General features: G+C 39.1%; 4 long non-coding RNA genes across 5 annotated transcripts in view; all 4 read right to left on the bottom strand.

The window, feature by feature from the left end:
- The window catches only part of LOC142046105 (uncharacterized), a 131,441-nt gene extending 121,230 nt beyond the window's left edge, over nucleotides 1-10,211 (bottom strand). The window contains exon 1 of the long non-coding RNA XR_012655027.1: nucleotides 10,176-10,211. This is a non-coding gene — a long non-coding RNA (uncharacterized LOC142046105). The remainder of the gene's footprint in view (nucleotides 1-10,175) is intronic.
- On the bottom strand, nucleotides 1,955-6,596 carry LOC142046106 (uncharacterized). The gene is made up of 2 exons (XR_012655028.1): nucleotides 6,427-6,596; nucleotides 1,955-6,118 (listed from the first exon to the last, which is right to left on the bottom strand). It is a non-coding gene; the product is annotated as an uncharacterized LOC142046106 (long non-coding RNA).
- Nucleotides 10,212-12,133: 1,922 nt separating the features above from the next.
- Nucleotides 12,134-23,198, bottom strand: LOC142046108 (uncharacterized). Its single transcript, XR_012655031.1, has 3 exons — nucleotides 21,736-23,198; nucleotides 14,776-20,190; nucleotides 12,134-12,222 (listed from the first exon to the last, which is right to left on the bottom strand). It is a non-coding gene; the product is annotated as an uncharacterized LOC142046108 (long non-coding RNA).
- Nucleotides 23,199-38,485: 15,287 nt separating this feature from the next.
- Nucleotides 38,486-58,158, bottom strand: LOC142046107 (uncharacterized). Of its 2 annotated transcripts, XR_012655030.1 has the most exons (4): nucleotides 58,017-58,155; nucleotides 47,920-50,038; nucleotides 47,411-47,607; nucleotides 38,486-39,176 (listed from the first exon to the last, which is right to left on the bottom strand). It is a non-coding gene; the product is annotated as an uncharacterized LOC142046107 (long non-coding RNA). The 2 variants fall into 2 exon arrangements; XR_012655029.1 differs by having other exon boundaries at nucleotides 47,411-50,038; nucleotides 58,017-58,158.
- Nucleotides 58,159-72,089: the final 13,931 nt, after the last annotated feature.

Below are 72,089 nucleotides of genomic sequence, written 5' to 3'. Positions count from 1 at the left end.
TCGATATAATTTCATGCTTTAAGAGAAATTTAAATGACAGATCTCTGGCTCTCGATGAATGATCTATCAAAAATGAAACTTTGAAATGTCAAAAACACATATTTCGGTTTTAGTGTCGCAAGAGGAAAAACTAACTCAATTATTTCAATTAGCTACTAGATCTTGAAAGTTTCACTTATTTTTCAGCGAGTTACAAGTTAATTTCCGGGTTGGTGTTATCATAATTTCTGTCTTTTGGAATGTCCAATGACCCAGAAAGATAATGATATTCTCTACATGTGAAGTTTTAGCATTTTTGACAATAATTGCCCATTTTCTGGAAGCCAAAATCTAAATAGGAAACATCTTTGAACACATTATTTGCCCAAAGTTCTTGAGTCTGTGTCATTTGCTGAAGTATTTTTAGTGTAAAAATACTTCATTTTCACTGTACCGTCTTGCTGGAGTTATACCGTTTATGTCACTAGGAAGTCAAATAGTCAAGCATTTAATATCCTGTTTATACAGAGACATCACACCGTCAAGCGTGTCGGTGTCTCTACATCTATTTCAAAATTGCTATTTATTCTTTAAGACGCTTTTAAAAAAAATGATGCCCTTTTTTTTTTGATCCTTTGGAAATTTTAAAAATTGTAGTGTTTGACGTCTGTTGAAATGTGAAGTAATTCTGTACTTTATATTAAATGTTGAGTAACCGTTTATGTGCCAGGGAAAAAATAAGAGTACAGGAAGACAGCCAGTATTCTGAACATTTGGAAAGAGGAAATGTTTACCATATGGGGCCATAATATGCATTCCCCGTGCACCCCAAGATCCATTGGAAGAATGTGGCTTTGAGCCCGTAAATCCTAATCCGAGACTCAGTTAGTGACTCTCTTTTTGAACCAAAATGAACATCTAATCCGTTATTCAATGCAAAGGGCACTGGAAACCGCAGTCATTCTGCAAAGCGGTACTTGTGCTGACCTCTGTGTTGATAAACAATTTAATTCTTTAGTAGTTAACAGAAAGAATCTTAATATAATTAGGCCACTATAGAAACATAACATAAACCTACCTAACTAAAAATGAGTCAGCATAAAGAGCCACGTGAATTCTACATGCAAATCTAAGTAAAATGTAATATGTTAGGAACAGGAAACCGATTACCCCACCACTCTCAGAAAAAAAATACAACCAAAACTATAGCTTCCATGACATTTCAAAGTAAAAGTTCCTCAGGAAATAGAATGCTAAGAAATCGACATCAGTAGGACGATTTTCATGTTTACCTTCTGTCAAATAAGTTGTCCATCAGATATTTAAGTTGTTCCCAGCAGTCAAATATTTTGACAGGTAGAACCAAAAGAGAATTCAAACAATATTTCCGTCTGGAAAGAAGCATTAAACAAATTGTATTACTAGTTCTTTAATGCACATACGCCTGGGGGTACAAAGAACTCTTCCAGGGGATACATCAACTTATCTGCATATTTGCCTACTTTTACAACAGGCTATGTACAATGCACGAGTGAAGTCAGTACAAACTAAAATTTTATGCAATGACTTGTTTATACTGCTCTATATCCTATGCACTGAAATGTAAGTACAGTATTTATATTCCAGGTGATTTATTTTATAATTATAGGGTAAAGGTGAGAAAGTAAGCTTTTTTTCTGTAACAGTGTGCTGTGACACATTTGTATGTTTATGTCTGATTTTGTGAGCAAGTAGTTTATAAGTGAGGTGTAACTTGGGAGTATGCCAGACAAATCAGACTCTTGAAAGGGGTACAGTAGTCTGAAAAGGTTGAAAGCCACTGCTTCAGTGAATGGTTCCCCTCCACACACACGTGGTCCATTATTAAAACAATATATTTCAAAAAAAATCACATCCCTGGTTGAGTGTTGTGGCGAATGTACCAAAATAAGAAATGGGGTAAGGTTTATAGATACCCCACCAACAATAAGGGAGATGCTGACCAAATCCAGATTATTTTATTTCATTACTTAGAGCAATATATGCTTAATTCAATATATAGTGACACGCACATTTTCAAACACCCGTTAATTTACTTAAGCAAATCATACAGACCACATTTGGTAATGACATGGATCTTTTTCTCTGTTTTTTTAAAGCGATTTTGCTCTAGGACAGTCTAGTTCCTTGTACTTAACGTCTCCGAAACTTTATTTTACGTCATGTGCTACAATGAAACGTAATAAAAGGTTTACTTCATTATATTCTACATTTTCGTTCCTACAATGTCACAATAAAGGACAAACTTTAGATTCTTAACATTTACAGATGCACATTGCTGATAACAGAACTATTTTCAAGCACGCGAGTGAAACAAAAGCTTTCAGAGATCGATTTGATGCATATAAATCATCCAATCCTTAAAAACCTGGTCGAGCGTGCTTGATTTGTGTGGTGGTGAAAAATACATATGAAACTATGCAGCCTTATGAATAGGAGAAGCCCACGGACAGAATTATCTGGGGTTGAATTGTGTTAACTGGAAGTTGCTGATTCCTTCAGCTTCACCGTGAGGACTGAGCTCTGAAGCGCAGACTGTGTCCATTTCCTCTGCAGGTTTCCCCAAACCACATTTTGCAAGGCTTTTTTTTTTTTTTTTTCGTACTGACTAAACGCATGTCTTGGAAGCGATTCGGTTTTTCCAATTGCCCTTGTGCGAGCCCCGTTCTGGGCTCCTTAACCTTTTCGCCGCTTTGGACTCGAAAAGTAGGTGCAAGGCTTTATTTCCCGGGGCTGCCCCAGGTCCCTGCTTCGTGGAGCTTTAAGGGATTGAAATAACAGAGGAAACTTCAGGACTCCCGGAAAACTCCAATCCGTATTAAATAAAACTCTCAGGGATTGATTCAGATCTTCTAGTGTTATCTATTTCGGTTTAGACACAGCCACGGGGTGTCGGATTATGCTGGCAGACATAACGAAAACACCTACCTATTACCCACCCTCTCCCCTTTAAATATATCTGATCCTCTTCCAAGAGCGAACCTTACTCACAAAACTTTATCAGCTGTATTTGACAGTTAGAAAGAAAAGGAGAGGTTTTTAATTGAGGTTTCTAACAATCTCTCTCTGTGTCAGGGAAATTTTTTTTTCCTTTTAAGAGTTTACAGAGATTAAATTTACTTTGTTTAGTGAGTGTCACTAAACTAGCATTAACTAGATACGGAGGTGTAATAGTGACGAATTTTGCTACTTTAGGCTATAGTCTCACAAAGCCTGAGCTAAAAAACACTGTTTGGATACAAGCCATTTCACTGTAAAAAAAAAAAATTCCTCCCCTCCCTTCCCCCTCCGAAATGAGAACTGACGTTTTCTGTTCTCGTTTCAGTTATAGGTGAATAAGAGGTGGATTTCACTCGTTATACAGAAGCCTCGCTGATTTCATACCAAGAAGCGAGACTGAAATGTAACCACTTCAGGAAACAACGAGCTATTAAAAGCTATTAGTAAACAGTGTTGAATCAAATAAACATCGTTGTTCTAAAAGTTATGGTTTAAGGAAAGAAAGGTCCCGAATCTCAATAGAAGGAAATTGGAGTTGATGTCCTTGACTGATTCTGAAGTCTGATACTTTACTGAATGTGTCTGGGGTTTTGGGGGGGCGGGGTGTTTTGTTTTTGTTTGCCAAGAAAATTATGAGAGTTTGCGAAAAGATGTAAAGAAAGGAACACTACAAATTGGTGATCAGCCATAGTAAATCTCTTGTTTAGGAATCCATAAATTTAAGACTATGAATGTTGGCGTTTCTGTTTACTCGTACTAACGACATGATTAAAAAATAATAAACAAAAACACAGAGAGGGTTTCTTTCCAAAAGGCGAAGTTTCGGAGGGTATTTCATCTGCACTCTTTTTGTCATTTTGAATATAAATGGACGTGGAGTCTGACTGATTTCCTTAGACACGAGTGGGGGTGTAGTGTTATATGTATTGATCACTGATCAAACTGCTAACGTGCGTCTTCTCGCTTCTTCAGTGTTCAACTGTGTGTTCAACATGCAACCTCTTCAACTATGTCCAACTTCACTTCAAACAAAATAAACTATAATCCTTAATTAACGACATCGACATTTGGTATATAGCCCTTGCACAGCTTGTATTAAAGTGTATTAAACAAGGGATACGGAAAACAATATGGTAAGAACTTTTTGTTGTGAACTTTACACACTCCCTACGGTATTAAGAAAGAAAAAACGGTATGTATCATCCAATACCTCTTACCTACTTAACATCTATGATCTGCTCAGCTAAGTAATCCGAAGCCCTTCTGAAAATGCAGTGTCATTCTTCTAATTACCTCCTTTCTAAACTTGGAGAAACTTATATTTGCTTAAATAAGCTTTTACTAACAAATTAGCTATTAAAATAATCTTAAATTGCATCTATTCTGACTGTACAGTACTGAAAACCGCAAGTAGGGAGGCAGTTTTGACAAAGCTAGATATGAGACGAGAAACGGACTCCATGTAACTTTGTATGCAGTGTTGTAGCCCTGCTGGGTCCCAGGATATTACCAATAAAAGATATTACCTCACCCACCTTGTCTCTCCATCTAACTTTATTTATTTGTAAACATGGGACTAGCAACCACCAAATAAAGTGCTTACAGAAACTGTGGAAAAGAGCTCCACCCAAAAGATCCGTTGCTGACGGTAAGAATTGGAGTGTGTACAAGTTTGCAAGCTGGCTGTTCAGTACTGACTCAGACCAGCAATGTAGGTCACAACGAGTTTCCTAGTTATCTAAATTCGAACAATTAAGCTTTTCTTTAGAGACTTCTAAAGCGCTGTTGTTACATTTCTCAGCGCAGTGCTTTTTACTGAAGTTCAACCTGCATCTGGGCAGTTACACTGAGTTTGTAAGCCAATGCTTGGAGTCCGCACGCTTGCTTTTTGCTATTCAATCGTTTAACCTTCTGCTTGTATCCTCTGTTCATTCCCATCACAATAATCCATTTCATTTGTCCTAAAAGCGTATTTTTAAAAAGTTGTTCCAGTGACTCACAATCCTTTTTTCATTAATTTTAAGAAAAGTATTAAGTGATATCCTAACTACTGTTTATTCAATTCTGGACTCTTACCAAGAATATTTATTCATCGTTAACTCATTAGTTTGACCCTTTATGACCGTCATTAAGTGTTCATAGAATTAATCGTACACATTATTTAAAGAGCTATTAAAAACCTGCACCTTCTGAAACGGCTTTTACTCCACACACTGAAGGAACTCAGTCTTCTGACTGACACCGAACATTGTCTATTTTCAGACTGGTTTATTTAAATTCTCTTGTTGTTTACCATAGCACGGCAGAGAAAAACACTCATAGCGCTAGGGAGGATGAGCAAACTGTCGGATGTTGCCGAAACGACAGCAGCAGCTGCAGCAGCGATGAGATATTATTCCCAAGCGCAAAGTTGTAAAGAATATAAACCAGGATCAGGATACAAGATAAGAAAATAACTACAATATATGTATTTATTTCACTGTCGTTCAGAGTTCTCTATTATCATAAAACTGAGCAACAGGATCAAAGCCCCTCCGCCACTTTGCAGTAAGATGAATGTGTGCGCGGGGAGGGATGTGTTCAAAGTGACTATTGTATTTTTTGTCAAGAAAATAATAATAGCAAAAGAATCCGTTGTAATGTAACATAAACAACAGAAAATCATCCGGCTAGATACTGCACGACACGAAAGAAAAAAACCTGGAAATCTCACCTGGTCCACAGTTTCTGTCCAAACGCAGTATATCACCCTGCATGTCCACTGCAATTTTTTTTTAGAACAAACACATCACTCGGTTCATTAGCACAAAATCGTTTAGCCTCACTTCTCTCCTTCAAATCCTTTCTAATGTGCATCAGTGCATATATAGCCCTGGTGCTAGCAGAAATGAGTTCTCCTCCTAAACACAGAAGTTTCTCAATCCTGCAGAAGTTTCATGAATGTTTCGTAGAGGCAGCACCAACTTCTTGCGGACTCAAGTAGGAACTTAGAGAGCGCTTAGCAGGTTCAAACAACTTCGGTGCCCGGCCTCCCTTTCCATCGTTTACGCACAGACTCTCACGCAGAGGGTACCACTGGAACCATCCCATCCAATGGTTCCTAAGACACGGGTGACAAGAATCCCTCTAAAAGCACATATTCTTTCAGCTTGTTAACAACATAGTTAAGCTCACGGAAAGATCCTACGTCCCATGTAACTTCACCCGTGTCAGGTTATCTTGAGTAGGTCACTCCGCTCACTGGGTCTGCTTAACTAAACTATTTTAATCCAAAAGTGGAAAAATTAAATGTGTAGCAGAAAGAGAGGGCAGAGCGATTGGAAATTGAGTCCCAAAGTGGAAAAATTAAATGTGTAGCAGAAAGAGAGGGCAGAGCGATTGGAAACTGAGAATGTAAACAACACTTACGACCAAGCCAATTTAATTTCGTTTCACTGGAAGGCCCTCTTGCAATATTCCTTGTTTACATTCAGTTCAGAGACGCTGGCTTTAGGCCAGAAAAGTGCAGTTTAATTTCTTGGATGGCGAAGGAGTCTTATAACTTCAAGATCAGCTTTAAATGGAAGATGTAAATATTCTCTCAGCAAACACATTGCCATTAACCCTTCAGGAATCTCCCCGACATACTCTCCTCCCCTCCTATATGGTAGGAATGAAAAGGGAACTGTCACATATTCTCGGTGCACCTGCGGAGAGGAGAGCGAGTGAGTGTTCTGAGTCTTAGCAATGCTGCTTCCCCTTTCCTGCGTACTAATCTCCTGCGAATTTGCAATGGTAGGGTTGTAACAAATTCACTTTAGAACTCTGTTGTAGTAAAACAGACGAGTATATTCAAATATATAAACATGAGAGGCAATGGAGAACACAGATGTGGCAGCAGTGGGCACTGTGGCATGCACTTGTAATAGCTTAGTGGGTGACACGCAGGGAAATCCATTCCTCTGCATATATAAAGCATAACCTGGATGCGAGCTCCAGAGTCCCTGAGAGCGGAGAGAGCAGCTTCTCTCTGCTACTGCTGTGCATGGAAAGGCAGCAATAAGCAGGCACTGGGCACGCTGGTGCTCTCCTCAGACACGTGATTGAATCTGATCTCTGGCGCTGCTCAGTGGGGTGGTGGAGGAGGAGGAGGAGAGGAGGAGGTCGCAGTGTTGTGTACTTAAGGTCGCGTGTGTGCAGGGTTTTTCTCCCTCTCTCTCGAAGGAGTAAGTGCCACTGCTCCGCCTTCTCCTTTTCGCAATGTTGACGCAATCTATAAATAGTGGAACAAAAGGACCAACTTCCTCGCAGCTCTGCTGAAACTGCACAAAAAAGGCAACAGGGGGGTTGTTATTTTTTTTTCTGGTTAAACACCCGAATTTAGGGGTAATCTCGCTATTGGAAGATTTTTCTTCGCTTTCTCATCATACTGGCAGCGTCCTGCAACTGGCTATTTTGCTTTACAATGAGAAGGGTGTTTTTTCTCCTCTGACAGATCAGTAAGTGCAATTCAGATATTTCCTTTGGGGGGGGGGAAGGGAGGACTTCTGCTCTTCTATCTGCTACATTGCAAAAGCAGAGGGATACAGAGGAAATAAAGAGGGACTGGGATTTCAGACCGAGAGCTAAGCCATAGTGGTTTGTTGTCACTGAACTGGAGGGGCATGCGAGTATACGTGGGTCTCATACTGTAGGGGTGTGTGTGTAGTGAGCTGGGTTAGTCGGGATATCAACTGTCACATATTACAATAGGTTATAAAAATAGTTACCGCCGCTTACAGAACAAAAGCTGACGCACTAACCAATATTAAACTGGCTTTTGTTAGAAGGGAAATGTATGTGCGTGCGTGTGTTAGGGGAAGCTGCCTCAAGCAAGTTGCTGTGTTAGAAAGCCTAGTAGATTTGTTTACCGCCAGAGCTCATCGGCGTGTTTACTGCACACACGCCGTACTGGGCTCGCCTCTACCCAATCTGCTGCCGGAACTGGAGACAGAGAGGATCTTCCACCTTTTCACAATAACTCAGGATTAAAAGGGAGTACATTTGTGCTCGCTTGGGGGATCAGCCTCCCCTAATCTGCACGGCATGTTGGGGGCAGCTAATACTGTGCTGATATACCCCCTCCCCAGTAACTAGGAGATTGGTGCAAGCGTAGGCAGCTACTGGCCAGGGAGAGAATTACATCATGCCCCTCCAATTATGTTACCTTTGGAGCTTTACACCGTGAGAGATCATGGAGGCAATGACATTGCTCTCACAGAAAGTGGAGGGGAAGGGAGCAGTGTGCTTGAGAGGGTCCCTAGCACACACAGGGAGACAAGCAACCCAGGCGCGCGAGCCCTCACACATAGAGCTATAATGACCAGAACCTACTGTTTACAGTGCTCACACAAGCGTATTGTGACGTCATGTGATTGACAGCCAGTCCCTCCAGCCCGGCTCTGTCCAGAGCCTGACAACCGACTCTATATTAAGAAAAGAATGAAGTCACCGCCACCCTGACAACAGCAGGCGGCGGGCCCTTCCGCTGGCTCCCTCCCACCTTTCTCTCTCCTCTGGATCTTGGAGGAAGCCGCTGTGCAGTATGAAGGGACGATGAGGGCTCAGGCTTCCATAGCACCCCAAGAGGAAAGTGCCCAGTGATCCCCACCTCCTTCCAGAGAGCCAGCAGGAGGGCGGGCGAGCGAAAAAGGGAGGAGACACTGACCAGCCCTGTTGAGAAGGAGCCTCCTCCCATTGTGCAATAACATTCAGGAGTTACAAGCGGTTTTGTTTAGCTAGGGAGGGGACACACACCAGAGCCAGTCTTGCACAAGCAAGACAAGGGACAGAGCCTGTAGTCTGGCAGTAGCCTCTGGAACTCATGGGCCAATTTCTCTCATCCTATATGACTTCCACCTTCCATGTGTCTCCATTACATGGCTCCCAACACCCAGAAACTGAGCGGCAACAGCTTGGCAGAAGGAATAGTTAATAGGTCGGACAATACAGCCACGAAGGGACTTGTTACCCATAAAACCTCCATCGATTATTAAATAGCAGCCATCAGCATAAGGAAAGAATTCTAGTGTGCTACAGTATAGTCCAAACCACTAAACCTACCTCTGTTTGGGGTCATTCCTGTACAATACTTGAGGTTGGTTTGTTTGTTTTTCAATAAGGGTGGGGCTCTGCTCTCAAATCGATAAGCAAACTTTTGAGAGTCACACAAGCTTTTCTGTATTTGGAGAAATGGGGGATGGGTTCTAACTGGGCCCTGTTTTTCTGAGTCTCGATCATGATTTTAAAATGATCAGTCGTTTCAAAAAAGCGAAATCTATGGTAAGTGGAGCTTTTCGTTACATGCTAGTTCTGTTTGTTTAGCCTACCTCTGTTATAACAACAAGAAGAAACCTGGTCACTCAGGCTTTGCACAAATATTCATAACTGAGAGATATTCTGATAGCTCCCAACATGTCTGTGTTTTGGTAATATGTTAAAGGAAATGTGAATCACAGGTGGTGCATTCTAAAGGCTCCAAGTGTACTAATACCCTTCAGGATTTAATCAAATCCATTGTTTTGCCTTTAGATTTAAAAGTATTGCTTACTGTAAAGTAGCTCTGTTGTAAAACTAGATTTCTAACATTTGAAATGTTTACCTTAGTATCACAGTTAATACCATGTTTGGGTGCTTTACATAATGGTGATTAATTTACCCTGGACATTTTAAACAAATTCTGTATGTTCAGGAAGCAATTTGTCATAAGAGATTTAAGTTTTATTTCTGGATACAGAACAGCTAAACTGCTGTCTCAAATATTTTATATGAACAAGGTAGAACACACAGGAAACCATCCTAGTGTTGTGAAATTCCTAGGAATATACTTTTGATACTGTATTACTAACTATACAAATTATAGGAACAATGACATTTACTGGCCAGTCCTGGTAGGTTTGTGACAGGACAATAAATGGTACACCTTAGTTCAAAATCTCTGCACAAAATAAACATTTAAAAATAATAGAAAAGCATGTTTGAATACAGACTCCAAAAATTAATCCTCATATACTATCTTATTTTTTCCTGTTTTATCATTTTAACATTATAAGAATACCAAAATATTGCAATGTATACTTGAGACATAAAAGGCAATTTTTCATTTCTTAAATTTGTCAAAATAGTGAAGTAGTACTTACCCACTGCAAAGTCAATAAATCCATATCACACTAAAAACAACAAAAAGTGTTTTACAGACAGTGATGTTTGGTGAAAAAAACTTTTTCCCCCTCTAGTACAGTAACCTAAAAATACAACTAAATAATAAACATTTACCTAGTGGAAACTGTAAGAATCGTAGACTTCAATTTAGTGGTACATACAGTTTTTAACTTGATGGTTTTGGTTTCTTCAAAGTAGTCTATTACTTTTTGAAGTTTGTGTGTTCCTATTTGTGCAGAAACTAGACAGAAAAGCTTTGAGTTCCCTTCTTTTTCACTTTTGTAACAGTAGTTATGTTTGGCAGTCTGAAATGAGTCAATGGTATCTCCTTTGTCCTGCTAGCTTTCTGTTACATTGTATCTTTGCTCTATTTCCTCTACACAAGAAAGCAAGCATTTCACATTTAGGATTTCAAATTGTAGATATTTTTAATAAGGTTACATTTTTATAAGCCTTGTTGTTTTCCAGATGTTTTATTGCACAAGATTGGAGTACATACACCTTTTCAGTTTATGGTATATTAATAACAGTAACTCGCTATCAATGACACTACACTAACGTTCATTAACCAAGTAGATAACTTTGTACATGTTTCAGCATATACTTAATTAGGTAAATTATTATTGTTTTCTTGTTAATATACCTTCATAAGAAATCTAATGTGCTCTTTTCCAAGCATTTCATAATTTCGGATTTGATAAAAAAACAGTTGAGAATTGGGACAAAAAAATGAAAACTGCCCTTTATCTCACTTGCTGAGGATTCCCTTGATGTGGGTAAGTCCCAGCAGGCAAAGAGCCATCATAGGTTACTTTTGCAACACCATCCTAGGAAATATGCCTAAAGATCACTGCACTACAGCTATCTTCAGCTGGTGGACAGTCAATTAGGAATCAATGTCAGCTGAGGTAAATTAGAGCTGCCCCTATGGTGCTCAAACTTGTACCAGAGACAGGACTGGGCAGAGATCAGAGAGCTATAACCAGCTACTGGATGGCTACCCAATTCTGCTACATTTACCAGAGCTTTGGTACATCGGAGAATCTGGGCCTAGAACAGTTCATTCTGTCCTTGTAAGTAGTCTGAATGGTAGCAGTGTAAAATAAATTCCAAAGTTGTCAGTGTCTGGAAACAAGAAGTGGTTTAATGACTTAGCTGGTGGGGAGGTCTTTCAAAAGCTGAAGCAGGAAGTGTGGGGCCATCACTGTCACTATGGGATCAGTTTCTATTTACCTGAAATCCAGTCTGCTCTGAAATTCTGGCCTTTGGATTGGTATTATGTTGTGCTGCAGATCTGTCATTCTCCCAGAGAAAATAAACAAATGTCAACAAAAAATAGGTTGTGTGAAGGCACTAGTGTTCAGTAAATAAAATATGCATACTTTCTGTATTACACATATATATCCTTACTCTCATAAATAGTCTCATTTGTTTTAAATGTAAAAAATACACTGGAATTTAGAATCCACTCTGTAGCATACACATTAAAAAAAGCTAAATTGTATTAATTTATTATGAGGATCAAACCTGCATTTCCATATGTACAGTGTGTAATTATTAATTACTTTTATGTTAAAATACAAAATGTTCAGAGTTCATACAAGATAATACTCTGGGGGTTTTCTAAAAAATATAAACTTTATTTTTTATAAGAGTTACTTTTTTTCTTGTGATTACCTCAGCTAAATAAGCATAAGTGGGACATTCAGCACATGACTAATTTCAAATTAACCTCCCCTTCCATTCCCCTTTTTAGACTTCTAAAATTTGTGTCAATGGACCATAGATCTGCTGCAACATCACAGCTACTGTGATTCTGGTCAAGAGTTGTGCCAGTAAGTGGCAGGAATTATTATTATTTAACAGTATGGTTTTGCAAAAAAAAAAAAAACAATTACAAACCCATGACATATAATGAAAGTCATATACTTGAACCCTTATGCATCAGCTCCAGGCTCTAGCAGGGTTCAGTGATAGCCATGACTTTACAGTGGTTGGCATTAAGTCTGTGCAATTTCAGAGTACCTGAAATAGGGGAGAAAATATTTGTTACATTTAATTATTTGTTAAATGCCCTCCACTCCTTACTATTTGGGGCATCTGACACATAAAAACACATGTAGCACTTTAAAAAACTCTAGTTCTCCTTTAATTTTAGCTATTAGGTAGCAAATATTGTGGGTCATATTTTTCTCATCAATGAGATTTTTGTATTTGAAACAGGACAGAATATACCTCTAAATTTTAAAACAAAAGCTAAATCAGGTCATTTCTACATCTCACCTTTTGTTTACTGAAATAATACATTTAGTCTATTATGTGTTATTAATGCAAGATTTGGAAAATCTATTTACCAATTTCCAAATGAGAGTAAAAAAAATTCTCTGGTGAGCATAGGAGCTTAAGCCATTAATATCTGCAGCTTTCATTTAAAAAATAAAGTACACTTCTGTTCTCTAGGTTGTGAATATTACCATAGTTCACATTTGGAGGGTTAATGATGCAGTGTTGTCCTTCTGGGTCTGCAGGCAGACAGTTCCAATGCCTTTGCTGCTGCTCTTCACTTTGTCAAGTAGTAGCAAAGTGAAATTAACAAGGCTCTGCAGAGATGAACATCTGTAGTTCAGAGTCTTATGACTAACTGTGAAATTGTCAGTAATGTCAATATCATATTGGTGTCCCTGTCTGGCAAAACTATTAACATCAGAATGAGGTACTACAGTTATTCAGAGGGGTAGGGGAATAGGGGATAGAGAACAGATACAAGAAATGGATGCTGAGGGAGAAGTTAAGTAGCACAGACTCAACCACCCTCTCACAGAAGCCACAATGCTCTCGAAAAGTGGAGAAGGGATAGAAACCTCCCTTTTCTCTTCCAGAAGCTAGAAAGGGGTGAAACTTATGATTCCTACTGACTGGCAACTATATGCAACATCTTTATAGAAATCTCTGTACACCCTCTCATTTCTAGTACGGGTTATGGCAGGGAGCCCCATCTTTCATCCATTCTTCCCTGTCCCCTTCTTTTGTATCTACTTCTGGTTTGTAGATTTAGTTCTCTGATTAGTACCAGTAAGTATTTAGTATAATTTTCAAGTCTTGCATTAATGCTCCATAACAGAGTCATATACTTAGTATTTTGAGAATAAAAGCAAGTAAAGCTGGCAAGATATTAATTTTTAAAGATAACTACTACACATGTATAATTACTTTTGATAAGGTTTTCTATTATATATGTATAGTAGTTCTTAATACTGTATATGATAATACTGTACAGTATTGAATATCACTGTACATGTAATACTGTACATGACATTAGCAATTGCAAGGTATTAAATAATGCACTTTTAAAAAAAAATGTATAAGCATGCACTTAACACAGGCTGCAAATATACACATAATACAGATCACAAAGTAGCCATTCCAACATGGAAGGTATAAAAGATAAATGCAAATTAGGAAAATTCCAAAAGTCTATCAGGTGAATAATATACATTTTTAACCTTACATAAAAGATTATAAAAAAGAAATATAAATGCAGAAAACTTAAAAAAAAACAACACTATGCTTTTAAGACAAACTGGCAAAATCCAGAATATTTAATATTCAGTATTTAAAACTACTGTTTTACATGTGTTTTAACTTTTAATTTGCCTATTACTGATTGAATGTTACGTGCATGTGAACAACCTTTGCTTAATAAAATCACCAATTTCACTCAAAAAATCCATTATGTGATACTGTTTGATTGCCTGTTACAATCTTCATGTACTATTGACTAAATACGAATTTTTGGCAATCTTTCCATGTAAAATCTATTAATTGTTACAGGGTCTCATCCTGTAAATGCTTCTCACACAAGAAGTCCCATTAAAGTCAAAGGGACTATGTGCATGAGTAAGGGCTACCTGTCAGTTTGGACTTTACTTCAACTCAGTTTTGTAATGCTGATCTGTAGGACAAATACTGCTGAAGAGTCAAAAAGAAAAAAGCTAAATAATTAATACAATTATTTGCATTTTGTAACTCCTACAGATTTTTGTCACATACAAGCATTAGAACGACTCAAATGCCCATGAGGGAATATGGAAAGGAGGGGGAAGCTCATAAAAATACTGTAAGTGTATATAGTTCCTAGTAATATAGTAATAGAGACTAGATTGACCCAGCCTTGCCTGTCTGCAAGAAGACTAAAGGGGCTGTGAAGGGTGGCGCACAAGAGTCCTTCCTCAGAAGGTGCAGACAGAACTGTAGTTTCTGAATTCAGGGGATTGAACCAGCTCCAGAATGAGAAGGAGGAGGTGGGGCTATGTCCCCCGCTGGCCAGCTGCAGAGAAGGGAGCATACTCCACTATGTTAAGAGCTAGTGGAGCATTCACAGTCTGCCTGTGCACTGGGGAGCTCGGGGAGAGATTTTCTCTCCAAACTCCCCCTGAGAAGTTGCTGGGCTCTGCAGTACCCCTTACTCAAGACTGTCTTAAAGACAGAATTGAGCCTTCAGTTAGATACTGAGTATTTCTCTGTACGTGTGCAATATTTTTTAGGGAGGGATACCAAAAAGAATGTTAATTAACTTACCTTAGACATAGAGTTTGCATGCTTCATGCTTATGAGAGCCATAAAACATTACATTAGGATATGTATCAGCACTGTAGACAAAGGTGATCTGCAAATATAAAATTCAAGAATCAACAGCTTTAATATGATTTGCTGAATATCCTCAAATAAGCAGGGTTAACTGATGCATTAGGAATGTAAACCTTGTTCCCTTCATCCCTACTCCCTTAGCTCCTCAGAAGTTGCAGATTACTGGCTACAGCTCTATCTGACACTTCAAACTGAACTATACTTGTGATGTTACATCAACATCAAGATGGAGGAAGGGTGGTCTAGTGGCCAAAACACAGGTTTGAGAGCTGAGATTGGGATTATATGCCTGGCTCTTTCCCAGACTTCCGTGTGTGGCTTTTGGCAAGACACTTAGCCACTCTGCACCTCAGTTTCCCAAATTATAAAATGAGATTAACACTTTTGTACCTCACAAGGATATTGTGAGGATAAATTCATAAATATTGAAAGATGTTCAGATACTACAGTGACAAGGGCCATAGAAAGTGTAATACACCACCAAATTTAAAATAATTAGGAACATTTTGTTTAACTGTATATTTGATGTAAAACTCAGTGGGCGGGAAGCAGATTGTTGAGTTAACCATGGCCATTGAAGGTCACAGAGCTAGGTTGTCTGGAAAGGATCTGGATTCAAAGCTCCCCCTGAGAAGGGAGCTCATAGTGTGTCACATCTCCAGAAAGACATTTTCAAAGTTACAATGGGTGACACCCTATGCTCTGGCCCTTTATGCTGAGTAAAAGGGTCAGAAAAGTGTATAGAGGCTCTAAAAGGGTCAGAAAAGTGTACAGAGGCTCTTATTTGGCCAGGGTAGAATACTCCTAGCACAGGAACTGAGGAAGACAGTCATAAGGCTGCCTTCTGAGGACCCCCTCCAAAGCCCTGGAGCAGGATGGCATGACTGGAGGTGCGAGGATTTGTCAGAGGTTGAGATTAAACATTGCAGAGATTCTGTGCAGCACCGTGGCTCAGAGGGCTGCTCAAGGAGGCTGTCATAATTTAGGCCTCTGAGACTATCTGCATTATGCCAGGGGCTGTGGAGCAGCCCAGGATTGAGAGGGCACAAAAGTGGTTTAAAGCTACCTCAGACCCACCTGGGTTGTGAATACTGTGCTGTGTCTCTTAGAGGAGCAGTGCAGAATCTCACCCAGAATGTCTAAAAGAGCTTTGAGACAGATATGGATGAAAAGTGCTCTGTAAGTGCTAGGTATCATTATTATTAAAAGATAATTATAACAAACAAATTGCAAAGTGGCAAACATTTCAACTGAAAGGAAGGATCATCTGTACTGATAGATTCTGTGCTACGAGAAGACAAATTAGCAGGTAATAGCAAAATTATCCTTTTATTCATACATAAAAATCTATCAATCTGGAGGGAGAGGTTGCTGGGAATCAGCAAGCAAAATGGGATGAAGAGAGGGAAAGATAAGGAAGGAAATAAAATTTCATAGCAGACTGCTGAACTTGTTGACTAAAGGCCCAATCAAACAAGGAAACAATATCCACCTTGTAATTCATTGTAAATGAATGGATCAATGCCCAGGTCATTGCTCTTCAAATTTTGTCACAGACATTCTATTTCTCTCTTCCCATTGATCTTTTGAGGGGGGTCAACAACCACGTGGACAAGAGTGATCCAGTGGATATTGTGTATTTGGACTTTCAGGAAGCCTTTGACAAGGTCCTTCACCAAAGGCTCTTAAGCAATCAGTCATGGGATAAGAGGGAAGGTCCTCTCATGGACCAGTAACTGGTTAAAATATAGAAAACAAATGGTAGGAATACATTATCAGTTTTCACAATAGAGAGGGGTAAATAGCGGTGTCCCCCAGAGTGCTGAACTGGGACTGGTTTTGTTCAAAATATTGATAAATGATCTGGAAAAAGGAGTAAACAGTGAAATGGCAAAATTTGCAAAGGAGAGAAAATTATTCAAGGTAGTTAAGTCCAAAGCAGACTGTGAAGAGTTACAAAGAGATCTCACAAAACCAGGTTATTTGTCAACAAAATGGCAGATTCAATGTTGATAAATGCAAATAATGCACATTGGAAAACATAACCCCAACTATACATACAAAATGATGTTGCTTAAATTATCTGTTACCACTGAAGAAAGAAGCCTTGCAATCATTGTGGATAGTTCTCTGAAAACATCTGCTTAATGTACAGCGGCAGTCAAAAAAGCTAACAGAATGTTAGGAACCATTAGGAAAGGGATAGATAAGACAGAAAATACCATAATGCCACTATATAAATCCATGGTATGCCCACACCTTGAATATTGCTTGCAGTTCTGGTCACTCCATCTAAAAATGTATATATTAGAATTGGAAAAGATAGTGAGAAGTGCAACAAAAACGATTAGGGGATGGAACAGCTTCCAGATGAGGAGAGATTAAAAATCTGGTACTGTTCATCTTGGAAAAGAGACAACTAAAGAGGGATATGATAGAGGTCTATAAAATCCTAAATGGTATGGAGAAAGTTAATAAGGAACTGTTATTTACCCCTTCACATAATACAAAAACCAGGGGTCACCCAATGAAATTAACAGGCAGCAGGCTTAAAAGAAACAAAAGGAAATACTACTTCACACAATGCACAGTCAACCTGTGGAACTCATTGTCAGGGGATGCTGTGAGGGCCAAAATTATAACTGGATTCAGAAAAGAATTAGATAAGTTCATGGAGATAGGTTCATCAATGGCTATTAGCCAAGATGGTCAGAGATGCAACCCCATATTCTGTGTGTCCTAAGTCTCTGACTGCCAGAAGCTGAGAGTGGACAACCAGGTATGGATCACTCAATAAACTGCTATGTTATGTTCATTCTCATCAAAGCATTTGGTATTGGTCCCTCTTGGAAGACAGGATATTGGACTAGATGGACCACAGATCTGACCTAGTATGGCCATTCTTATGTTCTTATCCTTATCTGCTTTTCTTTAACAATAAGATGCTCTAAGCAGTTTGGATATGGTTCCTTTAGATACTCTGTTGCCTTATTTTTTTTTAACCAGTATACACCAGAAAAAAAGTTTCTTATTTTCAAAAGGCTTTCATCATTTCTAGATTATATTTTATGGCCCTTCTCACATCCAGAAAGTGAAACTTCAGTGTCCTTAGGATGAGAGAGGCTTAGGTGAATAATGAGATAATAAGTGAATAGTGAATAATATGAAAAGGTAAGATTATTTTAGGGAGAAACTCTGGGGCTATGAAGAAGACTATCTTATTAAGAAAATAAAGAAACCGTTCCTGAATTGAAATTGTTTCTGGAATTCGTAGTCTTTCTGAAAATGTGACTTTCACTGAAAGGGGAAAAAACCCAGCAACTTTAGACAGCAGTTCAAATGGAAGCTCCATCAACGTAGGGAGAAGCAAATTTAAGTTCCAATAACCCATAAGGTATTTAATTGATGGTTAAAACTTTGCAATGGCCTTGATACATCTTGAGCTGTGAGGGTGAATTGCTACACTGTCTGCATCTAGCAAGTCTGAGAGCCCCAGATGCTGAAGTCTGTGCACAGAGATAGTTGATTGTAGATTCTGGACATAAATTAATACCTTGATTTGATCCATGAGTCAAAAAGAATTGCTGAAGTGAGGAAGGTTCAGGCCTTAACATTCCACATTGCTAATTTTAATTTCTCTGGGTTGAGACAGATCAGTAGATCCCTTGGAGCTGGAAGCATATGTGGCAAATGAAGAAACATCTCTATGTGAGGGACCAGTCTTATGAGAATACCTCTACAGTAACTCCTCACTTAACATTGTAGTTATGTTCGTGAAAAATGCAACTTTAAGCAAAACAATGTTAAGTGAATCCAATTTCCCCATAAGAATTAATGTAAATGGGGGAGGGGGGTTAGGTTCCAGGGAAATTTTTTTCACCAGACAAAAGACTATATATTTATATTTATATACACACACACACACACACACACACACAGAGTATAAGTTTTAAACAAACAATTTAACACAGCAATGATGATTGTGAGGCTTAGTTGAGGTGGTGAAGTCAGAGGGTGGAAGAGGGTGGCATATTTTCCAGGGAATGCCTCACTGCTAAATGATGAACTAGAACAGCTGAGCCCTCAAGGATTAACACATTGTTAATCTAGCCTCATACTCTGCAAGGCAGCACAAATGGATGGAGGGGACACAGCATGGCAGACAGACACACACACCTTGTCCGTGAGAGAGAGAGAGAGAGATGTGCATTGCCCCTTTAAGTATGCTGACCGCACTCTACATTGCCTTTTTAAGTAGATCAGCAAGTTGAGACAGCCCCTGTTGCCAGCAAGCTCTCTCTGTCCTGAGCTCTGTCATGTCTCCCCCCTGCTCTATGGAGATTGGGAAAGCAGGCGGCAGGAGCGGGGGGGGGGGAGGGACACCCTGACATTAGCTCTTCTCTTCCCCCCCACTCCATACAGCAAGCAGGAGGCTCCGGGAGCAGCTCCAAGGCAGAGGGCAAGAGCAGCACATGCGGGGCAGGGGGGCAGGGACAGCTGAATTGCCTGGCAATTGATAGCCTGCTGGGAGGCTGTTGCACAGGGAGCTTAGGGGAGCGGAGAGCTGATAGGGGAGCTGCCGATCCACCCTGGTTCAAGCCCCTACCAGCTAGCTCCAACGGGCTGCTCTTCCTGCAAGCAGTGAACAAAGCAGGCAGTTGCCAAACAACGTTATAAGGGAGTATTGCACAACTTTAAACGAGCATGTTCTCTAATTGATCAACAACCTAACAACAAAACAACATTAACCAGGATGACTTTAAGTGAGGAGTTACTGTATTTTCTATGATTAGAGCAGAAGAGCTTTAATTTTCTGTTGTTGCTCAAGGCAATCTGGTTGATGGTGAGCATCCCCCAGTTCACTACGATCTCATTCAAGGTAATCTGATTTAGCCCAGTTCTCTAACTTGATCTTTAAAATCTCCAGTGATGGGGATTCCGCAGCCTGCCTTGGAAGCCTATTCCAATGCTAAACTATCCTTATAGTTAGAAAGTTTTTCCTAATAACTAATCTAATTTTCCGCTTCTGAAAATTAAGCCAATTGCATCATGTCTTACTTTCAGTGGACATGGAGAACTGTTGATCACAGTCCTCTTTGTAAAAGCCATTAGCATATTGGAAGACTGTTACCAGGTCCTCCCTCAGTCTTCTTTTTGCAAGACTAAACATGCCCAGTTTTTTAACTGTTCCTCACAGATCTGGTTTTCTAAATCTTCGATCATTTTTGTTGCTCTCCTCTGGACTCTCCCCAGTTTGTCCACATCTTTCTTTAAGTGTGGCACCCAGAACTGGACACAGTACTCCAGCTGAGGCCTCACTAGAGCTAAGTAACTCAGAACAATTCACTGCTCTACAGCCAAAATGCTTCTGAAATAAATGTAGTCAAACTTTACTAATTCTGGGTCACTGAGAACGAAAATGATGCTTAAAATTGTTGATTGGCTCTAGTCTAGCCTGTTGGCCTCCAGACGCAGCAGTGGAAATCTCCTGGCAGGTGAGTTAGGGTTCCAGTTCCGTGACCGGCAAAAGGATCTGGTGCCCAGTCTTCTTCAGGGAAGTTCGAAACATCTGTACAGCATTGCCAACAACGTCGATGGTGGATGCACCCTCAACATCGTTCACGATCCCAGATATGGAGACTGTGTTCAAATGATTCCATCGAAGAGCGATCTTAAAGCTGTTATGCGCATAGAGAGAGAGAGTCCAGCAGTCAATGAAGAAACCTAGACAACATGAACAACTTTGAGGGCATAAACAGACTAACAATCAGGGGCAAAGCCTTTGGTGGCGATTCTGGAAAGTTGTGCTCTCTTTGGCTTGCTTTTGGGCAGACTGGATACACAAATACTGCGCTGTTTTCTTCGTGAATGGGATAAGCTGTGCAAGCAGATCCCACTCATTCACCAGAAAACTGGCCACTACGACAGTCATATCTGGGAGGAAAAGTGTTCACAATCCAGCCACTGTTTGAATCAAGATAGATTTGTTACCACCGTTACACACAAGCTGGGGTCTTGATGAAGAAACTTTGTCAAAGGAGAGAGAGAGAGAGACAAGCAGCTTCAAAGTACCAGTCCGGTGGAAAAATCCCCAAGGTAAGTAAGCTTAAGACTAAAGGAAGGGTCTTGCTGTCCCAAATTTCAGAACTTCTTTCGAGAATGAATGGCTTTGACTCATGCTACTGCGTGCAAGGAAAAGACAGCATGGAAAAGTCTCTTCCGTTAATGGCAAAAATTTTCCTGGAACAATAACAAGGCAGGCAACTACAGGTTTTGGTGAAAACTCCTCAACCATACAAACAGCCCTTGGTTGAAACATTCACTAAAGTACATTTATTGCACTCACATCTAAGATTTTGTCCCAAATGCGGAGTACAGTGATGACAAGTCATGCGCAGCATTCCAAGACAGCGAACAATGGAGAAACGCTGCTCAGGGCAAATGGAGAGCCCATCAATGCTTGCAGACTATTCTGGACCATGACAGAGAGTGCTCCATTTAATAAATACACGAAGCGACAAGTCGCAAGAAGCGACACGAGTAAATAAACTGAAAGGACTAAACATGTACTAATAGTTTTTTGCCTTTTATTCATAATAAATTTTATTATAATAACCCTTTTGGCTGATTTTTTTAAATAGTACATAAACGGACAGGTAATATTACATGAAAAACATCCATAAACACATGAAAAGACTTAGTGCAATTATGATTAAAACTCTACTTCTACACAAAGACATAGACATAAAATGTAAAAACTTAAATATCTTAGAAACAGTAGCCAATCAGTTGTTTTAATTGTCATATTTGAATTCAGCACATCAAAATACATAATAAATACCACATTTTATCTCTGAAGCAGACTTCTCAAAAATTGTAGACCAGTGTTACCTCTTAAATCTTACATATAATGCAGCTGTTAATATACCCCAGAATATTAGCCTTTTTTGCATCTGTATCACATTGTTGACTCACATTCAATGTGAACCACTATAACCCCCAGATTATTTTTTACAGTACTACTGCCTACCCAGTTATTCCCTATTTTATAGTTTTGCATTTGATTTTCCTTCCTAAGTGTAGTACTTTCCACTTGTCTTATTTAATTTAATCTTATTAATTTCAGACAAAATCTCCAATGTATCAAGGTCCTTTTGAATTCTAATCTTGTCCTCCAAACTGCTCGCAACTCCTCCCATCTTGGTGTCATCCACAACTTTTGTAAGCATACGTTCCACTCCATTATCCAAATAATGAAAATATTGAATAGTACTGGACACAGAACAGATGCCTGTGCAACTCCACTAGATATATCATTTCAGTTTGAAAGCAAATCACTAATAACTACTCTTTAAGTACAGTCTTTCCATCAGTTGTGGACCCACTTTATAGTAATTTCAGCTAGACCGCTGGCTCTCAACCTTTCCAGATTATTGTATCCCTTTCAGGAGTCTGATTTGTCTTGCATACCCACAAGTTTCACCTCACTTAAAAACTACTTGCTTACAAAATCAGACATAAAAATACAACAGTGTCACAGCACACTATTATGAAAAATTGCTTACTTTCTCATGTTTACCATATAATTATAAAATAAATCAATTGTAATATAAATATTGTACTTATATTTCAGTGTATAGTATATAGAGCAGTATAAACAAGTCATATGAAATTTTAGTTTGTACTAACTTCACTAGTGCATTTTATGTAGACTGTTGTAAAACTAGGCAAATATCTAGATGAGCTGATGTATCCTGTGGAAGACGTCTGCATAACCCCAGGGTTATATGTACCCCTGGTTAAGAACCACTGATCTAGACCACATTTCTCTAATTTGCTTATGAGATGTCATGTGGGACTGTCAAAAGCTTTACTAAACTCAAGATATATCACATTTACAGTGTCACTCCATTTTCACTAGGCTAATAATCCTGTCAAAGAAGGATATTAGGTTCGTTTGGCATGATTTGTTCTCGACAATTCCATGTTGTACATTACTTATCACCCTATTATCCCTCTAGGTACTTACAAACTGATTCATAATTTGTTCCAGTGTTTTTCCAAGTATCAAAGTTAGGCCGACTGTATATATACCCCAGGTCTCTTTGTTCCTCTTTTTAAAGATAGGTACTATGTACTTCTCCATTCTCCATGAGTTTTCAAAGATAATTGCTAATGGCTCTGAGATCAAGGGCGGCAGAGCCTGCCCAAAAGTAAGGGAGCTAGGACCCCCTACCCCTTCTGCCCAGCAAGCCAGAAGCTGGAGCAAGCCGGGTCCCGTGGACCCTCCACCTGCCCACAGTGGGGGGGAGGGGGATTGAGAGCAGCCCCCAGCCTGTGTTCCGATTCCTCAGGCCCCCCACCCAGGGCAGGAGGGTCCACGACTCCCCACAGCTGCCTGCAGGTGGCTCTTACGTGGACCCGGCTCCATCTATGGGGCCGCAGCCAGTGGTGAGCTGGAGCCAGCTCACACCAGTTTGCAAGAACCGATTGTTAAATTTAGAAGCTGGTGTAGAACCGGTTATTAAAGGAGCTGGTGGGTGGGCAAACTCCAGTCTGCTGGCCACATCCGGCCTGCGGGACCGTCCTGTCCGGCCTGCCTGAGCTCCCAGCCGGGGAGGCTCCCTCGGCCCCTCCCTCCTCGCAGAGCCCCAGCGCGCCGCGCTGCCAGCGCTCTGGGCAGCTCAGCAGCTCCTGCCGCTTTGAGCAGCACGGTAAGGGGGCCAGGCCGGGGCTGGGAGGAGGGGTTGGATAAGGGGCAGGGAGCGGTTGGACGGGGCGGAGGTTCTGGGGGGGGCGGTCAGGGGACAGAAGGGGTTGGGTAGGCGTGGGAGTTCTGGGGGTCTGTCGGGGTGGTGGTGGATGGGGTTGGGGCAGTCAGGGGACTGGGAGCGGGGCGAGCTGGATAGTAGGTGGCGTCCTGGGGAGCAGTTAGGGTGGGGGGTCTCAGGAGGGGTGGTCAGGGGACAAGGAGCGGGGGGGTTAATGGGCTCTAAGGAAGGCAGTCGGGGGCAGGATGTAGGTTGGGTTCGGATGGAGGGGGGAGACAGGTACGTGGGGTTTATACTCACTGCACGGTTCTCTACTGGGTCTTCGGCAGCACTTCGGCGGGGTGTATGTGTGTGTGTGTCTTCACTCACTGCGGGTGAAGAACCTGCCGCCGAAATGCCGCTGAAAACCCAGAGCGAGTGAAGACCCCCCCGCCCATACTGAAGTGCTGCCTAGGACCCGGTAGGGAACCGGTTATTAGGATTTTGGCTGCTCATCACTGGCCGCAGCCCAACCATGATAAGAGACTCGTGAGCAGCTATAGGGAGCTACGCTGAGGACCCTCTACCTGCCTGGGGTGAGAGGGTCAACAATGGCCCTTGACCCCTGTCTCTGCCCTGCAGGCCCCCAGCCCAGGGCAGGTGGAGGGTCCACAGTGCATCTCCCCATAGCTGCTCATGCGGCTCTTACCATGGTCGGGCTGCAGCCCCCTAGCCGGAGCCAGATCCATGTTAAGAGCCACACGTGGTGCGCAGGCAGCTGTGGGGAGCCATGGACCCTCCTGCTCTGGGCGGGTGGGGTCAGGGACATATGCCAGCAGCTGCTCTTGACCCCCACCCCACCCCAGGCAGGTGGAGGGTCCACAGCATGGTGCTCCACAGCTGCCCGGCTCCCCAGCCAAGCTTCAGCTGCTGGCCTGGTTGGGGGGGGCAGGGCCTCGGGGGTAGAGGAGGTGCAGGTCGAAAAGTGGATGGGCCAGGCTGGGCTCTCCTACTTTTTGAAAGTGGACATGGCCCCCTGACCCTCCTCCTCCATTTTGATGCCAATGTCTGAGATTGCTCCTGCTACTTTCTTAAGTACCTTAGATGAATTTCATCAGGCTTTGCTGAGTTGAATGCAACTAACTTATCTAAACATTCTTTAACCTGTTCTGGCTTGTGTTCTTTCCCCCTTGTTGTTAATATTAATTGTATGAAGCATATGGTCACAATTAACCTTTTCAGAGAAGACTGAAGGAAAACAGGTATTAAACACCTCACCCTTCTTGGTATCATCTGTTATTCATTCTCTTTTCTTGCTACATTGTGGACCTACAGTTTCCTTCGTCTTTCTCTTGCTCCTAATGTACTTACAGAACCTCTTTTTATGACTTCTATGTCCCTTGATAGGTGTAACTCATTTTGTGCCTTAGGAATTCTGATTTTGTCCCTATGTGCTTGTGTCAGTTTTCTGCACTCATCCTTAGTACTTTTTCCATATTTCCTCTTTTTCTAGGATTCTTTTATGATTTTCAGGTCATTAAAGGGCTCCTGATGGAGCCATATTGGCCTTACTACTCTTCCTATCTTTCCTTCACATTAGTATAGTTTGCTGTTGTACCTTTAATATTATCTCTTTAAACAACTGCCAGCTATCCTGAACTCCTTTTTATCTTAGATTTTCTTGCCAGGGGACCTTATCTACTATCTCTCTGTTAAAGTATGCTCTATCAAAGTCCACTGTCCTTTTTCTGCTGCTCTCACTCCTTCTTTTACTCAGAATCTTGAAGCCTATAATTTCATGATCACTTTTAGCCAAGTTGCCTTCTACTGTCAGATTCATAACGAATTCCACCGTTAATCAGACTCAAGTCTAAAATGGCTGTCCCCCTAGTTACTTCCACCACCGTGATGTCCCCAACACATTCCTCAGATGTGTCCCCAACACATTCCAAAAACTTACTGGACATTTTGTGTTTTTCCATCTTACTTTTCCAACAATCATCTTAATTTTCCTCATTGCTACCAAGTCTTGTGTTTTGGATATTCCTATTATTTGTTATAGAAATGCCTCATCTACCTCCTCCTTCTGATGTGGTGGTATATAGTAGATCCTTCTTGTGACATCATCCTATTTCCCCCTCTTTTATCTTCACCCCAAACCTTTGAACTGGTCTGCCTCTCACCTCTTTCTGACCCCAGAAAAAGTGTAAACATTCTTGAAATACAATGCAACAAACACCCTCTCCCTTTTTTCCCTAGCCTGTCCTTCCAGAACAAGTCATACCCCTCTATAGGAATAGTCCAATCAGGAGTTTTATCCCACCAAGACTCTGTACTACCAATAAAGTCATACTTTAGCTTGTGTACTCAGATTTCCAGTTCATTCTATTTATTCCCCATTTTCCTTACATTGGTGTATAGAGATCTAAGAAGTTGAGCAGATTCCCTCACTGTTTTTCCTCTTGTCACTTGTACTACGATAATGTTATTTTCTATTTCCCTTCCCCCCGCCCCCCTCTGACTTCCCGCCCTCTGTCTAAGTCACGTTTTTAATACTTACTTCTATGCTCTTCCCCTTCTTTGTCAGGTGGACCCCATCACTTTTACTTTATCTCATGGTTTTGGAAACTGTTGTTTAACATTTTATATTCTTTGAGACACAAATGACTGACAATTTTGCAAACCTTTACAATGTAATAAAATAATTATTTAGGGGCATTGTTTCCCCTAGATCCATATATAGAGGGATCAGACACCCTTTCTGCATGCATGCAGAGACTAATTGCCAACAGTCACAAGTTGCCACACAGTTTTTTGTAAGCAAACACATTTATTCAAAAGGTGAAAGCATTACAGAGAAAATATATTAAAAACAAGAAAAGAACTTGCACGCATGCTAAAAAGCTAACCAGAGTCACCCCAACTCTAACCTCAAGTTCTGGTAGATGTCAGTCCTTCAAAACCCACAAAGGTTTTTTCCCCAAGGTTACAAAGTTCATAACTGTCTCAGGTTCAGAGCCAGAGCAACCATAAATAGTTCAGTCTTTCCTTTATACAACTTGGGCCTTTGATGTTGGTCTCATGTAACAGGTGATCAGCAGACAAAGGCCATCTCCTCAGAGCATAGTTTCAAAATGCTGGACTTTTACGTAATCAGAGGTGAGGAATTTGCATTAACCTCTCCTTAGGTATTTCCTAGGAAATCCTCTTCGCATGTATTGTCCTAGTCTATTCTTGTCTGCCACTTTGTTCAGTATAGTCCTTCGATTATCCAGGCCTTACATCATATCTCCCCCTAGAGAGGTTACATACAATCCTGGATCACAATAATACACAAACTTTGCATTTAGTACAATGGACCCCAAAGATACCTAAACTTAATTCAACCAAGTTTTTCAAGGACACTGCTGGAAACTGTCATATCTGTCACACAGAATGTCTAACAGTTGTTCTGGTCTCCTGGAACTAGGTCTACTTTTGGGAATCCCTGTGTTCAAAAGATCTTCTGTAGGACTGAGCCTTTAAGAGACCACTTGTGGTTGCCAGAGGATTGCCTGCTGAATTGATCTATCATGATATTCTGAAGGGTGGGAACATGCAGACACGCCAGTCCCATAGACTCATAGACTTTAAGGTCAGAAGGGATCATTATGATCATCTAGTCTGACCTCCTGCACAATGCAGGCCACAGAATCTCACCCATCCACTTCAATAACAAACCCCTAACCTATGTCTGAGTTATTGAAGTCCTCAAATTGTGGTTTGAAGACTCCAAGTCTGATTTGGTTCAGAATGCATAAATTCCATAGTTGTATGGTTTCCTGACAGTGCAGGGATGATCTTGCCCCTCCTCCCCCGACTGTTGACATAATGTATAGCTTTGGTGTCATCTGTTAGCATTTGGACTGTGGGACCCTGACAAAGAGGCAGGAATGTCTTGCATTTGAGGTAGATATCCCTGAGCTCTAGAATGTTTCTGTGGAAAACAAGCTTCCTGACTGGACCATAAGCCCTGAATTTGAAGGCAACGTAGGTTAGCCTCTCTCCCCCACATATCTCTGGGCGGTGCAGTCTGTCACCAGAGTATTGGTAGGTAGAGGTGTGGAGAAGAGTCCTCCGCTGCATACCTAAGGAACGCCTTACCACCAGTGTAAGGAGACGAGGACTTCCTGTGGACCTGTGACTATGTCCATGCAGTGTCCACTGGGTAGATACAGTGATTTCAAACACCTTTCCAGGGAACCTAGGTGAAGGCTGGCATGCTGTGTGATATTAAGCGCATGAGGCCATGTATCCCACACGTCTGAAACATGTTTTCATTGATGTGCTTGAAGTTGATTGATGAGGCTTGTTATTGTGGGAGGTAAGCTTTGGCTGGTATGAAATCTAACAGTGCTCCTATGAACCTTGTGAGCTGAGCTGGAGTCAATATGGATTCCTGTCTGTTCAATTTGAGCTCTAGTGAGGCAAAGAACTTTAGAATTACCTGAATTGAGTCAATAAGCTGTTGGGGTGATCCTCCTCAAATCAGCCAGTCATTAAAGTAAGGACAGACTTGGATCCCTTGTCTCCTTAAGAGAGCTGCCACTACTTCTAGACCCTTGGTGAATACCCTCAAAGCCACAGAAAGATCAAAGGGCCCTGATCAAAAGACCCTAGTAAAGGGATGTTTCTGCCAGGAATCTGAGGTATTTCCTGTCAATTGGTAGGACTAATATATGGAAATAGGCATTTTGCAGGTTGAGGGCCACGAACCAGTCCTGAGAATCTAATGAGAGGATTCTGGAGGGCAGAGTCACCATCCTGAATTTGAAAGGACATTGAAGGTCAAGGGTAGGCTGTCAACCCCATTTCTCTTTGGGATAAAAAAGTAATACAAATAAAAGCCTCTGCCCCATAACTCCAAGGGCACTTCCTTCACTGATTTCCATTGTAGAAGGGAATCTGCTTCTTGGGTCCCTAGAAAGGAAAGAGGAAAGAGAAGTGGGGGAAGAAAGGATTGAAACTGAATTGGATACCCCTTGTTTATAATCTCTAGGATCCACCAGTCCGAAGTAATCCCAGCCCAATCTTCTCAAAAATAAGAAAAAGACAGTTGCCAAATGGGTGTGTGGGCATGTGTGTGTGTATAAACTAAAAAGATCTTCCATTGGTCCTATCAGGCACTCAACTTTGGTGGCAAGCCTGCTGGAAGCCACGGACTGTTGGGCATCAGAGAAGGCAGAGGGTCATCTACTGGGGGATCTCTTTCTCTTCCTTGGTGACATTGAGGTTCTCTGTGGCGCACTGTAAAACTAGGTGGAGAATAACTTCCTAAAGGATGACCACTGGTGTAACTGCTTCCTCCTTAGGCTTGGGATGTACAGCCCTCAAAAGTGCAGTTGTCATTAAATTCTTCAGGAAGTGGGGGATTCACCTGTCCCATTGTTGAAAAATTCATTAACTTCAAATGGGAGGTCCTTGATTGTTGTTTGGACTTCCCTGGGATCCTTGAGAACTGAAGCCCTGGTGATCTCCTCATGATTCTTGCAGTGACCGTGGTGTCAGATATATCCAGAGTAGCCTATAGAGAAGTGCAGGCAGGCAGTTGTCCATCTTCCATTCTGGATTTCAGCTCCTCATGGTGCTCCTTGGGAAGTTTGTCTATGAATTGAAAAAATCTGTCTCAGTTTTAAAAACATATTTTTGGAAGGCATGCCTGATAGTTAGCAACCCTCATCTGGAATATTGCTGATTAATATACCTTGCAACTGAAGAGGTCCAATTTTTTGGTGCTTTTCTCTCAGTATGGATTCAGAGGCCCCTGCTGCTTTGACCTCTGCTGTACTGCTGCCACTACAAGAGAACTTGGTGCTGAATACAAACAGAAATACTCAAATCTTTAGCAGGGACCTAGTACTTCCTGTCTGCTTTTTGACAGGATAGATGCAGGTGTGTGCCAGGTGGTTCTTGCAGGCTCCAGCAGACCTTCATCAATGGGCATGGTGAGTATCCCTGTTGTAGACGGATGCAGAATGTCCAAGAGTTGTGTTGCTGAACCACTTCCAGGGATACGTCTAAGGTTTCCACCATGCATTTCATCAGGTCTCTGAATATCTAAAACCTCATCAGCTGAAGCCAATGTGGGTGAGGGAGTCTCATCAGAGGAGTATGAGGATAATGCAGCAGGAATCAAATGCTCTTCTCCTGGTAGCTGATGTTCCTCTTCACTCTGTCTCTCAAGAAATTGTGGGTGAACCAACTGGCTCAACTGATTTGCCTCTCTGGGAACAGCAATCTAACCCAGAGAAAACAGACAAAGCAGGCTTTCTGGAGTATGTCTGTACACCCCAGAGGGTCCAGTAAGGCCATAGCTGTGTAGGTAGAAGTACTGTGGTGGAGTGCACATGGGGATGGGTAACAGGTAGAGTGATCTCTATGAAGCCCAGACCCCTTTCTACTACAGGTCATGACTCTTCCTAGAATCCGTCCCTGACAACCAAAGGAGGGAATGGTGGATGCATGACAGACAATTCTCTGGTGTGCTCATCTTTGGAGCATTGTTTCCTTGGTCCCTTCTTCCGTCTATTTATATATTTGCCAGTGGGCATAAAAAGACAAACTACACCTACCACACTACATTAACTACACTAACTATATAAACCACACTAATAGGTATAATCACACAATAAGGAAAAACTGGTTATAATGTGCATTCAATTACTGATAAAATAGACTTCCAAAATCAAATATATCAAACTGAATAATTTTTTTTCAATACAGATTTCAGTAATAGACATTTTAAAATCTTCAGTAGGCCATTCCCAGAGACACTTTTTTCTATATTAGGTCTCAACAATATGAATAAACTTCCTCTAATTAAAAACCAAACAAACTTAGATTACACATTGCCTTGTCAAAATGGATACCAAGATTTGAGTTGGTCCTTGGGTTTTTACACATCAAGTTGGCAGGACAGAGAGCTTCCCTGAGGTGAACTGCAACTACTAATTGATTTAGAATATTAGTCTTCTTCTCTGACATTGACAGTAAGTAAAAGGCCTTTGATTCTTCCTCATATTGCTCAAATTTCTGAAACGTGCCTCAAAAAAAGAAAAAGAAAAAAAAACTTTTAAAAATTTTTCTAACAAGAGGTGGAAGTAATGGGCACAAGGGAACGTCCATATTTGAATATTCACAGCCTCTGCCATCATAAGAACATAAGAATGGTCATACTAGATCAGATCAAATGTCCATCTAGTCCAGTATCCTGTCTTCCAACAGTGGCCAAAGCCAGTTGCCCAGGGGATGAACAGAAAAGGTAATGCATCCAAATATCCATCCCCGTTGCCATGTCCCAGCTTCGGCAAACAGAGGCAGGCCACAACCATTCCTGCGCCATCCTGGCTAAAGCCATGCTGGACCTACCCCAGATCTTATGCTAGTCTTTCTGCTAGGTCTGTTATGCTTGGCCTCACACATACCTTTCGCAAGGAGTTACCCAGGGTGACTGTGGTTGTTGGTAATAAAAAATACTTCATTTGTTTGTTTTAACGTGCTGCCTATTTGATTTCATCTGTGACCTAGTTCTTGGTGATGAGAGAAGTGAGTAATAAAACCTTATTTACTTTCCCCACCACTTATATAACCTATCAACCCCCTAGTCATCTCTTCTCGCTAAGCTAAGTCCGTCCGCTTTAATCTCCGCATATGGAGGCCTACATACGGCTATATTTTTGTTGCCCTTTCCTGAACCTTTTCCAATTCCAATATATCTTTTTAGAGATGGGGAGACCACATCTGCACACAATATTCAAGATGTGGATGTACCATGAATTCATAGAGGCAATCTGATATTTTCTGTTTTATTGTCTATCCCTTTCTTAATGATTCCCAACATTCTGTTTGATTTTATGACTGCTGCTGCACATTGAGTGGATGTTTTCAGAGAACTATCCACAATGACTCCAAGATTTCTTTTTTGAGTGGTAACAGCTAATTTAGATCCCATCATTTTATATGATAGTTGGGATTATGTTTTCCAATGTGAATTACTTTGCATTTATCAACATTGAATTTCATCTGCCATTTTGTTGCCCGGTCACCCAGTTTTGTGAGATTCTTTTGTGGCCCTTTGCAGTCTGTTTGGAATTTAACTATCTTAAATAGGAAAAGCACAAGAACAAATACCTTAGAAGATTTTTTTATTTAAAACACCCACTTTAATGATTGACTTTGTCTTTAATGTATAAGACTTGAAGTAGCTAACAGGTTTATGTTGTTACTGTTTCTCGCAGGAATAATAATAACTGACTCTCATACAGCACTTTTCATCAGTGAATATCAAGGTGCTTTACAAATGAGGAACGTTATCATTACCCTCACTTTACAGATGGAGAAATTTAGGAACAGAGAGGTGAAGTGACCCAGCAGGCTACTGACAGAGCTAGAAATAAATCCAGATCCCCCACGTCCCACTTTAGTACCCTGTGTATGAGGCCACACTGCTCTACACAGTAGTAAATCATTGGACAACTCTCTCACGTTCTCTAACTTCAAAATGAATTTTATACATACAATGAATAAAAAAAGATGTGTATTAAGCAATACTTGGAATAGGAAATTTATGCAAATTATTCTCATTTCTTCAATATCCCTGTTCTTATATTCTTCTGTCACATACTTTAGGCTCCAGCTCAAGTATAAGAGTGATTCTGGTAAAAACACATCATGGGCATGGATGCTGATAAAATGCACTACACATATTTTTGAATATTGTTTGTGTGTGCTGCAAAATTAAAGACCTTGAAGTTTAGAACAGAAATATGAACTACACTTTATTTTTAGTACCACTAACCAATTATATTTGATGATTAATTTATCATAGGACAAATGCATAGATTCTTTTACTGTTTTTAGGTTTAGTTTGTATTACTAGCTACCTTTATTTACCATGAAAAAAACAAAACACATAGGTTGTTAATCTTTAACCACAAACTAAAAATAATCATAGGCCAGCTGTAGTTTTGTTTAGGGATCATAGACTTTTTCAGTCTATCAATCTGGGGGAGTGGTGGGCAACCTGCGGCCTGTCAGGGTAATGTGCTGGCAGGCTGCCAGACAGTTTACATTTGCATGGCTGCCCACAGCTTGCAGAGGCTGCGGTTCGCTGTTCCCAGCTAATGGGAGCTGCGAGATGCGGCGCAGGCTGCAGGGACAAACTGTCTGGCGGTCTGCCAGCAGATTACCCTGACAGGCCATGTGTGGCCCAGGGCCCGCAGGTTGCCCACCACTGATCTGGAGTGTGCATTGATGTTTAGTGTGCAACATGCTTATAACTTGCTTTTGCTGATTCAACATGGGTTTAGAACTGTCTATCAATAAAAGTTTATATATTAGAATGAGTAAAGATATACAACAAAATGTAAGAAAAGATCAGAATCACTCCAGAGTCTTGTCAGATAATTATATTTTATTTAACCACAAACTAATAACTATGTACCAAATTGAACATACTTTTCAATAGTTTTGTCAGAGTAAGGGCTGCAGTATTCCACACTATATACAAAGCTATGAACAAAGGAGGCCAAAATATTGCACCAAATGTTCCAGTGGCAGTGTTTCTTGACATTTTATTTCCAGAGTCCTGTCTTCACAGAAGTCTCTTTTATTCTTACACATTCTCTTACCCAAAGATAGTTTCTCTCAAGAATCTCCGAATTATTTACTGCAAAAATTTTAAAAACCTCAAATAAACATAAGCAAATGTGGCTTTGACATTCATTTATCTTAAGTATCTGGTCAAGTCATTTGAGGCCTCCATTGCTCAGTCCACTAAAACATAAATCAGGATGGCAAACACACGAACCATGCCTAAGTCTCCAGTCTCTGCATTTTACCCACCTTGCTGGGCACAGGCTTATGACCACATCCAGCTTAGATGTTTTGCTTCTTTGCCATACTTCATTTGCATAGACCAACAAGCCATACCCACAATCACATATGGAAATGTTTTCTAAGATGTGGTTTCTGCAGTTAGGTTTTGCTTTTTAATATTCATAAATACAGGTTATGCAAAGGTTAGTTTAATAATGTATTCCTAAAAGTTAGTAAGTAGTTCTTCTAGTTAATCTATTCTATTTATCTATAAAGCTCCCAAACCCATGGTACCTCAGTGCAATCTTCTCCTTCATACTGTGTTGTGTTTCTTAAAATACAAGCTATACTGTCAGAAGGCTGATTAACAAGAGAGACCTGTCTTTCTTATTAACTTATACAAGGCCTGATCCAATGCCTATTAAGTCAACAGGAATCTTTCTACAGACTTCAGTGAGCACTGGATCAGGCACATAGTTCTGTTTTTTTCCAGAATTAAACTTTTCCATTGATGGCTGCCTACTGCCTCAAGCAATTTAACTTTTCTTTATTCCCATATACAAGAGAAGATATATTCCTTAGAAAATGGTTAGAAGATGCAGAAATACAATTTCCAAATTGAAATCTTCACCAATCTGATTTGCTGGGGATGTAGTTTTAGAGTTTTCTAGGATGAAGGATTTTCTAATACAAAGTTCTGCTTCTTATACTAGCAACTAGTTTTAAGTATTTACATGATCTTCCATAGCTCCTCACATTTTTTTCAGGATCTCTTTCCCTGTAGTTCTAAATCTGACTGGTTTTCCTGAAAACAGGAACTACACAGTACAAACATTTTCAAGCAGGTTTAGATTAATCAGACCAGTATTCTGAGAGAAGCAAAAAACGTACATACTCTTTAGTTAACTGTCTTATTTTCTGAATCTACGTTTATGAGAGGTCATAATATCAGAATTTTGTCATGAATACCCACTTAAATACCCACCAAATAAAATGTATTTATTTTAATACTCTTTGGCTAAATAAGTAGTATTACAGTCATTGACAAGAATACTTCTTTTTTCTCTTAATTTATTTATATGTATAAAATTCTAATTTCTTGTACCACTGATATAATCCTACATTTTCTGATGCATTTTATAATTGCTATTGTTTGCAGTGACATACATCTTCGGATGCCAGAACTAATCAAAGTCAGATCATCATAGCACCATACTGTAGCACTGTTTTGTTCCCCATTGAGTTGCATATATGGTAGATGGCAAGATACAGCCCAGAAAAGGCTACTTAGCTCATCCAGTCAGAGCCCTGGCATTTTTGCAGAACTACTCACAGCTACCTCTTATTCTCCTTAATGTCTTATCTTCCTTATTCTTGAATATCTGCTATGATGGTGGCTTTACCACTTCCAACTATGCAGTTGTTTTTACTATTGAGAACTGTCTCCTAATATCTGGCCTTGACTTTTCCTTCCTTGACTTCAGCCTACTTCTTGATCTATAGTATTCTACAGTTGTGAATAATTTCTTTCCTTCCTTTATATATATTTATACTGAATTTGAAGAATAATCATGTTCATCCTAATTCATCTCTTTTGTACATGAGATAGATTTAGCAACTTTTCAGGGGCGCTATTTCAACATTTTTTTGATGTTGCATTTTCTCTTTTTTTTAAAACTATCTGTTTATCATTCGCTGTGGGAACCAAAGGTGTATGCACTATTCTAGCTCCAATTACACCAAAATGATGTACAGTAACACCGTTAACTCATTGACTCTCCAGTTTTATGTTTTCCTATATATAGTGTAGGAATGGCTTCTCTCCTCAGACACACTATGATATATTTAGTTTGCTATGTGTTATTACTCCAATATCTTTCTTGACCTCGCTTCTCTCTACATAGCTATCTAGGGGTTGATTTTGCAAAGTGCTGATGTTAATGGGACTTGAGGTCTTCAGGAGTCACCACAGGAACAAAACACTTAAAATATATCTTTTAATTATTTTTAAATTTTCACAAACTTTTAGTATCAGATACATAAGTAATACTTTTTTCCTAATCTCAGATAAGTAGCATATTACATGCCTACATCCTAAATCCCTCATAGTTTATGCATCCTTCATTTTGACCCGTGAAAGTGTTATTTCTTTATATGCCACCTATGTGAATTTCAGTACTTGTGTATATTTATGTTTACAAATTACTTTGCCCTCAGCTGAGCTTCCTTATCTAGAAATGTATCCTTTTATAATTATATTGTAGTAATGTCTTGTCCAACTATGTCTCTAATGCAATCAAAGATCATCCACTGGGAATTGGGGCTGCTCAGCATTTCCCAGTATCAGACCCTAAAACAAAAAACTGTTTATGAATAGAAACCTCTATTGTTTCTTGATTATTTCCCATAGGTTGTTCCAGCTTTTAGGGACAGTGTATTCTCACAGTCATCTCAATGTACCTATGTAATATTTATTTAACTTAATTTTTTCTTTTGCAAATTTCCCCTCCTCCCCATGTTTACATTCATCCATCAGTTGATGATGAATCATTCCTGGTTTGTTAAATATTTTCCAACTATACTCCCCACCCCCTCTTCTCTTCCTCTTCATTTATGAAGGAGATAGACATTCAGACTCCCTGTTTAATAATTTTATTGCAAATATAACCATTCACAATAAAGTGTTCAAATGAAGTCAGATAAGACAGCTGTACTTAAGTAAATGTAAAATGCACATTATTTTAAATCTGCAAATGCTTTTTTAATTTTTGAGATTAAAGAGTTTTTATTATTGGTCAAAATCATAAATTATATTTTAAATATGTTCATTACTCGGTTGTATTATACTGCCTGTAAACCAAGGCTTCTTTATGTACATTAATTCATTTAATTATTTTTCTCTACTTGCTTACTATTCTGTAAAAATTAAAGAGATTCTGCTACCCTATTCATACTGGCTAGCATCTTAGTGAGTAATTCCACTGAAATGTCAATGGGACTACTCATCAAGTAAGGCACTACTCAGCATCAATATGGGTGACAGAATCTTTTCCTGTATAAATAAGAAAAAACTTAGGGCCAAATCTTTAGCTGGTGACTTCACTGGAACTGTGTCAATTTAAACTTGCTGATTTAAAGAGATATTTTAAGGCTCTGTTGCTTCCCATTTCTCAAGAGTAATACTATTTTCTTAGTCAGTCAGAGTATCAAAGCAATTGCTTTTTTAATGGGTATCAGTACCATATGCTGGCCTGCTATTATTACAGTGTTAATAATTTGCAGCCAGCATAAATGAAATTCTCAGCCATACTTCCAGTTTTCTAATAAGTCAATATTACATTCTGTTACTTTAGACATGAGAAGGCCATCCTTAATGGCAACAGTTTTCATATCCAAAATGTGTATGTATAACAGAAAAGTTCTGAACTTTACTTGTGCAAATTCTTTCTTAGATTTTTAAGATGCCTATCACTATGATAGGACACCAACAAATAAATCAAATTGTCTAAAGAACTTCGGGGTTGGGTAACAAGATATAAAATATCCACTTCAGAAAATCTGATCAAAAAGTTCTTTTACTATCATTTCTAAAATGAAGACTAATACTATATCACATATTTTGTTACATCTAAAGTACTATGACTTTTTTAATGGATTTTGTATTCTCTTCACATTAGGTTTTATAATTCCATAAAAGCTTCTGAATTACAAGCTGGTTAGGCAAGCAATGCATTATACTTCTGTGCAGAAGAATTAAGTCTCTTAATCTTCTTAGCATATGCGCAATGTGCCTCTGGTGGCATGTGACCAGGATTCATCACCAAATTTGGTCAACTGGTTGGGTCATTAGCTTTCCCGGCTTGCACAGGGTACTGACTGAGAGTGTAATGTGAATGTTGATCCATGTCCCCCAGTCTCTTAGTGATTCAATGGACATAAAATTCATGAGACTATCACATTCTGCTCTCTCTCTTCAAAAGAGTAGTTCTCACGGAAAATACTGATATCAACATTAAAGAAAAAGATCTTCCACCTTCCAAATCAGAAATTATGCCTCTCAACCTGGGAGGAGAGGCAGACATGTAACCCTCCAAGTAGTCAAGTATGCTAAAGATAGGCTTCAAGGAAGAGGATAGCTAAAGCTCTGAGAAAAGGGGAAAGCAGAAAAATATGATGAAAAACATTCAGAAAAGAACAGAGGTGAAACAGAGAAAATAAATAGAAAATAGAGACAGTGGCAATATGCCAGGGCACCTAATAATCACTGCAAGAAAAATGCTAACAAACTACAGACAGTAATTCTTGAGTACAGGATTGAGAGCTGTATTCTAAAACCTAATATCATGTTAAATGCTGTTTCAGAACAGAGGTTTCATGATTTTAATGGTTGTGTTTGTGCCATTATCATTAAGATTGTTTTATTCTTTCTACAATACAACCCCTCCACACCTCTATACTCTCTTCCCCACTACTTTTAAAATATTATTTTAACTTTGTTGTGAATATTTCCCTTAGGCTGAAGTTTGTACAAAACATTACCCTAGAATTTAATTGACTGTGAAAAAATATTAAGAAAATCTATGTGACTGTTTTGGAGTGCTAAAACTGTAGTAAAAAAAACCCTAAAATTTGTTTCTCATACACTTATGTTTCACAAAACTCAAAGTCACATTTTCTAAAAGGTTTTTGAGCCTGATCATCTCAAATTAGGACTAGCAGACTGCTGTCATATTTTATTTTTAAAAGTGAAATTAAAATGTTTCATTTAAATAAATGAGATATTGCGCAAGTGGATATTTTTGAGTATAAAAAGTCTTTTGAGTTTTAAGCACAAACTCAGCATGCATGTGTGCCACTAGTATTTGAGTATTCTAAATTGCACTTTAGTCCTTCAACTAAATATTGATCTTGGTATATATATTTTGGTGGTTGGATAGATGTTTTCTCCTGAGGCAAAAAAAAAAAGGGCGGAAGAGCCTGTCCTGGATGCCTGAGGGAGGAATAAATGTAGAGCATAAGAAAAAGTAAGTTAAACTAGTTATTATCCCTTGAGTGTGTTATAATAATTTCTCTTCTAAATTGCAAGTTTTTAATTATCTACATTTATTCTCAACAATAAGGCAGTAAATGAATACATTGGGTATTCCACAAAATGAAAGTGAAGGGGTAATTGTTTTGTCATGATGCTTCCATAGCTGTACTATGAAAAAGTAAGCCTCACAAGGTCATATCACTAACTGAATAATTTTTAATCTAAATGTAATGAATTACCTGCAGTTCAGTAGGTATTTGCTGATCAACATCAAAATGTTTGACTTAAAAAAAATAATTTGAAGAATAGCATATTTGTAGCTATTTTATTCTGAGCAGAGAAAATGTACTGCATTTATTTGCATCTAATTCTATGCAGTTTGTATTATTGTACATTACTTGTGTTAACTATGCTAAAGTACCCAGGAGTGTTCAGTGAGCCAAAACAAGTTTATGCTAGCCAGCGGAAAGGTACTAAATAGTAAGAAACCAGTAAGTCTGAAATGATGAATTATTTGTTGCATAATATTAAATATATTTACAGCAAGACAAACCTAAGCTTGTCATTTTTGGGTTTCTGTATTCTGTAACATTAAAAGAGAGTTTATTTTACCTCTGTATTTGGTACTGGTGAGAACACTGCTGGAATAGCGTGTCTAGTTCTGGTGTCCACAATTCAAGAAGGATGTTGATAAACTGGAGACGGTTCAGAGAAGAAGCACAAGAATGATTAAAAGATTAGAAAACATGCCTTATAGCAGTAGACTCGAGCTGAATTTATTTAGCTTAATCAAAGACGATTAAAGGGTGACCTCATTACAGTCCGTAAGAACCTACAAGGGGAACAAATATTTGATAATGGGATCTTCCAGTCTCTTAGAGAAAGGTATAATATGATCCAATGGCTGGAAGTTGAAGCTAGACAAACTCAGACTGGAAATAAAGCATAATTTTTTTAACAGTGAGGCTAATTAACCATTGAAACAATTTACCAAGGGTTGTGGCAGATTCTCCATCACTGGCAATTTTTTCATCAAGATTAGAAGTTTTTCTAAAAGACATGTATCAGAGGGGTAGCCGTGTTAGTCTGGATCTGTAAAAACAGCAAAGAGTCCTGTGGCACCTTATAGACTAACAGACATATTGGAGCATGAGTTTTCGTGGGTGAATACCCACTTCGTCAGATGCATCCGACGAAGTGGGTATTCACCCACGGAAGTTCATGCTCCAATACGTCTGTTAGTCTATAAGGTGCCACAGGACTCTTTTTGCTGTTTCTAAAAGACATGTTCTATTAATTATTTTAGGGAAGTTCTATGGCCTGTGTTAAACTGAAATCAGATTAGATGATCACAATAGTCCTTTCTGGCCTTGGAAAGTATAAATCTATGAAAATATGTTCTCCCTTTTTTAAAGCACTTAATTAGCCTCTGCCCAGTCAGCTCCAATCAGGGGAAGCAGATTGGGGCTGATGGAAAAGGCCTGATGCTGGCCTGAGGATTGGCAACATCTGCTGGCCTGACAAGCCAAGGGCTATAAAGGCTGGGAGGGAGCCAGAAGGCAGGAGGGCAGCCAGAGAGGGAACTGGAGGGCTCCAAGCAGAAGGCTGGCTCTGCCTGGAAAGGAGGAGAGTAATCCTGTAAAACTTGTACACAGATGTACACTGGTTGTGGGATGAAGTTAAGTACATAAAGACATGGGTGTTGCACAACCCTGAAGCCTCTCTGAGCCTGACTGGGGGCAGCAAGTGGGCCCTAGGAGGGCGGGGGGCCTGGACCATATTACAGAGCCGTACACCAAGAGTTCATGAATTCTTATTATATACAATAGATAAAAAATATTGTAGAAAAATACACAAATAAATATGCTCTCTGAGAATCTTTGAATTAAATATTGTTGGACACTTGTAAATTAAATATAATGAAACTCAGGAATTTTTTCCCCTGGGGTTTTAAAAGGGCCAGATTGTGTATATCCCCAGTATGGGTTCAGGGGGTGGAGGGCAAATGTGCAAGGAAGCTCCTCTCTCCATCCTTGCAACTCCTCCACAAGGGCCAGACACAAAAGCAGACACTGCACTTGGGGTAAAAGGGGTGATGATACTAGCAACCCTTGCAGTGCAAATCACCCAAAGGGGGATGGGAAGGAAGCAAGGCAATAGTCCCACCATCTAGCACAGGCTGGCACTCTATGGCACTGTCAGAGCTACCATATGTCAGCCAAGGAAATCTGGGAGGCACGATGCCTCCTGAGGCACAATTCCTGAGAGGCCTGGTCTACACCTAAAACTTAGGTCAAGCTAGCTACATTACTCAAGGATGCGAAAAGTTAATTCAGACGACCTAAGCCACAATGTACATACCTTCAGGTTGACAGAAGAACTCTGCCCCACCCCGAAGGCAGACCAGTGTGTCATACATACACAATGGTCCTTACTGAGACAAAAGTATGTTCAATCAGCCTGGTTTACATATCAAATTAAAACAGGACAATCCTGTCAGTTCCAATGTATTTTAAAAGATATATTCAAAACCTAAATATTGGACTACCTGGACAATGGTTTTACACTGAAGACTTTATATAACCTTAAGAATTACATTCTTATAAAAACAGGAGAAAAAAAGAGCAAGTGTGTAACTTTCTAATGGGACCAGAAGAGTAAAACAACATGCACTATTTATAAGAAATCATATGCAAACTCTGTCTAATAAGAATCACTGTAAGTCACGTCTGCTTTGGTTTCATTTCTCATATGATATGAACTATTAGATGGGGAAAACATACATACCTGTATCCCTAGGGTCAAGTCCTTCAATATAACACAAGGAGAATGGTCAGGTCAATTTTTAGGACTACTAGCTTTGACTGTGTATCTTTACGGATTGCTGCCCAGACTCTCCTGTCCACTGAATCTGCTCAGTGCTGGGGAAGTGGACTGTCAAACAGCAAATTACACCTTCTTTGTTCTTATAGTGCATCTGCACCAGCTCTGCCCCTTCAGCATATATTAACACAGCTTAGGGATTGCTCTACTTTATGCCAACTGGCTATGGCCTTGAGAAAACAATAAGCCAATTGTGAACTGGCATAATGATGATGTGCTCTATCCCACCCATTTGCATCCCCATGTCAGTGTGTGTTGGGGATAGTTAGCATAGGAATTAAATACTCCATTTTACATCACCTGGGGGCTCCTGAGCTACACCAGAAAAATTCTGAGTTGACCAGTTAGAACCAGATTCCTGAACAGTGCAGTGGATGAAACAGAAGAAAAGAATCTGGGCCTGTATTTCTAGGTTTAAAAATAAGCAAGTTTAAGCACTTTAGCTTATAAGGAAAAAGAACATTGTTCTATTTGCAGTTTCCACAGAAAGATCTGTTTGTTGCATAAATTAAAAAGAGTATGTAGTTTACCCTGAATATTTAATTTGTTACTTATCATCAAATCCATTAAAAAATAACACATTGTTTGTTATTGAACCAAGCATGTAAATTAGAAGGGTCACAGATTGAGTTTTTTTTTACTATATTAATGTTTTATCCTTTTTAATTCTCCCCCCTCCTTTTCTTTTTCTTTTTTTTTTTTTTTACAGTTTGTTGATGAAATTTGCACAAAGTTGTTTTTCCAGTATTGAAAGGTAAGTTAACTCTAATTATATCCTTCTACAGTTATATTTGGTTATGTATAGTCCAGCTAGGATTTGTAATCAGACCTGGGATATTTCATACTGTATTTTCTTGCAGAAAGGAAGCATCTTTATAGAGTCCTCTTTTTTACACTTCTTTACTCAAAGACCACAGAATTATTATTTTTAATGTTAATATTCTCTTATTCCTGGACGAATTCATGCATCTGATGAAGTTGGTATTCACCCACGAAAACTCATGCTCCAATACGTCTGTTACTCTATAAGGTGCCACAAGACGCATTGCTGCTTTTAAGGTTAACATGACATCTGACAAGCAATAACAGTAGATTCAATTTTTAGAGGCTAATGCTGGATATACAACTTACAGCTTTAAGTTATTCCAGAAAAGGAATGGCAGAAATAGTTGCCCACAAAAGTTTACAGACTGTAAGCAGAAAATGGAAAATGTACTGCTGTGTTTTATTAAAGAAGTCATGCACTGGGTATCTGACTTTAGTCATCCATATAAGTTTACAAACATAAAGAAAAAAGAAAAAAGATAAACTGATATATAACACAAGCCTCCAATCCTACAAAGGGATCCATGTAAGATGATTATTCTACTTGTGTGTATTCTCTAAAGGATGGGAGCCTTAAAAAGATACCCTTTGTCTATTTAATAAGGCAACCAGATCACAAAGTACAACATACTTTATCACAAATTATCACATACTTTAAGGTATGCTGTATAATGTGTAAAGAGAGAAAATGAGAAAAAATAATATGTCATCCTAGGCAAGAAAAGCTCAGCTCTAATGTAAGAAACAAAATAATATCTTATTTTCAAGAAAAGCACATTTGAAAAAAAATAACCCAAAAGTTTTGAGCTGCTAAATGCCTATCTGCCAACATCTGACATACATAAATATAGCTATATGAGGAGAAAAATGAGGATACACCTTTTAGCTCCAGGAAATATGCTGGACTAGAAGATTTTTTTGATGGAAGAATAGAAAAATGATAAATATTTACTAAAAATAAATAAATAAAGGATTAACCCTATTAAGGGTCAATTTCAGGAAAGGACATAACATGCTGAACATACATGTTCAACTTTGACATCAATGGGACTTAAGCATGTGCTTAAAATTAAGCACATTCTTAAATGTTTTGTTGAATTAGATCCTAAATAGGAAAGGTTAGCATGTAGGAGGAATATGGAAATGACAAAAAACCACGAGGCTTTCTGTTGCTAAAGAATAGAGGTAGGAAACCTATCATTGTAAGAGAGAAAATGAAAAAAGTTATATTGAAAAATCTGACGAAAAATCTGAAGTGCACAGCTTGGAAAACTGCAAAAGAGCAGATAACAGATTTTTCAACACAAAAACAATATTTTTCAATATGAAAACATGTACAAATGTTCATTTTCCCCTTATGCGCATAAAAATACACAAATAAGAAATATAAAACAAGAATGTTTGAGAGAAAGGAAATGCGTTAACTTCCAAATTTTTTTTAACCTTCTTTAAAATTGCCATTGTTGACATTTTATCAAACTTTGTTTTCAGGAATTTGTTTAAACTCCATATAATGTGCTAGACTCTAATCTAAGATTCCAAGAAAAGAGATTTTTGTAAAGGCAAACAACAATTAATATCACTTATAATAACATCCATAATATAGTAATCGTTCCTTAATATATTTGATAACACGAATAACTCGAATTACTACTAACACATAGATGTGTGATACCTTGTTTTGGAAAAGGAAGATTTCCCAACGTTAATGGCATGTAGAAATAAAGTACTGGAAATCTTTTCCACAGAAAAAATTACAGAAAGCCTTCCATCAGCATCAAATAGTTTTTAATGCATGATTACCATTTGTGGAATCTGAACAAAATAAATATACAGATAATGATAAGAGGATGACCAAAGACAAATTGGTCTTTTAAAGGGAACAGGTGCCGGTTATTATTAAGATCTGTTAGTATTTGTACAAACAATTTATGTATGTTAATAATGACAACATTAAATATTTTTTTAATATATCATTTATTTAAAATCTATTGTGTGGCAACATGAACTCTAATATACATTCACAAGCCTGATAAATAATTTCAGCAAGTGGAGCTGAGATGTTTTATCTCTTGACTCCTTGGTGGTCAGGGCTAGAAAAACTTACCAGACACCTGACGGTCAGAAAACTAAACCTACGAGTCAAGAGGTAGATATGAAAGATAAGAGTGTTGGGACTCCACCCCTGAAGTTTAGGGGCAATGTCCTGGTAAGAATGCCAGCTTCTCTGCCATCAGCTGCTAGGAAAACAAGGTACTGAGATTTCTACTAGAATGCTGTTCCTGGACTATGTTTGGAGACTCTCTATCTTTTATACTAGTAGCTTGTTAGTAGGCATCTTATAAGTGTGAAGGTCCACCCCCACATAACTGCTGAAAAGGATAAAAAAAATTCTATCTCCTCTCTCACGCTATAGAACATTCTGGCTGCTATCAGGGTATTTAGGTCTCCACTACTCTATCCCTCCCCAAGTCATCTGGTTTCTGTGAAAGGTTGAGGAAAGAAATCCCCATTCCCAGCCTCCATTTTCAAGTCCTCTTCCCCTGTAAATAACTTCAGTGCCTGCTTCTGCTGCTGCTCACAATGTTCCAAGACAGCAGCAGCAAACTGACATTTCTGGCAGTTTCACCATTGCCTACAGATTTCTGAACACGAATGTGAAACTGATTAGACCTTCACTAATACTGCTACTGTTTGACAAATCTACAAGCAGAAGCAGAGGCTCTAAAACTGTCTGCAGACTCAGGAAGGTGACTTCACATTTGGTTCATGTTGGAAAGGTTATCTTTGTAACAATAAGGGCTATAAACTTAATTTATTTTTAAATGAAAATTTTGATTCTGCAGAAATTAGTGGTGTAGATGCCCTTACTTGCTCAGTAAGCCTGCCATTTGCCTAGGACAAGTTGCTTTTCCAAATTCTGTATATGACTATCTTTTGTGCATATAACACAGCACTGCCTAAAGTGGTGTGGAGTGTGTAACTTTGTGCATCCTGCTAGTAACAACTGTGTCTGCCACCTTAAGGAGCACCCAATGGTACATCACATCAGTGCCCAACTGCAACATGTGACTATGGTGGCACTGTAAGGTAGTGCCCACTACTAGTAACTAGGAGATAATTTATCCTTTCTGGTGATTGTACCATCTGTTTTTCTTTCTTTTACCAGTATTTCTACTTTTACTTTCTTCTGGTTCTCTTGATTTCTTCCTTTTTCTCTGGCTCCCTTTCTTCAGCTCACTCTCACTTCCCCATTACTGCTCCTGTCACATGCCTATTCCCTGCTTCTCTGTTCTTTGTGGGGGGAGAACTCGTGTTGCTTTCACATACACTTTCTTTAGACCTTCCCCCCTTCTTTGCCATCATTCACAAATAATACAGAACCTTCTTGTACTAGGGCAGCCAGCTCCTGATTGCCTCCTTGTGGCCAGCAGAGGCTCTGCCATGGCCTGCTTCTGGTTTCCCTCTTCATGGCCCCTTAAGATTTCTACACAGTCTTTCTCACAGGTAATACCTCCTTCCTGTCTGGGGTTGGTTAAATAATAGAGACAGTTCAAAACAGTCCTCAAGGTCCTCAGAATAAAATCCATTACCAGAACCCAAAAGTTCACACTTAGCTTAGACTCTTCTACCACACACGGTGTTCTTCTCTTTCCCCAGTCTGCTCTTCACAAAGCTGCCACTCCTGGCCCACTCTAGTGGAAGCTCAGCCTTCTGGATTTGGCTTTCTTCTCCTGTCAGCATTTCCCCAGTTCCTACGGAGAAAGCAGCACATATACTGCTCTCCTTCAGAGAGCTCCTCGCGATTGGCTGGGAAAGAGGGGACCCTGCCCCATCCTACACAACAGAGCTCCTGCTCCTGGGCCCTTAAAGGGACAGTGTCCGGGGTTTCTCACCCGCATCCAACTACTAATTCCCCAGAACCACTTCCTCTCTTCCAGCTTCTGCTATTTCCTGAGACTTTGTTTATTCCAATGTTTCTGGAATAGGGTTTTCTGGCCTTCCTCTAAGCTTAAAGGGCCAGTATACTCCATTACACTTCTGATTCCCATACTCTGTCACTTTCTATCCCTTCGCTGATTGAATGGGACCTCTTTCAAAATATTCTGCTGGCTGTCTGATAGCAGAAGGGAAATAAAGAATATCAGCATAGATGTACAATGTTACAATATCACCACAGTTGCACATGGAGAATACCCACAGAGAGTTTCTGCTCATTTAAACATAAAAGCAGAAGTCTTGGTAGTGATTGTACCCACAACTGCAGGGAGAGCACTTCCTCCGCAATCCAGGTAAAGACATTTGTAATCACTCTGTGTGAACACAGTGGCATATGACATTGTAAGTATTATTATTTAAGCACTAAGAGTGTGATGGACACAATAAAAGATACAATTCCTGCCCCAAGGACTTTACAGTTTAATCAGCATATCTGATGGAATTCAATCAGAATTCCAGATTAGTTTAGTTTACTTAAACCAACTTTCACAAAGATACATAGTGCAAGTGCACATTTATTAACATCCATGTATGCAAACCAACAGAAAATAAGTACATTATAAATTTTGATACCGTAGCTACACAAATACTAGTGTAATCAGTTTTTACAGAATTTTCTCTAAATTTCAAAAAGATTGAGAGAGATAGAGAGTGTGTGTCTAGAAGGAGAAACAGATTTAAAATTTATGAAAAGTGAAAAGAGAAACAAATTCACATTTCCATTTATAGAAGCAATACTACTGTATCCCACATTTAGATGATAAAATTATCCAGAGAATAATGAGACCCCTGGTAGATATGCTGTATGTTTTCTAACCCTAAGCTAAATAAGGATTTCTTGGATTCTTAACTCAAATTTCCCAATTCACATTTTTACCCATAGTCCTTTTTTGATATTGACATATCAATAACTACTGGAAAATTCAACAATTTCAGTGTATTTAGAGTAAAATTTTCTGATCTTATGACTCAATATCCACAAAATCTTAGTGCCATTGAGAAGGACATGTTTTGACAAAAGTAATATATAATTTACCTAAAGCACTGCCAAGAAAACATAATAAGAAAGGTATGTATAAATATAATTAACCCCAAAGTCACACCTTTTTTTAGCACAATGTCAAAACTACTCTAAGCAAAATATTTTAATGTTTAGTACTCTTATCTCATACCCTTTGGCACATAAAAGAAAACAAATCTGGGGGGAAAAAACAGGACTTACATTATCTTGGTAAGCAGGCTCCGGAATGCACCCTGAGGCGTCACACTAGGGTCCCGACATTGCAACTGACTTCTCACAAGTAGAACCCATCCCCAGTGCGGAGTCTCATTGACTTCAATACAGTCCCACCCACACAGAGTCAACTGCAGGATCTGGGCTTATGTAGAAATTACAATAATGAAAGCTCCTTCACACACCTGCAAAAATAGGTAGGGAGATAAAAAAATTAATTATTAATTGCTCTTGTGTCTTCTCACAGCCTGTTTAAGTGTAGTATTTATGATTTTTTTTCATTTGCATGTCAGTTTTAGTATTTGTTTTTTATTTAATTCTTTTTTTTAAACATGGGTTTAAAAAAAATCTTAAGGATATGTACATTAACTGATATAATATTCATTAACATCCAGGAAGCTTTTACTGTTATATGTTACAAATATATATTTTGACATATTTTAACATATTTTTTAATCATTAATGAGCCTTGTTTCTTTGGATTATTGTGCAAATACCTATTTAGGTTCTGAGCCTGGAAGCTGAACTATGCAGGTAGATCCCTGAGCCACTCCAGAGTCCCAAAGAAGTCAATGGGCTGCATGCTGGCGCAGGGGTGTGACTGTGTCAAGCAGCTTCCAAGATCAGGGCCTTAGAAAATATGTAATAAAAAATTGCCATGAAAATCAGTTTAGCACTAGCCACTTTTTAAAGTTAAATTTGTTGGCCTTTTAAACAAAAATTCTTATGAAAACAAAGTATTGTTGATTATTTGCTAAAATTAAGCTTTTAAATCAAAGATGTTTAAGATACAAGAAGTGCAAAAAGTCATTTTAAACAAATAAACATATCTCATTCCCTGTTCACACAGAACTTACATTCAGGGTTTTTTTTTAAAGAACGCTTCTACGTTGAGTCCATTCAGGGAAACATCAACAGTGATCATGTTCATATATATATAAACTACAAACTCTTTAAAAACAGGTTTGGAATGGACAAAGGACACTGTCAATAGCCATCATGAGTCTAGCATTCAAATTTGACACTCCTAGAAACTTGCAGAGGGAAAGGTGTCTCCTCTTTTTAAACATGCACACAGATACAGAAGTAACTAGTTCACAAAAACAAAAGCTACAAGACTTAAGAAACCAGTTCATAAACTAGGAGCAAATATAAATACATTCATAATATAAACACAATTCTGTTGAAATCACAGATACCATACTATCTATCTGTTCGTCTGCTGGCTCTGTTCTTGTGAGCAGACAAAAAAATTAAACTGACAAGAATCCTGTGTTCTACAGAGATCAGAGTCCAAAGTTATCAAAGTTTTCTATCCCCTGCCATCTCTCCTGTGAGTGAGCAATGAAGCAGATAAAATGTGTGCCCACTTTCACAATCCCAACAAATCCAGTGTCCTGGGTTTAAGGCAGTTTGGCTCCTATAAATTTGAGACCAATCACTGTGATAGTGAGGAGTATTTTTTTAATTCAGTAACATGTATATGCAGAACCCTGAGCATTCTGTGATTCCATGGCTGAGGAATTCACCCCTTTCCACAGAATTGTGCTGCAGAATCTAAACTTTCATTTAAAAAAAACTATGGGTGAAATCTTGGCCTTATTTCTAATTGTTATGGTTGTAGAGACAGCTTCCAAAACATCAAATGAATGTAAACTGATGCAATGTTTCCTGCCTGAATCTGCAAAGAACCTGAAACAATAGCTCTGAGAGGTGATCTGCCCTATTCCTTGCAGTCAGGGCCCCTTGGATTCTATGATTCTGCACCCACAGAATTTGGCATTTTCCCAAGATGGCATGGAATTTGGTCTATTGCTGGAGACAGCCACCCAGAATTTTGTGGTCCGTCTTGTTGCCCCGCTGCCTTCAGTTATCTTTTGCTCTCCATCTTTCCCTAAAAGAGGAGATTAAGTGGATTATTGTGCATGCTTCCTACACTGTTCCATGGAGCTAGGCAGCAGAGTGTGTCTAAGAGCTGAAGTCCAGTTTGCAGTTCAGTGAGAGGAGAGAGCCAAAAGTATAGCTTGGTGAGCTTGTTAGAGTAGAGAACAGCACAGCAGCCAAGGCCTAGGAAGCCAGGTAAATGAGACACTCAAGCCAGCCACAAACCCTTCTTCTCTGACAGGGATGGAAAGAAGGTGGTTCTAAACCAGGCTGCTAAGAAAATATCATGGGAATCAATGCCTAGGATTGGAGCTGGGCCATCTGAAAACCCTAGCAAAAAAGTCCATCCTCAAAAATAATTGCAAAAAAATAATCATCAATCAATTTTACGTCAGTTAGTGTTTTCAGTGATGAGCCACCCATGTGTGTGTTTGTGGTATGACAGGGGGATTAGAATGAAAGGTATTACATACTGATAGAATACATTAATCCAGAGCCTTCAGGATTGTTTCCATAGAATTTGGTCCTTCTGTGCCACAGAGTATACAGGGCCCTAATTATATGTCCCTTCATGAAGGTGCAAAATAACAGAAGTGCAGTTCAGATTACCTTTTTTTTATATTCACCAAGACTGCAGTTAACAGGCAACAGGCCTATAGAATGCACTGCACTTCACCACTTTCTCTGTAACTTCCTGCTTCTCTTCCACTCCCACTTAGCCTCTCCCCAGACCTAAAAAAAGTTCAGTGATACACATTCATTCAATGAAATATTTTCAATGTGCACTAACTTTTTAAGAAGACAATGGATATTAAACAACCACCAGAAATTCCTGTTACTGCATAGAACTAGCATTTAATTCTGTTATGTGAAATAACTTTTTATATCTTTTATGTCCTGCTTTGCCCTCTTACAGACTACACATACATTGATATTTTTTTCCTCACTGTTCTGCTGTAGCTGAACATTTTTGGCTTGTATTTCTTCAGCAGAAGAGGCAGAGTTGAAATCAAAAGGTTCTATGGCAGTTAGATTTAGGCAACCAGTGAAAAAGGCACTAACTGAAAAAAGTGTAGTGACAGCCACAAAGGGAAGAAAGGCAGGGGATAGTCAGTGAGGAAAGGTTAATAGGAAGCTGAGCAAAAGAGGAAAGGTTAGTAGGAAACAGGGTGTGTGAGAAGTGTCAGAGAAGTGAAAGTGAGTTAAAGAGAGAAAAAGGAATGGAACAAAAAAAGAAACAAAGGCCTTAATTCAGCAAAGCATTTGAGGCAGAATTTTCAACAGCACTCAGTACTGACCTAACTCTGCTCCCATTGAAGTGAAAGAGAGAGGTCAATTCTGAGAGCTTTTGAAAATCCTACCCTTAAGCATGTGCTTAACTTTAAGCTCATAAATAATTCCATCCCTGTGCTTAAGTCCCACTGAAGCCAATGTGACTTGACCACAGGCTTAAGTGCTTTGCTGAAGCAGGATGTGATTACTTATGTGCTTAAAATTATGCACATATTTAAGAGTTTTGCTGAATCTAGTTTCACGAAAACCAGATAAAAAAGTTATGAGAAATAAAAAAAACAACAACTGTGAAATCCACATTAAAAAATAAATGAGTTCCTCGTTATTTCTTTATGCTCTGAGCATAAAGGTTGGATTACTGCCTGGTCTCTCTTTGGTTTAAATATAAAAATAAAAACTTCTTTTTAATACAATGAATATATTGTAACACAGCAATTACCTCTGGCGAAAGATAATTAATTCAGTGAATTAATACTAAAGTAATTATTGACACAGGGTTCCAGCCTTAACTGTTAAGGGGACTCAGAGTCCTCTATGCCTACTTGCACTTGCACTTCCAAAACAGATTGTGTAATTAGCTGGGAGAGGGTTAATCTTTCCAATATTACTATCTCTATGGTAACAGGACCACAGAGATAGAAGGAGCTGTGGAAATCATGAAAGCAGCCAAGAAGGCGGTGCTCTCCATTACTCCTCACTCTATGATACTGCTACCATAGAGAAAGAGAAGACACAGAGACACCCTCTCATAAGTATACCCAAAATCATCTGGAACACAGTCAGTATGCCACAGATTACTTGTTATCTCTGTCCATCACCTGGAGCCTACGGACTACATTTTGCATACCACTGTTTAAAACTATTCTCTACCAACAAGACAAGGAAAAAAGAACATCTTTATGTAATCATTGAATTATACTCCAAAAAATCCTGAAATTTATCACACTGCTCCTTATTTTTCAACCTCTGGTCATCATTTTCACACCTTTCCTAATTAATTTAAAACTGTGGAGTAGTACCAAGGTTACTGCTGGAGGCATGTTGTTCTGGAGCAATGCAAACAAATGGATGAAATATTCTGAAACATATCTAGAAATCTGAAAAAATAGGCTTTATATTAATTTGCAAAATAAATAAATAAATACTGTAAATAAATATTCTTAAAATAAATGCAAAAATACAAAAACCCTACATTTAAATCTCAATATTTTACAAAGAAGATTAATGGGGAGAGTGAAGGATTAACTCTCAAATTATATTCCTACTCTGCCCCTTTCTGATGATCTTGGGCAATTCACTTAATCTTTCTATGCTTTGTTTTACCCATCAGTAAAATAGGTATAATAAAATAATACTTTGCACTTCACAGAGATATTGTGTGGCTCAATAAAAGTTGATGCATGCGGTGAGGCCTACAGGCTGCACACCAGAAATGAGAAATTGGAGAAGCAAATGAACAACCTAAATTAAGCCAGGCTTGGGGGAAACAGATTAGGTAGCAAAAAAGCGAATAAGTAAATGCTAGACAAAGAGTTTACGTTAGAGGTGCCAAATCCTGCATTAATTTCAGTGGCATTCCAGTCAGATGCAGGGATTCACCCACACAGAATTCAAGGCTCCAGTGCTTCGAACATTTTCACTTATGTTCAACTTTATTCATGTGAGTCAGTCTATTGATGAGACTACTCATGGGGAAAGTTAAGCACATGCATAAATGTCAACAGGATCAGTGCCCAAAGTTGGTATTATATTTAAAGAAGTTATTGTGTCTCTGACAATTATTTTTGCAAAGCCATGGACAACTGAGGAAGTAATAAAAGACTGAGAAAAACAATTATCATATCTATTTTCAAAAAAGGAAAGAAGACTGGTCCTGGTGATTACCATTCTGTACATCTGTGGTGCCCAAACTTTTCCTGTCGTGTCTCCCCCTTATCAGTAATGGAATGAGTCTGTGCTCCCTCTCCATTACTGCACAGTTGGCTCAACAGAGGAGCATGGGCTGAAGGCGGAGCTGGGGGCAGAACTGGGGATGGGGGAGGAGCTGGAGCTAGAGGCAGAGCTGGCATGGGGATGGAGAAGGAATGAGGGGAGAGCTAGGCTGGAGCCAGAACTGGGCTGGGGGTAGAGCAGAGCTGTGGCTGGGCCAGAGCTGGGCAGGGGGCAGAGTGGAACTGGGTTGCACTCCCTCCTTGCCCCCTGTGGTGGCTGGCCTGGGCCCTGCCATGCACCCCCCAAATGTTTGGGGGCATGCCCCACAGTTTGGAGACCACTGCAGGGGTGCCAGAATAGTGGAGGGCCAGGAGGCCCATCACTTCTAAAAACTATTTACCGGCCATAAGGGTGAGCAATGAGATGGGGCGGAGAGGAGTGAGCGGGGGGGGGGGCAGGGTTTTGAGAGGAAGAGGCAACACAGGAGTGGGGCCTCGGGGGACAGGGTTGGCACAGAGGCTGGACCACTGCTATACATCTAAGTTCTATCACTGCTAAAATAAAACATCCAGTGAAAGAACTGAATAGTCATGAAGAGTAAACTACTTTCTCACCATTAAATGTTTTCTCTTCAGTTCAGGGTTGAAGCTCATTGGCAGGGCATTGTGGAGAAGTTTGCTGTGCCACTGCCCCCTGAAACTAATCTATGGATAAATATAGGGCTTCAGTTTCAACAAGTGCCAAACTGGCACCTTTCAGGAGTGCTAAATTAACAACAAAAAACAGCAAAAAATTAAAACAGTAAGTGGTATTGATATTTAAAAACTAGCAACATTTGGACAGGTTTATCGATATGCTACTGTGGAATCAAAGCTCAGCAACATCTCATTTCTTTACTTAGCCTCAACAAAGGAGGATGTGCTTCATTACTCTTTGGGGGCCCGGTAGCTATTTCAGGATCAATATCAGGGGCTTAGAATGAAATATAGTATATCCCAGCCTTTCTTGCCCATAAGGCTCGTTCTTACCTTAAGAGAATCATGACAGCAGGAAGACTAAAAAGTGAAATTGAGGGTTGGCCATTCAGAGTTCATAGGCGAGGCATGGTAAAAATGTGCTACAATTTTTTAAACAAAATATTTGTAAGAAGGTCTACAAAACAGATGTACTTCTCAGTCCTGCAAACACTTTTTATTTGGTGTACTGTGTATTATCATGAGAAGTTCCATTGATTATGTCTACACTGGTGAATTTAGGACCTTTAATTCACCAGCATTGCAACACTACCAGTAAACAAGGGTAGATGTGGTATAACAAAGTCTTATCTACACTACAGCCTCTATCACTGCTATCACAAGTGAAGCTGCAACTGTGATGAGTTATGGGTCCTAAATTTGCCAAGGTAAGCTGAAGACTGGATGGCTATGGTAGGAAGTAGAGGATGGGTGGTAAGAGGACCCCTGCCAAGCCTCATGTGGTACATTCAGAAACCCCCTAGCCCTCCATACCCAAACCCCACCCCACTGAACCTCAAACCCTGCATCTGGAGCCCCCCCTGCACCCATACCCCCTGCCTCTGGACCCCCATCCCTGCACCCAGACCACCTCCCCACTGAGCTCCCTGCACTCAAACCCCTACCTTGATGCCCCACCCCCTGCACGACCCTGAGCTCCCATATTTAGACCCCCATGCCACTGACCCCCGACTAGCTGCACCCAGATCCTCACCCCATCAAGACCTACTCCCCCAGCATCCAGATCCCCACACCCAGACCCCTCCGCTGAGCCCCAACCACCTTCACCTGGAAGCCCCTGCAGAGTCCCATTGCGTCTGCACCTGGAACCCGCCCCGCAACGAGCCTCTGTGCATCCAGATCCCCACACACACATAGACCCCCCCACTGAGCTGCCTGCACCCAGATTGTTCCACACAGAATCCTCTCACCCCACACTTGGATTCCTCCACACTTGGATCCTGCCTGGTTGAGCATGCCTAGCACAGTGGGGCAGAGCGTAGGGTGTTTCTAGGGCAGGCCCAGACCTTGTTCTGTGTCAGGGTTGGGTGCAGCCTCACCACTGAGTCCATGTCCCAGGTATGAGGAGTCAGGGTGATCTCCCACTTTCGTGCAGCCGATTGCTTGTGGTCCCCACTGTCATGCTGGAGCCTCTGCATTTATTTATTGACAAATAAAACTTGCATAACTTTGCATAATTTTTAATTTTTTGGCACAGATTGACATCAAGAGTAGATGAGATACAGAGACAAGCTTGGCAAGGCTGGGCTCAAATTGGGCGGGGGGGAATCCCCCAAGATCCACCCACAACCCAAGTTCTGCCCATTTGGGATACCAAAATGAGATGCCACTCACGATTGCGCAGGTGTTCAAATCTGATCATACATATTCTGCTGGGCTCCTCAGGCTTGACACCCCTCAGGATTTGGATACACTCACTGCATTATTAAGATGCAGGAACTACAGACAAGTGTCTAAGGCCCTGGCTCCAAGCATTACTTGATAATGACAGAATCTCAATGTTCATTATAAATAAAAGTGTCTAAAAGCATGAACCAAGGGTAATTGATGCAATAATGTGCATCTGAGTCTGCAGACAGCATCCAGCAAAGGCAGCTATTATAGCCAGAGAGGAAGCTGCCTGGCCTGAAATTCATCATCGATAGCAGACCAAGCCCCTGCTGATCTGAGGGGACCTGGCCTGGTCAAGATAAAGATTTGGGGATTGGCTGTCCCTTGGCAGCTCAGAGACCCCTCTAGGCTCTGTTCTTCCCTCTAATCTTTAACTTCACTGGTCAAATTGAGGAGGGGGGCTGGGGGGAAGTGGTAATACACTCCCAAATGCCTCCCAATTGTGACACCAGAATGGACATCACTCACTGTAAATTGTACACATCTTCATAATATGATCATCCCTTTCCTTGCTCATATGCTGTGATCAGCAGGTAAGTAGTTAACAATTTTGATATTTAAATAAGTGTAATTGTACAATATTTGACTCAATACCCCACTGAGATCAATGGAAGTAGTTAAGAAATCAAGACATCTTCCACTGGTTTCTATTTGTGCAGATCTGTTCAGTTATAAGTAATAACGAGAATAACTTTTTTTAAATTAAGTTTCACTAGTTATCTTAGATTTGAGATATAGTGAGATAGTAGTGAATGACTGTATTTCTAAGTGTCTTGGAGATCTAAATGCTTGTTAGAGAGAGCCAAAAAAAGCCAAAGAGAGCAAAATTTCAGGAAGTGTTTATTTTCTTAAAGTTTCAAATGGAAGTTTCTGCCTTTATATGAAATAATCTAGAAAATTCAAGTAGGATGTTAGTTTATGGCCCTGATCTTGCAAAAACTTACCGGTATATAGAAAGTATATGATTATTAAAGTCAATGGGACTACTCACAGTCCATAAAGTTAGCTATGTGCCTAAAATCTTTACAGGATAGGGGTCTAAGCATGTTAAGTAAGGAGTCTAAATGTGAGGGCAACGATTAGACATTAGGGGATACAAAATCTCACTTTAGCTACAATCTTGGTGAAACCTTAACTATGAAGTTATGATTGACAACACCATAATTCACACTACAGACCAGAGCAATTACAACCTGTTGTGTAGGCTGTCAGATCTCCATGGTACACCTTTTCCTTATACACTGTTTTTGCATTATAGTTAAAAATGATTATTCATCGAAAAATGTCTAGAATGTTGACTATGAATCAGTGTGCATAAACTAAACACATACAAATGGTATAGACAGTACTATAGTTTTTCTTTCACTGCTTTCACTGAAACTGAAATTTTTGATGCTTTATCAGTTCAAAGGTCATTTTGTTGAAAGTTTGATTTTCACTAATCTTTCAGTAAATTAAGGGTGAAAATATGTATTATCTTTACTGCTATAAAGTGATTAATTATTTTTAATACAATTTAAAATAGCTAAACTTTACAAGCTGAAGTTTTTCAGGTGGCTAGTGCTGATTATGAACTTGTTTCAAAGATAATTAGAGGGAAAGGATATAAAAATTTAAAAATCACTTTTGCACTGTACTATATAACATTTCCACTAAGTTTGAAGGACAGCGTAATAAATTAAACACAGAATATCAATGTATGCAATGCTGTTGTAGTCATGTTGGTCCCAGGATATCAGAGACACAACATAGGTGAGGTAATATCTTTTATTGGGCCAACTTCTGTTGGTGAAAGAGACAAGCTTTCGAGCTTACACAGAGCTCTTCTTCAGGTCTCTCTACATAATGGTAATGTTAGTTATGTGATTATTTGTATTATTTTTGCACTGCCGTTTCACTGTGAAGTTCCAGACCTGCATACTTTTGATCATACAGCTCTAGAAGTGTGCAGTGAAATCAGTAGAAATATTAGGCCCTCAGCTTACAAACCTTTATACTTGTTAATAGTTTTGCTGAGCTCAATGGACTCACTCACATACATGAAGGGAAAGATTTTCAAAGATTATAAAAGTCAATGGGAGTACGGCACCTAACTCCCATTTGTGCCTTTGAAAATCTGCCCCAAAGTTAGATATGTAAACAAGTGTTTGCAAGATCAGGGCCTTGTTTGTTTAATCTTTTTTCTTAAGGAAAGGAAAAGAAGTTACATGAAATATCTTACAATAATTTTACATTAAAGTTATAGTTTTAGGCCTAGCCCCTGACCCTGCAAGCTGCTCTGCACTGGTGCAATGGATGGGTTCTATACAAGCACAAGGGTCCCTCACAAGAGTGGGTCCTTAAACAGTTAAAAGCCAAGTGTAGTCTAATAGTTTGAACAGGGGACTAAAAGTCAAGCAGACCTGACTTCTTATCCTTCCTCCACAGCCCTGAGCAAGTCACAACCTCCATCTCAGTTTCCCCATCTGTAAAATGGGGATAGTGATACACCAAACTAGCAGGTGGGATACCATGCTTAGTCAATGTTTATGAAGTGGCTCCATGATGAAAGAGTCTACAGACATTGCTAAGCCTTGTTAAATGCCAAAGCTAACACTTTCAAAGGAAATCTTAATTTGCCTACATTGAAGGTAGGCAGTCTGTCCAGTGGCTAGTTATACACTCTGGGCCCAACGGTGCCCTCAGATGGGCCCATACAGCTGCAGCCCACTTCAGGCAGCAGTGCCTAGCTGTGTCTGAGGGCAGAATTGGGCCAAATACAGCACTGATGTAAACTGACTTGTGGGAGCTGCTGTGGCCAAGACAGAATCGGGCCCCACAGGCTACAGCTGTGCCATGGGGGCGACTTATTCTGAGCGCCTCAAACTTCTGCGTGGCCTGGCTCGGGAAGGGGGGGAGAGGGGGGTGTCGGGCTGTAACGCGAGCGCTGCACTGGCAATGGGGTTGGGGATGGACTGGTTTATTACCGGGTGCGCTTAAGTTTCTCGATGTTGCCCCCCTCTTTTTTGCCCTCTCTCTGAGTCTCCCTCCCCCGCCCCCTCTCGCCCCCCCCCCTTTACCTTGACAAGTCCATAGGGCTGATGGTGAATGACTGTCTCTCTCCCCAGGGTCTGGGGCTCTGGGTGACATTCCCCCCTCCCTTCTCCTCCCCCCCCGTGAGTGGCGGTTGGGTTGCTAGTGCGGGAGCGCGCGCTAGCGGGGAGGGGGTGGAGCGCGCGCCAGAAGGGTGGGGGAGGGGTGCTATTGACAGCAACGCCGTGTCCGAAGCGCTGCCTCAGCGCGAGCTGCTCTCCCCCTCGCTCCCCCCCCATTCCCGGCATGCCCCAGGGCAGCGGGGCTGGCTCTAACGAATTTGAATGAAGAGCCCTGCGCTTTCGGCGCCATTTTCGAGTGATGCCCGATCGCATCGCTGCCGCGGGGGAGCCGGAGCTGGCGGGGCCGCTGGGCTGGGCGCAGACCGCCGCCAAAAATACCCGCGGCCCGAGGAGGCGCCCGCACAGGCGGTAAGAGCCGGAGGGAGCGGCCGCGGGGGGAGGGTGTTGTCCGGTTAACGGGGTCGACCCGTGTCCCGCCTCCGGGAAAAATCCACCCGAAACCCTGTCGGTGGGGATCCCGGCCCCGGAGGCAGCAGTGGGGTGAGCAGGGCGGCGGTAGCGGCGGCTCCTCAGCGTATCTGTCACTGTCAGTCTCCAGCCTGGGAGGATCGGGGCCCGGAGCGCCCGCCTCTCTCAGGTAACCCCCGCCCCAGGGCGGCTGAAGGGAGCATCTCCCGGGCAGAGACCCTGTCTGCGATCGTGCCCCTCTCCCCTTCCCCTTCCCCCCCACCCCCGCCTTCGCTAGCGGCTCAGCCCCAAGCAGAGATGGGCAGGGAAGTTAGAGGCAGGGTGGGGACCCGGAACACCCCGAGCGGAGGGCGCCTTCCCAGCTCCCAGTGGGCGCCCCGCTGCTGTGCCGTGCCGTGACGTGACAGGCTGTGTTCGCCGTGGGCATTGCGGGGCAGACTGGAGATGCTCGGGATACAGCGATTGCTGGTTCCACTGGTCTGCAGCAGTCAGCAGGGCTCCACTCTCTCAGCCTCCCGCCCCCCCGGGTTTGTAACCCGGATTAGGGCCCCCCGAATAGCCCCTCTTTCCCCCCGCCCCTTTTCCGTGAAGGCAGGTTGACTCCTCTGTCTCGGAGCTCTCTCAGCCTCGCACTTTTTAAGATCGTAATTTCCCGTGTCATGATCTCGAAGCCGCCTTTAGCAGAGACCTGGGTGACGGTTGTGCTGCCGCACGCTATCGCATTTTATCATCTCCGTCCCTTTGGCTAATAACGAAGGACCGACGCGCTTTTAATCGTATATTACCCAGGACTAATTGTTTTTAACATTAACACGCGAGTTGACTTCCCGAGCTTAAACAGAAAACGTAATTTGGGACCATTTGAATCGTACCAGTCGTTTGTAGGTGCATTTCGCCTTCTCTTCCTCCATCCCCCCAAAATGAGTAAATATCGTTCCCATAGGCAGCGTAGCCTAATACTGTGATTAGAAGTGGCCATTCACCATCTCTTCTCCGCCTACTAAATTATCCGTCTCTGTCACCCGGGTCGCTATTTGTCATTGGCTTAGCTGTTTTTTTTGGTGGCTGTTTCTATGTCAGTTCTCGGTGGGCAGCAGTTCTCGGTCTTCCCTAGGTTATGAGTATTTGTGCTAATAGTGATATGTAATGGGCTCATTCGCGCAGTGTATGTGATGAGCGACTACCCCGTTGCATACACATAATATGTGACACTGTGCCTTTTCCTCCACGACGCTATTTAACCCTCTCGGGACTGGATTTGGCGTGGGCGCTCACGCTTCATAGTTGCGCACACACAAGAAAGACATCTTTTTGTTGAGGCAGTTACTTGGTGGGAGTGAGTGGGGGATGGAGTGAGTGGGGGATAATAATGTACAGGGGGCAGATAAGCTAAACGTACAGCGCTGCAAACTCAGAAACAGGCAGACCATCTGGCTCCTTCCCAGATACAATTTCTAGCGCTACTTTTATTCCTCTGCCTACTTCCCTATTCGCTTTCCGCCGCCAGAACCTTTCTCGGATGCAGGAAGACGTATGAATATTTCCCCGAATCCTGCTAGATCTCAGGGCACTAGTCTACTTTCCTTGAGCACTCAGTACCCCCACTGAATTCCTGGGAGCGTTGGGTGCGCAGTGTATTCAGGATCGGGCCCTCATTTATGTGCCACTTCAGAAAATACTGGACCGAGTATACGGTCCCCCTGATTGGCTGCATGAACGCATTACTGGGGCTTGAAGGTTGGACTGGGTTATAGGATTTCTTCGCTTCTCTCGCTGTGCACCCCCCCCCCCCAACTCCCCGCGCGCGCATCTATCCACTCTGGTTAGTGCCAAGAGTTTGTGCGTTTTACTTAGCACCCTCTGCACCGAAAATAATGAGTTAATAGAGTAACGTAGGAGGAGGGACGTACAGAAGAGTTGGGGTGCAGAAGTGTTGTACAAAGGATTTCTATGTACATGGTTGAAGGCTTGTAGCCTTAAAGTGAAATACAAAACTTAGCATGTTAGCTGGATTCAAGGTATTTTCTGTGTAAGGCAGAAATACAATAGTTTAAGAACACATTCTTATTGTGAACCCTGGGTTTTTCTCAGTTTTTTAAATCCAGTATACAAATCAGACTATTCAGTCTATCTATTCAGGTACAGTTACTCTTAGTTTGTCTCTAGCTTATCCTTAAATCCTCATAGCTAGAAATTTAAGTTTAATCTGTTAAATTGTGATGCTGATAATACCTTATGACATTTTAGCATTTATTTCTTTGGAGGTACATGATTACTACTTAACTGTTTTAAGAAACATTTTTAATACTTTGTGGCAGAATGTGCACAAAGCTGTTTCTTTGTAGCTGAGTGTATACTTTTTAAAATATCAGTATTTGAACAGATTTACACTATTCAGCAATGGAAGTAAACTTATAAACACTGACTTTCACTTTCAAGGAAATAACTGTCCTGACTCTCATAGTTAATTTATAAAACAGAACAGGTAAGTATTGTACAGGTGCGTATGCTTTATTTCATTCTCTGACCATTAAGTACCTAGCATACATATTATTATGCTTTATTATAGTCTTCTATAATTAAAATATTTGTATTTACTAGATATTTAACTACATCAGTGATTTCTTTTTAGCTTCATTTTTATTTCAGAACTTTGCTATTTTCATTTTTTATAATGATATAAAAGTGGGTGTGGCTAAAAAGAAAGCAGCAAGCAATCTGATATCATTATACAGTGCACATTTATGTAATTTATATAGGTTTCCTGATGCTTGATTTACTCATTCAATGTATTTGAGAAATTCACTTAGTTTAAATTGAACCTCATAGGACTGCTTGCATTTTTCACCTTAGTTAAAATGTCAAACATTAACTGAGGTTTACTTGGCCTTAGAAAAGATTAATTTGATATTTCCTCTAAATATATTTGTAGCTCTAATAAACATGTATTTACACTAGACACATAAATGAAAGTTAAAGTGATTCATTTGTGATCAGATTATTGCTTATAATTTTGTCATGAAACATAATCAGTATCCTCTTCATAAATTTGTTTCTATTAAGCCTGTTCAGTTATTTTGGCTCTCAGAAAAACTTTTCAAATAGGCTACAGTTGTCCTGTTAAAAGCTAATGTTGCACTGAAACTTCCCAAGAGGTACAGAGTGTTTTTGTTTTTGTTGTTTGGTTGGTTGGTTGTGTTTTTGCAAGTGTAAATCTACTGGAGATTGAAGAAACTTTTTTTTTAATAAATAAGAAGGACTATTTCCTAGTAATTTGGAATTACGTGGGTAGCTTTTACTGATATTGTGTTGTATTGTATTGGAAATGTATTGTAGCAAAATTTTAAGATAGAATATTTTAGTTAGCTAGATATTAAAGTTAGGCTATACCATCTGCCCTCTTTGTTTTTTGTTTTGTTTTTTTTAAGCTTAATAGAATCGAGACTTCTTACTGTTTCATGTTCCATGAAATACGAAGCTATAGAAGAAAACTTATTTCTAAACTTAATAGTTTTAATTTCCTTAAGTTAGTTGTTATTTTCTGTATTAGGATACATTAGAATTTGTAGTTACATATTGCTTGAACTGCATACACGCTACCTGCCTATATGTACACTCCTCAGGGAAAATTTGTTACCCATATTGGATATCATAAGGCTGTTCTAACAGGTGTATCAAAAACAAATCTGGAGTGTTTTGTGTAATATGTACACACACTTCCTATTTTTATGTACAGAATAGTAATGTAACGGTCTGTTTTTGTAACAATTTTTTTTTTAATATTTGAGATAGGAAATATTAAACTATATTTAAAAGGAACTGGGAAACTTAAAATTATAATCTCTGCATATGCTGGAGATATTTGCTTTCTTAGATACAGGTTTTTTTTTCCAAAGCCAATTACTAATCATTTCAGTAACTACATTCATTACTCATTTCATCACAAATTGTCAAAGGTAGAGCATCTTAGACTTATTTTGGCTATCTGTGGAAGCTATAGGGAATAAAATTCAGGCTTTGGTGTCCAAATTGAAATGAATATTTGATAGTAAAAATTTAAAAAAACAGAAAATCGCTTTTTTTTTAAAGTATATAAATATATTTTGGATATATTCTCTATGCATCTATTTGCAAGTTCTAAATAGCTAATAATAATAATCTTGCACTAGAACCAATGGTCAGAAAAAAATACTACCTTTCCTATTTAATAATAATATTTTTTTGTTTGGACCAAGCTGTACAAAATCACTTTATTTTTATACATAGTATATTACATTTCTGTGACTCTTTACACACTACTTTTGTTTAGAAATAAGTTATTTAATTTTTGATTCAGCTAGTAATATATTTTTAAGATAGAAATAATCAAAGTATTTATAAATATTGAGGGAAAGGTGAGACAAATAATAGGGATATGAAAGTTGTCTAAATTTAAACCTAAATGAAAAAGTCGGTTTGCAGTTATATTTATTTTATGAATTATTGGCACTTGTTCTATAGAATTGCTGAGTAGTCACTGTCTTAGTACCTATCAAACTTGAACTTCTTTTCTTTTTAACTCTATATTATCATGAAAATATTTTCATAATTGTGCGTGGTACACTGTATTTCTGAGATGGTAAGGATTGGCTTAGTTTAAACCTTCTGTTTTGTTTAATATAACTTAAATCAATGCCTGTGTTGATTTGTTTAACCCTTTATTGTAATTTTTTTTAAGTCTAATTCTGCTAAAAGAAACATTTGGGTAGGTCTATACCTTAGAGATTTAATGAGTCTATAATTCTGAGAAATAATTTAGTTCTCAGCTTCATTTATTTTTGTATGACAACTTCCATCAGTCTTGCATGAAGATTGGAGGTGGATAATGTAACTTCATTTCTAATTCAGTTATGTTGTAAGTTTGACTATTTTTAATTGACTAATATTTGTGTCTAATTGGAGTTCACTGTAGTTGTACTTTTGAAGGCTAGTTTCTATTTGTGGAAAGTAGTAGACTTCAAAATCTATCTTTAATTCTGAACAGTTTTTAAAATTTTAGCAGTTTAGAATAACTAGAGTACAAGTATGTCCCCATTTATTATTGTGTATACACACAAATGGTATATAAATACAAATATATAGTTTTTACTAAATACGAAAGCATTTCCAAAGAAGACTTATTCAAAATCAAGATATAATCTTGAAACTGAAAAAAATAGCAATGACTCTCTGTGGCCTTTGTTAATGTCTGAAGGAAACCACTACTGAAAGTGGCAAAAATATATATATTTTTAGCTATTTAGTTTCTAAAGGCTGGTAAGCATATCCATTGTAAATATAGATTATTATTAACTTTGAGAATTGAATCAAAAATCCACTGAATTGTTTATCTAGTAAGAAATGTCCAATTGGGTTAAGATTTGGACTTAGAAAAATACCTTGATCGTGATTTTAAATTTCTTTTGTGATAACAGGAGTATGTTTAGCTTCAAACTTAACGTTTAACATACTAAATGATTATATTATGTTTATAATTTTGTTTAGAAAAAAATCAACAAAAGAAATATTTTATTGTCTGGATATTTTTTCCAAATCATTTGTGCTTAAAAGGGTGGAAATAGTGAAGGTGTATTGGGGAAGAGAAATAAAGGTAAAAAAAAATGCATTTTTACAATAAAAGTAAGTTTAACCTTATTCAAGATATTATTGATGTCTTTAATAAAACTTGAAAATACAGTTAAGGAGTAAAGAGCAAATATACTGAAAATATTTGTAACTAGGTGACCAGATCTAATCATCTGCTGCTTATTTATTAGACATAGTCAGGATGTATCTTGTCATAGCACCTATAGTACAAAAGCTAAATAAATCTGAGAATTTGGCTATATTAATGCACTGTTTCTTCCTGTAAATATTTGAAGTGACCATCTTTATCAGGTTTTTGCCTTGTTTTTATCCAATAAATTCCATGGTCACATTTCCCCCCCTCCCCTCACCCCCCGCTTTAAAATGTGTGTGACTGCAATACTATACAATTCCATTAGATGCTATAGAGTAATTTATTGTGTTTATACAATTCCTCCTTGTTAAAAATGTTGATTGTACTGCTGGTGTCTTGAAAAAAGTGGGCTAAAAACTGTTTTAAAGAAAGCACTACATGCTAAACACTTCTTGATAAAAGTCAGTAGCGGATTTCAGGAAGTATCACAGCGCACACGTTAATTGTTAAATGTTTATAGTTAACTGTTTAATTCTTTTTCTCCCCTCCCACTCTTTCTCCCCCTTACTTCCCACAAGAATACATTATAGGGAGAATGAAAGCAGAAACATACTAATCTGATTTGTTTCAGGAGGCTACTGATAATAAAGAAGCATATCACAGGTGTTTCTAATCAAGTCAGTTTGAGGGGGTTTTTTTGTGTGTGTTTTTAAAATTAGGGTTTTCCTTAACATAGACAAAGTGAGGGTCAACTTGATGACCTACATCTATGTTTGGGGATCAACCATGAAACTGTGGGTGTCGGAAATATGTTATAATACATGACATTTTTATTGCAGGTTTTGACCTTTCAATAGAGAGCTGATTCTGGAGAACAACTTACTTCTGTGATTGAAAAATTCTCTTTGGAAAGCTGATGGAGCATGAGAATGGTATATATCATATTAACATTTCACATATTTCAGATGCTCTTTATTTAAAAAAAAATGCATGTAGTAATAGGATTTCTTTGGTTTATGCATACTGAGACTATTATACTGAGTTAAAGATTTTCTGTTTGCTGAAGTTATTCTTCTTCACATTCGCTCTGTTAAGTTTTAAGACTAAATAAAAAAACAGTCTCCATTTCCCTCTGAAGACAGTCTGTGTGTTAAGTGGCCAAAATATGTACAAAAAGCTGAGCTTGCAACAGTCTTGCTTATTGGAGTTACATAAATTCTCCATATAGTGTTGTTCTCATATTCTTGTACTGGGAATTACTACTGCTAATGCAAAATAATAATAGTAATGGATGATACAATAGTTATTTTTAAGTAATTTTATTCTGTTGTCAATAGTGTGTGTGAAAGAAGAATGGAGAACTAGCTGAGTGTATTTAAATATACTGTACAAAATTATTTTTTAAAGTTATTAATAACTAGCCACTTCACAATTAAAGCAGTATAGAATTTGCAAAATTTGTTTTCAAACCCCACCTATATAAAGAGTTATCAGAAATTTTAATTTATCTTGGAACCTATCAATAAATATTTAGGTATTATACAGTAAAACAATGAATTATTTAACAATAATAAACATAGAATATACAGTACTCATGTTGCAAGTCTTGCTTTGCACTAAGTGGTAATTTGGTTGAAACTGAGAAATCCACTCAAAGTAATCAAGACCTTTCTACTTGTATATGAATAATCTCAGCTAACCATTAAAATAAACAACTGAAATTTAAAAAGTAATTACACTAAGATCAAACAAATTTATGTTTAAACACTAAACAGAGCACTAGAAATTAAAAGACTTTATCTCTCATAAAATGCATTGTGGCAAAAACTAATTTTATGAACATATTGTGTGTGACATTCGCAATTTGAGTATTCAGCTGGTATAGAGCTTTTAGCCTTAATCAAATCTTACTGCCTTTTTAAATGTATATATCTTTGCAGAAAACAATTGTACCAAAATGTAAGATATAAACTTTTCTTTTAAAAGCTGCAATAAGCCCATACAATTGCTGACTGTACCTGAAAAAACTCCAGCAAATCCATAGATGTGTAAAATGTATCTATCCTTACTTAGGTAGCTAATTTCAAATCAGGTTGAAGGATTGCAAATGGTCAGCAATAACACATCTTTTATTGTAACAATATTTTAGGAAATATTTTTTTCTTAAAGAATGTGTGGGAAATATTCTATATAGTATGACCATTTTGTAGATACTGAAAGCTTTCTGCATAAAATTAACATCTGAAAACCAAAACCTTGAGTGCACAAAATATAAAATGTAAATAAATTTGGACTAGAGCATAACTTTTATATGTCGATAAACCCACAATCTTGCCTTTATTTTATTGTAAATAGGTAGTGAATTTTTTTAAATCTCTATCAGAATAAAACAAACCCCCCAAAATTACTATTTTATTGGGATTATTATTAATACTCCTGTTTGGGATAATTTGCATAACATGCAAAGTTTTTAAACTTTAGAAGCTGTTCAGAACTCTGTTTTTGATTCAGTGGATACTATTCAGTTATGAATAATTTGAGTTTCCAGTTCTCTAAGAATATAAGGACTTTGCATTCATTTTAATAATTTTGTTCTCATATTTCTGTGCAAAAGCTATTACAGTCCTGTTAATGAAAATCGGAATTATATCGGTAGGCAAATCTATCTAAAATTCCCTTGTTACAAATTTAAAAGGTGAAAATTTGATAAGGTGTTCCTCAGTCTGATTAATGTTGAGAGTATTTCTAATGTAATATTTTGAAGGACAGTATGCTGTCTAGTTATTAACTATAAATCTAAAGGATTATTGTAAATTTAGGGCCTAATGCTGCAAACTCTTAGACACAAATAGTGTTAAAGGCTGCCATGAATAAAAATTTGCAGGATCATGGCCTTAATAGTTGCAATCCTTTGTTTTTTAATATTTGTTCAAAATATTTGATTGCCTTAAATGGATAGTTTTGGAATATAGTAATATTTTGGGGGAGTTGCCTCAAAATGAGGAATTAAAATGTGTACCAACACACTTACTCAGAAGGCTTACTAACTCACAAGCTCAAATATCACACAGGACTGCTACTTTAAATAAAGTTGTCAATTTTCATTATAAAATCCACTTTTCAGCTCTTGATTTGTTCTAGAAATTTTCCATGCTGAAACTTGGTCTGTATAATTCACAGCCCAAAAGAGAGTATAGTGACTGTCTAGAGGGATGTAAGGTGTGTTTTTTCTCACACTTAAGTTTGACTGCTGCAGTCCTTACTTAGGCAAAACTCTTGTTGACTGCATTGGGAGTTTTGCCTGAATAAGGACTGCAATGAGGGGCCCTTAAAAATAATTGGTGTGGGCATTTAAACATTACTATTTATATTTAACTTTTTTAATTAGTCTTAATTATCTAATAGTAATTGAAGGTGAAAGGGATAAAAATGCACAAGATTTACTTTTTTACAGACCTACATATGTGTAACATTTTGTGACCATTTTTATTATTCCTACTTTAGGTGTGTACACAAAACTATACAGACATGTTGGCTAAATAATAGTTTTGAGAGCTGACAACACATGCTCATATAATAGATCATAACTCTCTAAAAAAGCTGTTGCAGATTACTGTGTCAATTTTCTTATGCTTTCTTTATAGTCTTCTCTTGCTTTTCTAAGTCAGTTGAAATGGATAGCTGCATATCTACTTCATGAAAATTATTTAACTTGTGCCTAGTTATTACAACACACATAAAATCACCCATTGTTTGAAAACTCTATGATATCTTAGGCAAGGCAGTTTAAAATTTTGGAATCCTTCATAACTGCATTTCCTGGCTTTTGTTGATTTAAACTAAATCCAGCGTTAACATTTTAATGTAGGCTTTTGTATGTTATCAGATTTAAATAAGCATTTCAGTTTTATTCTGCCAGTCATTTAGTAAGACATTTGTGTAACAAGGATTTGAGGCTGGTCCACTTAATTTTTCCTTGCCTATGAATAAACATTGTTTTCATGAGACTTAATTTTTAAGAAGCCACGAACTACATGCAGATCCTCTTTAGCAATAATAATTAAAACTAAATGATTTTTAAATATCTGTTCCTTTACCCAAAAACATATGTCTAGATGTAGATGGGGGGGATTGCCTCATCTTGATTTTTTTTTTTTTAAACCAAAAAGTTTGATAGAAGTGCCTCCAAATCAATACATTAAAACTGCATTTGAGGTTTTCTATAATCAGAATTCACTTACTTAACTGTTCACTGTACTGCACTAATATTTTTTTAATCTACCTTGTTTTGAGTTGTCTATCTTGTCAAGTGTTCATATAATTTGGAGGGGAAGCAGTGTGTTCCAAGATGTGGTTGCTGATTGACTGATCTATTTAATGTCTGAGTAATCCTCTATTACCAAACATGCTAATTTCTGAGTTTATTTGAAATAATAGTTGGATATTCACTACAAGCATTTTCTGAAGTGAAAAATCTGAATAATTTACATATTCTCTGGGGGGAACTCCAGTCTGGTGTAAAGTTTTTTATGGCAATATTTAATGAGAAAATTATTTCACAACTAAAGTATTGTAGGAGGGGAATGTCTTATTCTGTCAGGTACACTATTTTTAAACAATAGGAAACCCAGCTTTTCTGTGAAATGCAATTTAACGTTTAGTTATATGTAAAATATTTACACCGTTGCATTAATACCTTAACCTTTGAGTTTGCCCTTATTTCTTTATGGTAGTAAATGCTTTGTTTTTAAAATCTTCAAAACAAAGTCTTCTTACTTCACCCTGCCACTCACACCAACTCCCCTTTTGTATTAAAGATGGTTTTGCTTAGGGGGAAATGACTGGGTCTAAATAGTGACAATTAACATTAATTTAAAGAGATTTTCTGTGAAAATAGTGTTATAATCAGCATTTTATGGTCTTTACAACTTTATTTAATTGGCTTTATATTCATTTTAAAAAATACATGGAGCTTGCATTTAATACTTCATAATATATCTAAAATGAGTTAAATTATCCCCTATATGGGGGAAATTTGCAGTAGGACTGAGAAATCCTTGGTTATGACTTGGAACTTGTGCTGATAACCTCCTGGGGCAAAGTTGGCCCTTGGTACATTGGGCTGGGGGTGTGATCTCCAGGCTGTTAGCACAGAAAGAGTAGCACAGCACTCCCAAGCACCCATAAATGTAAGCTATCCAAAACATCTGTCAGGAGTGGGGGATTAGAAGGAAGCCTGCTGTCCCTCCTGCCACCATTTCTTCCTGATAGGAACCCTCACCTGTAATTGGCTCAAAACACACATGTAGAGAATTCACATCGTAAAAGAGGATTCTTTGCAACATAATGTTTACTCTGTTAGCATTATCTTGTACAGGCAAAACCCTGGTGAACAGAAAGGTTCTCTTTTTCATGCCTCCAAACATGCAGAGGATCTTCTACTGGCTTCAGAAGAAGGGAGAATGATGCTTCTCCACCAGCTCCTATTTTTCACCAGTATCTGTGCAGATCCTCTCCATGAGCCCATCCTAACAGATGTTTTGGCCCAAAGGTGGGAAGAATATTAATTAGGAGACATCATCTTGGGTCACACAGCTGCTTTTTAAACAAAGGGCCACTTTTTGATCTTCATTATGTATGCATATATCTCAATTTAATGTGTATTGTATGCAAGAATTATTAAATATATGTTGTCCCTACTTCAATTAGTAAAGCTGTAGATTTGATTCAAAAATGGAATTAAATCTTTGCTCACTTCAATAGTGCATACAAATATAATTTGAAATATGACCATAGGGAAATGCCTATTCTTTCTCAATATCATAGTAAGGTTTAAAATCTGGGCCTTAGTTTGCAAGAGTGCTTGTTTTGCATCCAGTTTATAGATTGGAGAATTTTGAACGATTAGAGAATAATTTCTTCTAGAGCATTAGGTTCTGAAAGATAGTTCTGTATATCTTTAAAGCAGTAACTTTCCCTCGATTTGTAATTAAGGTCTTGGTGTCAACTATAACCTTGCAGTCATAGTGACTTGACTATCAGTATTTTATATCTATATCTAAAACTGATACCTTTGCTAACTTGCCATAAGAAATGTATACCAATGTTCAATACTTGATTTAACAAGTACAAGAACCTTCACAAAAAATATTTTCCTTGAAAAAATTCCTGTTTAGAAAATGGATTCATCCTTTGTATTTTTCATGTGTAGAATTCAGTTTGTCGATCCTACTGAGGTTTCTCTGATGAAAATGTGACAACTCAACATTATGAATATTTTTCATGTCTACATTATTAGACTACAAAATAACTTCGCTTTAACCTATATGGGTGACCCATTTTCAGTTCTGTAGGAAACTGTATCAAACTAGTCACTAAGGCCACGTCTACACTACGGGATAATATCGAATTAGCTAAAATCGGTTTTATAAAACTGATATTATAAATTCGATTTCATGCGGCCACACTAGGCACAGTAATTCGGCGTTGTGCGTCCATGGTCCGAGGCTAACGTCGATTTCTGAAGCTGAGGAGCTATTCCCCTGAACCACGCCAGACACTGTGTTAGAACTCATTGGGAGTCAGCCCAAAGAATGCAATATACTTTCAGGAGACTATGGCGTGGGACTTGTGGATAGCTGGATCCTCAGTACCCCTTCATCCATGCAGCGTCCATTTGAGTCTCTGGGCTCTCCGTTACGCTGTCACGCAAGCACTGTGTATCCTGAGAGATTGTTTTCAAACGCTTTGGCATTCGTGCTTCGTAACGAGCTCTGATACCACAGATTTGTCTCCCATACAGCGATCGATCTAGTATCTCCGTACGGTCGCATGCTGGAGCTCTTTTTGATTTGGGGACTGCATCGCCACCGGTGCTGATCAGAGCTCCACGTTGGGCAATACAGGAACATGTAATTCAAAAGTTCGCGGGCTCTCTGTTTACCTGCCCACTGCATCGAGTTCAATTTGCTGTCGAGCGGTCAGTTGTTGCATGGTTGCATTTGTGGGATACCGCCCGGAGGCCAATAACATCGATTTCCGTCCACACTAACCGTAATCCGATATGTTAATATCGAATTTAGCGCTACTCCTCTCGTCAGGGTGGAGTACAGAAATCGATTTAAAGAGCCCTTTATATCGATATAAAGGGCGTTGTAGTGTGGACGGGTACAGTATTAAATCGATTTAGTGCTCTTTAAATTGATTTAAACGCGTAGTGTAGACCAGGCCTAAGGCCTTGATTCAGCACACTCTCCCTGTTTAGCAAAACACTTCAGCACATGTTTGAGCGTTTTGCTGAATAGAGATGGAGTTAAGAAAGTTCTTATGCTTTGTTAAATTGGAGTGCACCCACCATGATAAACATACTGTGTTCTCAGTGTGCCTTTTTGGTTTTGTTTTGTCTTTTGTCCCTGCACTCTGCACAATACCCTTCAAATAGCTTCATAAAGACACAGATTTTGAGATGGCAAGGTGCCATCACAGAAAGACTTAAATTTAATGCTTTTTTTTTTTTTTCTTTTGAGGAAAACAGTGCATGAGGAGAATAAGCATATTTTGAATGAGCAAAAATCCATCAGTAGCCTAGAATCAACTGTTTGCTTCATTCTAACTTATTTCGAGTAGTTACACTTAGTAGGAGACTCCTTGCAAAATATCAAATTATGTCAATTAGCAGGTACAGTCAAATAGCTATAAAAATCAAGGATAACACATCATAAGATGTATTTTGTATATATTCATAATGATAACTTACCACAAAAATAAGGTAGTACGGATGTGCTTGAAAATGTAACTACATCGATTATGTAAAAATGAAGTTATAGTAATATGAGCCTTCACTATTGTTGTTTGATATCGAATCTTTGAGA

This window comes from Chelonoidis abingdonii, chromosome 1 (assembly GCF_003597395.2).
Source record: "Chelonoidis abingdonii isolate Lonesome George chromosome 1, CheloAbing_2.0, whole genome shotgun sequence".
In the NCBI taxonomy this organism is placed as follows: Eukaryota; Metazoa; Chordata; order Testudines; family Testudinidae; genus Chelonoidis; species Chelonoidis abingdonii.
This window is presented reverse-complemented; position numbering and strand designations above follow the sequence as displayed.